This window comes from Trifolium pratense, linkage group LG7 (genome assembly GCF_020283565.1).
Source record: "Trifolium pratense cultivar HEN17-A07 linkage group LG7, ARS_RC_1.1, whole genome shotgun sequence".
In the NCBI taxonomy this organism is placed as follows: domain Eukaryota; kingdom Viridiplantae; phylum Streptophyta; class Magnoliopsida; order Fabales; family Fabaceae; genus Trifolium; species Trifolium pratense.
In genome coordinates, this window is record NC_060065.1 from 52537861 (window position 1) to 52596713 (window position 58853).

The following is a 58853-nucleotide window of genomic DNA, read 5'->3' on the forward strand; positions in this document are numbered from 1 at the left end:
CATATGCGTCCAAAACAAAGATGACTTAGCACATTCTTGGACGCTAAATATCAAACATTATATATGAACATGATTTTTTACTTACCAAATTATGAACATGAATGAACAATGAAAATAGATATGTCAATTTTAATTAATTAATTAATATAATTAGACTTGGAAATGCCATGTGTGTGATGTATTTTACACGTAATGAAAGTGGTTGTTTGGTTAAGTGACCTTTTCTAAAAGAAGTCTCTTGAATCTTTAATTTTTGTTGCATCTTCCTAACCACAAGTTTCATTAGTACATGTTCATGGGAAAAGCAGAACCAAAAGCAAATGTATTTATTCAATTTTCTATAGACAGTTAGTTACAAACAAAATATCTGATCAATCATAGCCACCCCTTTGCTAGAAAACTGAAATACTTATGTTGAGGACCAGTTGGATATTTGAATTCAATGCTAGGTATGGGATCATCATAGTGATGAAAATTGTTAAGAAGTCGCACATCGATTGTTAGTTGGTTTGGACAAAGATTTATAAGTAAGAGTTGATCTTCATCTTACAGGTCCAACTTCATATTTTAAAATTGTATAGCATAATCTCTCCACGATTTATTGGGCTACATGTTATCAAATTTATGCTATCGAACCACCCACAGTTAACATCAACGCACCAAATCAAATAGTGTTGGACGTAAGAGAATAATTTCACAATTCCGAAAACATTTTGTTGGTTACAATTAGAGTAAACAACGGTTTGTTTATTGGATCGGCTTCTTTAAACTATTTTTTATTTTTTTTATATGGCCTAAGCCCATTTAAACTAAAAATTTAGTTTAAAGTGTAAAGTAAATAATCTTAGTCATTGATAATAAATTAAATGTGGATATTTATCAAAGTATCACACTTTGTTAATTTTTCTAACACATGTAAATAACTTTAAAAATACAATTAAAAAGTAGTAATAGAAAGAGTATTTGGGAAAAGGTAAAAGAGCATTAAGTTGCTACCTAAACACTTAAATAGATTTATCCATCCATAACAAGAACAAATGATTTATGAACACTTTGTAAACGCAATGCCAAAACACCCAAAATCATTCATCTTTAAGCACGTGTTTTCTTCCAAATCATTCACCTAATAACAAACTAATTAACATGAATCTTTAATTAATCTTTTTTTTTTTGTCAAATCTTTAATTAATCTTTACACGCACTTAACATGAATAAAATACTATACTATAAAAATAATAAAGAAAAGTTAGGCACATATTATTATTATTATTTTGGTTATCACAAACAATATCCGACCCATCGGACCATTTAATTTAATTCAGAGATTAATTATAACATCAAATAATTTCAACCGATCATAATTATAGTTGCAAGAATCGAACCTTGATCCTGTTAGCCACGTATTATTGTTGTAAATAGTACATTAAAAAGCATAGAATCCGGGGTGAGTGGAAAAAGGAAAAAATACAAGTAGGTGGAAGTGATGATGAAATAAATAAACTCAATTCCACAACCTTATTCATAAATGCTCAACTTTATCTCAATTTTTCATTTCATTACCAAATTTAAACACTTACTTATACTATATAGTATTTCATTTCTCATTCTCATTTCATAATTCACAACTCATAAGAAAGATTCCTACATAAACAACCAAATAACAAACTACTTGTGCTTTTCTTTGTCATCACAATATTATGACTTCTCACCAAAAACAACATGATCATCTTCAACTTTCTTCTTGCAAAAGAACACTTTCTCTTCCACTTCACAAGGTATATACTTTACCTTTTTTTATCTCTTAAACCATGTTTACAATATTTAAATTATTAATTAATCAAATTATTATATAGTTTCATATTTCAATTGCTATGATGACATGTTGAATTCATCATTATAAGTACAATTTAACTTAATAGCAGCTAATAGCCCTGGTCGCTTCGATTAGTTAAAAATATTCAATAAAACATTACTAAATTTATGAAATTATGAATTTTTATTTTGTACAAGAAATTATGAATTTTTCATGATGAAATTTATTTTGATAATTTTTTAGGAGAATCTTTTAATGGAAAAACCCTACAAAAAATCAGAAGAAGAATCATGTTCATCATCTTCAAAGGAATTTGTTGGAATAAAGATGCCATTAACACCAAGTCCAACAGGAAGTAACAAAAGGGTGAATTTTCTTGTGACATCACGTTCAGTTGATGCACCAATTGATAATAATAGCAATTTAGGGTTTTCAACAACAACAAAGGGAAAATCATCATCAAATAGTAGAAGTATATTACCAAAATTGAATTTTAGGTATAATAGGACAACATCAACATCATCATCAACAGCATCAGATATTGAAAAGGGTATAATTGCAAATCCAGAAAGTTCTTTTGTAGGTCCTCAAGAGAAGCCTTTAATTTCAGGATCAGTGTCTTTGAGTAAGATATTTAATCCTAAGATTAATAGGACTTCATCATTGCCAGTTGAAGAAATTGGACGTGTTAATACAGAATTTGCTTTTGGTGGATGTCTTGGTGCTTCTCCTTATGTAAGGGTTTAAGTTTAATTCATTAGTACTAGTGATTTTAATTTTAAAAGATTGTTTTTTTATGTGTAATTAAATAATGGGTATCTTTTTTTTTTTTTTAATTAATTAACTAGTAAGGTCTTTTTTCGATAAACAACTTAATTAAGCACTTATAATATACGTGTTTATCATAAGTGTTTTTGTATAAGCTATTTTTATAATAAATAATTAAAAAAAGTCAAGTTGTTTTATATAAGTTACAAGTTATTTTCAGAAGTTATGAAATAAGCTGAAAACAACATATGGATATGTCATAAGTTGGTTTCATAAGATCTCTCGAACAGACTCACAAGTGTGGATGTCAGCAGATAAGTCCAAATAAGTCAATCCAAAGCTATAAGTTGTTTTCATAAGTTATCCTCATAAGTTATCCTGGAGAGTTTATGAAATAAGCTTGAAAACAACATATGGACATGTCTTAAGTTGGTTTCATAAGCTCTCTCAAACAAGCTCACAGTTGTGTATGTCAGTAGATAAGTCCAAATAAGTCAATCCAAAGCTATAAGTTGTTTCTGTAAGTTATCCTGGAGAGTTTATGAAATAAGCCGAAAACAACATATCTACATGTCGTAAGTTGGTTTCATAAGATCTCTCAAACTGTCTCAAGTTTGGATGTTAGTAGATAAGTTCAAATAAGTCAATCCAAAGATACCCTAGTTTGAAAATAACAAGGATTTAAAATATTTGCTGAATTGTTACACTGAAAGCTACTACTTCCTAGTTCAAAGTTCCCACCATACATGTGAATAGAATTCAATAAATAAATAAGCAGTTTGAAGAAGTCATGTATCTGTTTTTTTTGCCTTAGATCACTGCTTGCTTTCTGGTTACTAGTGCTAATTCTTGTATTCGACTGTGTTGCTAAATCTTGCATCATATAACTGTTTATCCTTTGTTTTAAACAATTTGATCCTTTTGCAGAGAAGCCAGACGACGATAGCTCGATCTCGTTCTGAGCCTGTAGATACTCAAGAAAAAACCATAAGGAAAATGGATACGTTTTTCCGCATTATTCCTTCCACCCCAGGTGTAAAGGAAGCAAAAGAATGGTTAAAAGCATCATCAGAAAAGGATACTGGTATCATATTATAAGCAACTTGTATACACAGTCGTTGAAAATCGCTAAAAAGTAATTTATTGAATGATGTCTTCTGCTTTCTTGGCACTCAAGAATAGCTAAAAGATTCTTTATCCTTTTTATAAAACAATTCAGACTCTTTTAAAACAGATTATTTCCAATCCTACATGGTGTCAATAACTAAGACAAAACACCTTTATTGGTTCAGAAAATGGCGGTGACGACAGTGACGGCGGTGAAGATATAGCTGAAGAGGAAGCTGTGTGTAGAATTTGTCTGATTGAGCTATGTGAAGGAGGTGAGACATTGAAGATGGAATGCTGTTGCAAAGGTGAACTTGCGTTGGCTCACCAAGAATGTGCTATTAAGTGGTTTAGTATCAGAGGAAACAAAACCTGTGATGTGTGCAAGGAAGAAGTTCAGAATCTCCCTGTCACTCTTTTAAGGATCCAAAATGTTCAAACTCAGAATACTGGTGCAAGATCTCAGCAGGACGATGACTTCAGGCATGTGCAGTTTTTAATATTTGATAAAAATTATAACTGCTATATTTTGATTGAATTATAGCAACAAGCTTCAATTGAACTATATCTATATCGTGAGATCTTATGTGCAACTTGTTTATAGAATCATAGATACCTTGATAATCACGACTCATTTCCTTAGTTACAAGTTCCTCTTCATATATGCTATAATGGTTATGAAATTATCTATAATATGGTGCTGACCAACCAGTTTACTTTCATGCATCTAACTGAAGTAATAAGTTTGAATGCTATCTCTGAATTTATCATTTGTTTTGGACATCCAACAGTGTTGTTAAATAGCAGTTATATCGGCACTATGGTGTATCATAATTTGAATAAATCGCTATTGTTTGCAATACGCTATGTTGAACCAAATGTTGTCAAATAGCGGCTATAGCACTGTTGTGTATTAAAATTTGATCAAACTGCTATTTCCCTCGATCTCTGACCTGATTCTGTTGAAGTTGTGGGTTTATTTCTTGCAATGTCTAGTTGAATTTCTTCTTGCCACTTTCATGCTTCAAGTAGTCTTTAGTTTACTCTTTAGCATTGAATGCAGTTAATATTTTCCTTGTAGTTCTGCGGTCAATACAAGCGTAACTGTTTTAAAAATCGAATACAGTGTTCGCTTTGTATCTTTCTTGTACTATAGATAATCGCTACACATAACACTGTAATTTGTTTGCTCAAATTAACAGGGTTTGGCAGGAGTTGCCTGTGCTTGTCATTGTCAGCATGCTTGCGTATTTCTGTTTCCTTGAGCAGCTTTTGGTAAGGGTAAAAGTCTTCCCATTTCTCTCTCAAAGTTACAATTCTGTATAGCCTCACTTATTCAACTCTCTGCAGGTTGGAAAAATGGGAACCAAAGCAATTTTCATTTCCCTTCCCTTTTCCTGTGTACTCGGTCTAGTCTCCGCCATGACATCAACAACCATGGGTAGGTTTGCAAATTATCCGTGATGAATATGGTCCATATACTTTTATGAGGAACTCGTCTTAATTTCATTTATATATCTAAAATTGTCCATAATATATCGGTCCTTTCTCAAACATTATTTGTATAAGTTTCCATGGTCTAAAATGACATAGCAATTGCTGCCTGATTTATGAGTTATTTATTTCGAAATAAAAGGGGATAGAAGCCCAAAAAAGAGAAATTACGCTTAAATCAAACTAGGAGTACCAACTCTAGACTAGACACATCACTATCAGTAGGCACCAAAGGCCTAATTTGAATTAGAAGATGATCATAAATCACAAAATCCTCTCCAAACCCGTTTGGAGAATTCTTATTCATGTTTCATTTTACTTTTAGCTAATTCTGTTCATGCGTGTTTCCGTTTGTCCAGTTAGGAACAGGTTCATCTGGCTTTATGCATCTGCTCAATTTCTTTTGGTGGTTCTCTTTGCGCATATATTTTACCCCTTGGTAATAGATTTTGATACGAGCGGTTTTTATCACCTCAAACTTTCACTTGACATACACCAAACCCCTACACGAAGAATCACAGAAAATACTAACTTCATTCTATTAGTTTCATAACCTGCAGGTTGGTAAGCAAGCAGTTTTGGCAATCCTTCTTGCATCATTTGCAGGGTTTGGTGTAATGATGAGCGGAAGTTCAGTTTTTACGGAGTTACTCAGATGGAGAAGAAGATGGCAGGCTTACTCACAGCAGCGTCATGGCTCACAAGCGATGACACAAGAAGGACTATATTCTCAAGGTGCAATTACCCCACAATCAAGTCTTCCCAACCAAAGCCATACTACAGCACAAATGCAAAATCAACAAAACTCAAATTCATAGCTGAATTGAAGTCTATATATGGCTCCTTTCGTATTGCTAAAGCGAATGTATAGGTGATTAAACTCTAGCAGGATTTTAGTACTGTGAATGTACACCATAGTACATTGTGCAGCATATATTGCAGCAATTAGGGAACAACTTGGGACTATAGCTTTCTATGAAAATATTTTGTTATTTTCTTTGTTTAAACCATCTTATTATGCATTCTACCTCGGTATGCGCTATGTCATATAATCAATGAGACTATGCCATATAATCAATGAGACTATTGTATTTCTGTTAGTATCAGATAACTTTGTTGTCTAATGCAACTAGAATGAAAATGTGAGTTTTTGTGTTATGTTATTCCTCCACATGTTTATTAAAAAATCACCATAATCATTTTTGTTTTAAGGTTTTTATTTTGATATTGAATGCAATAATGCAGCACCCTTCTACAAACACACAAAATATGCCAGTTCAAGTTCAATACCTTAGGCATGTATATTTGCTATTTACAGATAAGAGTTTATATGGCATTACATAGTGCATAAACTTTTTGCTCTTTCATTTGAGGTGCAAAGGAAAAAGATATTTTTCATCTTGAAAAAGAATTGTTTAGGTGAAATTGAAAGTAATGGCAACCTAAATTAGAGACGATTCATAACTTTGTAGGACGTTTTCAAATAGGTCTCTGATTTTGTCATATTTTACTCATTTTAATTCTTCTAAGCGTATGTTAGAGACTAAATTGATAGTAAGTTGATAAAGTTAGGGGACCAAATTAATTCATGTTCCAAAGTATTATAGGCAACACTATTTAGGTAATTTATAGTTTGCACTTTTCTTTTCTTTTAGAAGGATTTACACTACTCTTTTAGAAAGAGAGAGTTTGATTATGATCCGTGAAAGTTTGATTATGATGTATAAAGACATACACTTTTAAAATTGATGACATAATAATAATAATAATTAACTTTTTATACTACACTCAATCAAAATCATAGTAGTGGAAGGAACTCTCCATTTTCACTCACTTCACATGAACACGTTATTAACTTTTAGAATTATTTAGGACACATGTAATGTAAACCTTTCTCCCTACAATTTGTCCACATCCTCATCAACAAAAATAATCCTAATATGCTATTCATACTCTACCGTGTCTCACGATTTTATTTAGGAGAATCGTTTAGTACCAATAATTTCAATAGTTACTGGTAACTATTGTAGTTGTATATAAGATTTGGATTAACAAAGATATTATTGGAACATATTTTTCAGTAAGATTTACATCATTAAAAGATATTTTTCAAAAAATGGAGAGACATGAAGAGATTCTAATCAATTTTAAATATAAAGATATATATTGATCCGATTAATCCACAGTCCGCACTAATCATGGATTTTAGTCATTTAAATTTTGGTTCTTATGGATTTGACAATTTAGATGGTAGGTTTATTTTGGACCTAATATTATCAGAAGATATCTAATTTAGGCTGGGCTAGTAACAATTATCTTTTATACTTCCAATATTCTAATTTTGTCCTTATAGAAAAATTCGGTTCGCAGAAACCAAATTTTTACTAGTGCAAATTCAGAGTAAATTTCAGTTTTTAGAAATCGAAATTTGTTTTCAAGGCAAGAGAAAACATCTTTATTTTTTATTTTTTATTTTTTATTTTGTTATGGTATGTGGATCAACCCGTTTAACCATAGACTACCTAATGTGGAGCAGATTTGGGCCTATGTATCACAATTTGTCATCTTTTACGAATAGGCCAACCTAATTCATTTAAGAAAATTGCTTTTTAGACCCTCCTATTATACTTCCAGGCCCCACGTCTTGACCAATTTGCCCTTAAAAACCATTTTGGTACCTGCAATACGAAACAAGACTATTTTGGTACGTAACTACCGAAATGGTGGAAACGCTACAAAAAAATAACGTGCTTAATTGCGGGGGTACTAAGTCATACTTGCGGGGGTTTTAAGCAACTGTGGTATGTTGTGTTCTTACTGCACTAATTTTGAGGAGGTTCCAAACCCCCGCAAAAGATGCAAAATATGTAAAAAAAATCAAACATTCTCCAGCACTAGATTAGCGCTAGATGTGGAATCATAAAAGTCATGGGTACCAAAATTGATTAGAAAAACACAAAATAGAAACGAATCCCAGCACAACATAGAAACCGAGTACAACATCCCACAACAACTAACACACACAAAATAAGGCCAGCAGGGAGCACCAAAACAGAGCTGCTACAACACCAGTCAAAATAGGTACCGAACAGCAAAAACCAGAACCCGCAAAACAGCACAGCACCACCCTTTAACACAGAAAACAAAGCTCCGGATCCCAGCACCACTCGTAAAGATCATCCGCACCAATCAATCCCATATGATTAATAAGGAATAGAAACGAATTGAAGCGTAAGATCAGAACCAAATTGAAACCGAAACGAAGCTGAATCGAAACGTTTTCGGTAGATAAGAAACGAATGGAAGCGTTTTCGGTAGACCGAAACCGAATCGAAGCGTTTTCGGTAGATACGAACCGAATCGAAGCGTTTTCGGTAGATTGAAACCGGATCTAAGGAAGATCGGATTTAAGGAAGATGAAGATGAACAATAACAACAACAACTACAGCAGGGTGAACAACAACAACCAATCGAGGATGAAAGGAATTGATTTTGTTTGTAGGGTGAATAACAACAACAACAACAACAACAACAACAACAACAATTCTATTTGAATTGATTTTTGTGTTTAGTGTTTTCGGTATCTATATACCGAAATTAAGCTATTATGGGTTCTACAACCCGAATTCAAGTTATTGGGGGGCTTGAAGACAAATCCAGGAGTGTTTTGGGATTTATTGGGGGCCTAAGGCAATTTTGGGGGGTCTAAAGAGCAATTATCTTCATTTAATGCGCGAGTTTATGTGGAGTTGGTTAAATAGAGTGGGCAACGCTTATATTTATCTCTTATAATATATTTTTTGGCTTTTACCACCAATTAAATCTGGTTCGGGGGTCAGTTCTGACATCAAGTGGTTTCAGCCCCCTCCGATCGTAGTTGCGGGGATAGAATCGCGATCCTCCCTACCAAGTTCAGCATCAATCACCACTGAACCAACTAACGATTGATTATTCATCTCTAATAATATTCGTGTGTTTGTTTAGTCTTTTAAGTACAAATCAATTAATAATTAAAGAGATGTTCTTTTTTTATAAAAAAAAACTTGGTATCCGGCCGGACCGACTAATCCAAAGAGACCAATCCCACCGTCTACTTGTGGGGGCCCCATTTAATGTCCGATTTTATTTTTTGTTCTGTATAGACTTAGCCCACCGAAATTGGCACCAAAGAGAATCGAACCTAAAACCTTAAGAAGAACATACTCCAATGACCCAAGCCAATACCACTAGACAAACACAATGAGTTAATAATTAAAGAGATTGTAGAGATCTGAATTCATATATGATGATACTCTTTATTTCTTTGCACTTGAGGTGTGAGGTGTATTAATATAGCCACTAATTTATTTGAAAAACAAATGCATGTTTGATTTTTTAATTTTTCTTTTTAATGTTTGATTTTTTGTTGACAAATGTCAACATCTTCAAATTCAAAGTATCTTTAGCCGTCCTTTTGATCAAAATATTCAAAGCATTTATGGCGTTTCATTTTTAATGATTCGAGAGGTTGAAGCTAAAAAAAAATAGGAGAATGTTAACTTGTGCCCTTAAGGCACATGTTAAGGAAGCAAAAATAGAAATTATTAAATGCTAATTTGTGCATTTTGACTTTTGAAGCATTAAATTTCTTGTATCATTAAATGTTGAATTTCTATTTTGGTATATCTTAACATGTGCCCTAAGGGCACATGTTAACAAGACCCAAAAAAATATATTCAAAGCATTTATGGAGTACAATTCTACTAGTACACAAGAGTCATTTTGAAAACTTTGTTTAGTAAACTATCATTGACTCATATGTTTGATATAAATGTGCAATTCATTCATGGTTTCTAAAATATCCTAAAAAAGATTTTTCAGTTAACCCTTTTACATCCGGTTTACATAAACTGGTGTTCACACACGTTTTGCAATTTATATGCAACCATTACATTGTTCTTTTCATCTTCTTCTTGTTCATGTATTTGCAGCAAACCCCAACAAATATTCACACTATAGTATGTTAATTGTTAAATGATCGAGTTAAAGATTGGATTTAGTAGAATGTTGGACTACTTCAATAAATATGTGAGCATATTATTACACGACTCAAAGGAATGTGCGCAAAAACAATCTCCTCACTTCCTATATAAAGAACATGTTTTGTCTCAATGCGACCAATTTTGGTCAAAATATGCATCCAGATTAGTAAAAGCAAAGTGGGATAACATTAAGTGGTCAAAATTGCTCATTTTAAACATGAGAGCTAAAATTGCAAACATCGTGAGATTTTATGGGGCAAAAATGTAATTAAGTCAAAAATAAATAATAATTCCAAATTGTTTATGACACAATAATAATTTGTACATGTAAAATATTTAAAATGATTTTATATTAAGAGATAAAAAAAATCTAAAAAATACTACTATAAGAGTCTTGCTAACATGTGCCCAAAAATAGAAATATTCTCTTAAATTTTTGTGTAATTAATTTGTGATCAAATTTAAAAAATGAATTAGATGCATAAAAATTTCTTTTTTTTAATCACTTATATGTGCCATTTCCCAAAATATATTAATCTTATACGCCTCACTTTAAGGATTCAAATTCAATTAAGAATATGTTTGAATTCAAAGGAAGAACAAAGGAAATTAGGTAGAAAATAGAAATAATTAAAGATTGAGGTTCAATTCACAAAAAAAAAAAAAACCACATATGCATGAATGTGTGTCAGCTAGTGTAGAAGGATAATCGTGTTTTAGAATTTTAGATGCTGTGTTGAAAAACAAAAAACATGTTCTTTAATCTTTTGTCATGTTTTTCACAACAACAATAGTTCATCTTGTTCCTTTGTAAACTAGAAGAAGCAGAAAGAGTTTGAAACAAGCCTTTGAAATTTTCTTCCCTTTCTCTCAGGTAAACACAAACCCATTTTCAAGACTCCATTTTTTTCAATCATTTTCATTTTCATTCAATTCCCAAGAATTTTCAGATAGAATTGAAAAGTGGGTAGCTGATTATTTCCCTTAATTTTATTTTATTGATTGAAAATTTTCTATCTTGTTAGAATTTGTAGAACAACAAGAAGCGCAGTTTGTTTGACTATTTGTTTTGACTTTTGAGCTAAATTTTGAAACTTTGTGATTGCTATGTGATGGTGTTTCAAATTATCAATTTAGTTTTTTGATTTGGTTTTTCCAATTTGTGTGTTAAGGTGTGATTGTGCTTCAAAAATGGCTGCTGGAACTGTTCCTGCTACGTTTACTAGCCTCAGGACATGTGATTCTGGTTTGGGGTTTGGGAAAAGTATTGATTTTGTGAGAGTTTCTGATTTGAGAAGAATGAAATCTGTTAGGAGAAAGGTTTCAATTATTAGGAATTCAAATCCTAGCCAGGATATTGCTGAACTTCAACCTGCATCTAAAGGAAGTCAACTTTTAGGTATGAATGTTACTTGATTGTTTCAGGTATTTTGTTTGTGCATTAATTATCATTGCTAATCCTAAATTCTAACTCTAATGACTGTGGTTAATCTGTGGATAATGTTTTAAATGTAGTTCCTAGGCAAAAGTATTGTGAATCATTGCACAAAACTGTGAGGAGAAAAACAAGGACAGTGACGGTTGGTGACGTGACTATTGGTAGTGAGCATCCTATAAGAATTCAGACCATGACTACGACGGATACTAAGGATGTTGCTGGAACGGTTGAACAGGTTACACAACTGTTATTTTGCCTTGCACCAATACAAAATGATACAATTGACAGATGTATTTAGATGTTATGTTTCTTTTTCTTCTGTCTATTGGGGCAGGTGATGAAAATAGCAGACAAAGGAGCTGATATCGTACGGATAACAGTTCAAGGGAAGAAAGAAGCTGATGCATGTTTTGAGATTAAAAACTCACTTGTGCAGAAAAAGTAAGCATAAATTATAGGTAGTTATATTGGATATGGTCGATGCTGTAACTTGTATTGTTTACGTATTTATGTACCTATGTCCAGCTACAACATACCATTGGTGGCTGACATTCATTTTGCTCCCACTGTTGCTTTACGAGTAGCTGAATGCTTTGATAAGATTCGTGTCAACCCTGGAAATTTTGGTATGAATATCTTCATCGATTCAGTAGTCTTCTTTTACTCTCTATTTTGTCTATGTATTTTTTCAATATATATTTAAAAGTATTGTCTTGCATTCTGAATCCAAAATGGTTGTCTTTCACAGCTGACAGACGAGCTCAGTTTGAAATATTAGAGTATACAGAAGACGACTATCAGAAAGAACTTGAGCATATTGAACAGGTTGAATCACCCGTCTTATTTATATTTTACTCTGATGCTTCGAAAGTTTATTTTATTTTCTATCCGATGTCTGTTAGAATTAATAACACCACAACTGCAATGTGAAGTTTTTGACCTATTTTATGCTTTATAAAATTATAGGTTTTCACGCCATTAGTTGAAAAATGTAAGAAATACGGAAGGGCAATGCGCATTGGAACAAACCACGGCAGTCTTTCTGATCGTATAATGAGCTACTATGGAGATTCACCTAGGGGAATGGTCAGTCTTTTCCTCTATTATTCTGCAACACACCTTTCGTGTACTAAAGTGTTTTCTCTAGACTAGATGTTTTGTCCGTCTAACTAAACAATGATTGGACAGGTGGAATCTGCCTTTGAATTTGCAAGGATATGCCGCAAGTTGGACTATCACAATTTCGTATTTTCTATGAAAGCGAGCAACCCTGTTGTCATGGTTCAGGCATACCGTTTACTTGTAGCTGAAATGTATGTCCAAGGCTGGGATTATCCGTTACACTTGGGTGTTACTGAAGCTGGAGAAGGTGAGGATGGTAGGATGAAATCTGCAATTGGCATTGGAACTCTTCTTCAGGTATGTGTGTGAATTGATTATGGCTCTGTTTGCTACAGACTCACATGTATGTTGACGATATGATTTTCATCAGGATGGATTGGGAGATACCATTAGAGTTTCTCTCACAGAACCACCAGAGGAGGAGATAGATCCTTGTACAAGGTTGGCAAACCTTGGAATGAGGGCAGCTGAACTCCAAAAAGGGGTGGTATGGTTCAAAAAAACCTCCAGTTTAACATGCCTAAATTTTCTAAAGTCTCAACATCCTAAAATTTTATGAACTTACTTTCATTGACACTTCTTCCATTCCATCAGGCACCTTTTGAAGAAAAGCACAGACATTACTTTGACTTCCAACGCCGTTCTGGTCAATTGCCGGTTCAAAAAGAGGTTAAAATTAAAAGTTCTGTAGAAAAACTTAACTATATTTACAGTTTATACACAGACTCCAAACGTTCTTCCACGGCGTACTTCCTATGGCATTTATTTAAAGAACTTTCCTTCTTAATACAGGGTGAGGATGTGGATTATAGAGGGACCCTCCACCGGGACGGATCTGTTCTCATGTCAGTCTCGTTGGATCAGTTAAAGGTAACATTTTGACAGCCCTCTTGTTCTCTCTTATTTTTGTCTGATCAAAATGTCGCTGTCAATATATCTGTTTGTGTTAATCACATTTATATTCTCTCTATTCCCTGATTTTTACAGACGCCAGAGCTTCTCTACAAGTCACTTGCTGCTAAACTCATTGTTGGCATGCCATTTAAGGTTTTGGTTACTTAATCTTATTGGATTAAATGTCTTGTGGATTTAAATAATAAGTTATTTACATAGTTTGTCCTGTATATTCAGGATCTGGCAACAGTAGATTCAATCTTATTGCGGGAACTTCCTCCAGTAGACGATGTTGATGCTGTAAGAACTAAGAACCTTCACTTTGGGAACTAAGTCTTAATAGGGGCATTTACTCTTTCATCTTTTTTATCCACCAAACCATTTCTTCACTGTCAAGTTATTGTGATCGCTCAAATAATTTTCTCTTCCTCTCTCTCATTTTTGGTACTATGATCAGCGGCTAGCTCTAAAAAGATTGATTGATATTAGTATGGGAGTTATAACTCCTTTATCGGAGCAGCTAACAAAGCCATTACCAAATGCCATAGCTCTGGTAAACCTTAAGGAGCTATCTACTGGAGCTCATAAGCTTTTGCCACAAGGTACTATTCAATCTGCGTTTTAAGGATCACTGTTGGGTTATAATATTTAAATTTAACATGTAACTAAGCACAATAACTTTTTTTCCTCTCTCCACTACGATGTTTATGTGTGGTCTTATATCTATTGGTTATATATTAGGCACACGCTTGGTTGTGTCAGTACGTGGTGACGAGCCTTATGAAGAACTGGAAATTCTTAAAGGTGTTGATGCTACTATGCTTCTCCATGACCTGCCGTATACAGAAGACAGAATTAGTAGAGTGCATGCAGCTAGGCGGTGAGAGAAAAAACTGAACATGATTAATACTAATTTGCTGTATCAATCTGGCAACATGAATCCAATTATGATTTAGAATCTATCTTTACTAATCTCGATATCTTATTGGCATATCAGGTTATTCGAGTACCTATCAGACAATTCTCTAGATTTTCCTGTCATTCACCACATTCAATTTCCAAATGGGATTCACAGGTAATTTTTTAGTTATAATGAGATGAACAAATATGTAGATCTTGCAAAGCCTAATCAGCTCATGTTACAGGGATGACTTAGTGATTGGTGCTGGCTCTCATGCTGGAGCTCTTCTGGTTGATGGGCTTGGAGACGGTCTTCTTTTAGAAGCCTCGGATAAAGATTTTGACTTTCTTAGAAATACATCTTTCAATTTGCTGCAAGGCTGCAGAATGAGAAATACAAAAACAGTATGTTGTTCAAGCACAACACACAAAATCTGAATTGGAAAAGAAAAATTTGCAATCTTTATTGATATGCCTAACGTGTGTCTTGCAGGAGTACGTCTCTTGCCCATCCTGTGGTAGAACCTTATTTGATCTTCAAGAAATAAGTGCGGAAATTCGAGAGAAGACATCACACCTCCCTGGTGTTTCGGTAATATCAGAGTCCTTTCCTTCATAGAACATGTTCCAAATTGTATCAGTGTACTATGCTTTGAAAATTCCATCCTTGTAATGCGAAAGTCCATGTTTTTATATTATTAACTTTCTGCTGCTGTGCTGCATCAGATTGCAATCATGGGATGCATTGTAAATGGCCCTGGAGAGATGGCTGATGCAGACTTTGGGTATGTCGGAGGTGCTCCTGGGAAGATTGACCTCTATGTTGGGAAGGTAACATATTCTTTGCACCGCTGTGAATCTATACATGCACTAATGTTCTGAAAAGAAAATATCACCGTTGATTAAATATTTTTATGTTGAATTGAGTTTGACGGTAAGTTCAATGGAATTGTTCCAATTACAGACTGTGGTGAAGCGCGCAATTGCGATGGAGCAAGCAACTGATGCCTTGATCGATCTAATAAAAGAGCATGGACGTTGGGTAGATCCTCCAGTAGAGGAGTAAAATCTACAACCCAAGTGTTCAGATTAGCCAATTGGGTCCCGACACATGGGACATTGGGAGGATCCTTTAATGTGATCATTGTATGTAGCATATGTTATTGTTATGGGACCTCAGAAAGTTTGATTTTTCATGTTTCAACATAGTTGGAAAATGCGGAAATTTTCTTTTAAAAAAGGTCCCAAATATAGTATGGGGGTTGGGAATTCTTCAGCTGCATCATGCATACAATAAATCAATAGCAATGACAGTGTATTATTATCTTATCCCCATCAATAATATATATTATAGAGAAATTCTTGGAACAATGCGAGTTTTGTGATCATTTTCTGTCGACTAAGCTGTTCGATATTCAGATTTTAGAGTATGAAATGTAGTGTGTCCTATTGAATTTGAAAGTGTGAAGTGTTAATACTAAATAAATGTGGTTTGACAGTTCATAAGAGTCCCAACATCTTAATGAGGCGTTCCAATCACCGCATTGGCGCTTTAAAAACCTCTTTAGCCCCTTAACTTCGATTGGAGGACCATTCTTTCACGACACCAGAAAGCCATTGAGACAATTTTTAAAGACAACACCATAAAAGTCTGCAATTATTAATGTCATAGCAGTTAATAACTCGAAAAAACTGCACAAAATTAAATTTTTGCAATCAAATTTGTCTAGTAATTACCGTCCATAACCTAATACATAATTAAAATCTAAGTAGTCACGCTTTGAAGTATAAAACTTAATCACTAAACCATCCTTAATTAACCTCCTTTGGGTTTGAGTTATGTACATGTAATTAACATATTCTCTCAAGAAGGATTTAAATTTCTTGTAGTTCAGAATCTCACGGTTAAGAAATCTAAATCATCTGATATTGATGAGACGACTCACAACATGCGGAAATATATATTTTTTTAATATGAATTATTGAATTAAAAATATAGACATCTGATCATGATCTAGTAGCTCGTAATTGTGCGAATGTGAGATTCCATCGAGAAAAAAACTCAATCAAATTAAATAATACAAATAAATAGTAAACCATAATATTACACACAAAAATTGAGTATCTTTATTGCAATCATCACATATCAACAAGAACAAAAAGAATCTAAAAAAAAAAAAAAAGAAATTGAATCAATGTATCAAAAATCAAAATAACGGCAATAAGAAAAGGTGAAAAATCTATGTATATAGAGGAAGAGTATAATAACCTCGATACAAATGAAACTACGTATTCGTATACAAATACGAATACAGCTACGACTACGAGTATTCTTCTTCCTACAGAACAATATCTCTTCCTAAGGCGTAATTATACTGATTTCTCCGTATATTCTGCTTCCGTTTCTTGTACACCATTCCGGCCAACATAAGAACACTCGCCGCCACGATTATTCCGATCGCTATCCCTGCTTTCTTGCTTCCGCTCATTCCTTCTCCGGATGAATCATCTGTTCCATCATCAACGCCGATGTGGTTTATTGAATTAGAATCTTCCGGCGAAGGAGCCGGAGATGAATTTGAAGTGATCGGAGTCGGAGGAGACGGTGGTGGTGGAAATGAAACTACAGGCGAACTGGCTGGAGGATTGTATGGAGATGGAGTGGTAGCCGGTGACGGTGAAGGTGACTGTGGCGATGGCGATGGCAATGACGACGGAGATGGAGTGGTAGCCGATGATGGTGACTGTGGCGGTGGCGATGGCGATGACGAAGGAGATGGAGATGGCGGTAAATCGGCGGTTACATGAAGTGAAAGAGTGAGTAAGAAAATAGAAAGAAACGATAATCTTGCGTTTTCCATTGGAGAGAAAATGGATCTGAAAGAGAGTGGAAAATGTTTGAAAGAAAACGGTTAGTTATGATTCTGAGAGAAAATTCGCGGCATAGAAAACGGTTAACGAGGGAGAATCGATCGGAGGGTCTATATTGAAGGAATCGTAAAGGGAAATGACACGGGAATGCGACACGTGGATTGAGATTCACTCGATTGAATTGGAAATTGGAATTGAAGTGAAAAAGTTGAAGAATCATAAGGAAAATGCATTTTAAATGTAAAGTTTGTAAAAAAAAAAAGAGATTAATTGTGTAACGGAAAAGATAAGGGGATGTAATTTTATTTTTTGATAATTAATGGAAAGTGATTTTATGCATTTGAACACGCATCATAAACATTTTTTTTAGACATTGATGCGAAGTTTATAATACAGTTTAACAACGACTAATTTCCATTTAAAGATATGTAGGATAAAGATAAAAAAAAGTTAGAAATCGAACTCATAATCACCTATATATAAAAAAATTCAAATATCTTGTCACTTGGATAATGTAGGATTAGTGCATCATAAACATTTTTGAAGAGATGGTAAGGTAGTTCACTTTTCATGCAATACAAGGAAGAACTTTACATTTTTAATGTCCGTAACCATGGTTAATATATTATAATTTATATCTAATAATCTAATATAAAGAAATGAGAGAAAAATTAAACAAAGTCTATTCTTATTCACCAAACGTCAAGTTGGCTTTGTTTTTACTCAAACAATCTCAAGGTATTTCATTAATAAGGCCAAGTTGGTTTAAACTTTAAATAATTTGAAGCTATCATGCATGGCATTGATAGAATGGTATGTTAAATAAAAATTGTCACATCGTAAGCACATATGTATGGCTTTCAATATCAACAACAGCAGAAAGGGAAAATTAATTTGTTAGAATAATTATGGTGTTGTTATTATTATTTATTATTTTGGGTAGTGATTGGCAATTTGGAAAACCTTCAGTTAAGCATATAAGTCCAAAATTTAAGGGGTGGAATTTCCTTTTGGTAAATAGTGAATATACAAGGATGAAATATATGGCCTTGCCATTTAGCAAAAGGTGAAAATATGGCAATGTATATTACACTAAAAAAAATAGAGAATAATAAATTTATTTTGGTGGTTTCAATCAAATGTAGGCTTCAACAGGCTAAATGGTCCTTTGAGATAAGTTCTTCATGATAAGTTGTGTTTTCTATGAAGGCAAAATAGAAAATTATAGTACATATCTTTTTCAGTTGTGTCAAAAGTCTACATTGTTGGCCATGTCAACTTTATGTGAGAAAGGATCTCACCATTGATAACACATGAGAGATGTGTTATCAATACATGAGAGACAAAAATGAGTACTCAATCTCTTCTCTTATGACACTCCATGAGCACCACCGGTTAGACTACTAAAAGCTTCCATGATATGTTTTTGAAGTAGTGCATTCAATGCATGAATCAAATCAAGTTCAATGGTGTATGATTGAATGAAATTTCTTTTCTTTTTTTATGAGACTATTATTGGATTAAGTTGACTGGGTAATGTTTGGATTAACGGTGAGTTTGATAGAATCACGTTGAGTCGACGTGATTTTGCCAAAAGCTACACTACATTTTGAAATTTCAACAAAACGAGTGTTATCGGAATTTTATCATGCTTCAGGCGCATCTAAACATACACTAAGAGAGATCAATGCAGCTGCTCGTACTTTAGCCACAATTCGTTTTCACGTTTTTATGACATCTCCCATTATATGCTCCAAGTTGTGCAACTCAAACTTTTCATTATCCAAAATTAGTATACGTTTTGTCACAATCTATATTATTTGGGTAAAAAACGGCATCACAATGTTCAAGTTGTGGTTCTGAGAGGTACAAAATGTTTGGTCATGCAAGGACAAAAATTTTGAAAAGGACAAATGATTAGTTAAATGGAAAGTAAAATACTCATTACGAAATCAAAAAGTTCAATGGTATGAGCATACTTTATTATGAGATGCGATCATGCAATTATTAGATGCTATCATGCAAGTAGGATTAAACTAAATACCCGAAATAAATGGGGATTTTTTATTAAAGCCTCACCCCAAAATTCTAAATACTCAATAATACATAGTTGCCTCACATGTGTACACCCTTCCTCTCTCTTTTACCTGTTTTATAGGTATGGGGAGAGGAATTTGTGGTTGTTCTTCTCTAAGTTACTATGTCAGAATCAATCTGATCATAGCGGTATAAATAGAAACATATCACTTAACTCTTCAAAGTTCATCCTTCACATCACTATTGCTGCTACTTTGGGTCTCCTTGACATCAGAGCCCTCCGGTTTAGGAGTTGAGGCTGGTTTCTGGAGCTTGAATGGGATTGAAGCATGTTGCTTGAGGAACTTATAAAAGGCGACCACTGTACGATCAGTCTCAACAGTAATCTGCAGACACAATTAAGCAATTATAAGTCAATAACCTATTGATAAAGCATGCATAAATCTCGCACATACACAAGAGCTTTTTCGTATTTATGAAAGTTGAATTGATAAAATATATAATGTTGCTTAATATTCACATACGGGATCAAAGCTTTTGTTTCCTGCTGGGAAGAAGAGAAGAGTGGGGAATCCATCAGACTGCAAAGTGAATATAAATCAAGATTAATCAACAAGTTCTTACATCTGTGCAGGATTGAAAATTGGAAATTAAAAATATAGCATAAGCTGTACAAGATACCATTACAATAATAACATATACCGATATGTGTGCAATGTCTAGTTTGAATTTGGGTTTACCTTTGCCCTGGGATGCTCATTTTGTGTTCCGTCCATCTTGGCTATTACAAGAGAGTCAATACTGCGAAGATGTTTAGCAAGCTTGTTGTATATTGGTTCCAAATGTTGGCAATGGCCACACCAGGGAGCATATATCTGATATTCAAACAACCATTAAATTAACATGAGAAAATTGCATAACTTTATATGCAAATATAACTCAACTAGAGGGTCAAAGTTCTACCTCAAGGAGAACATCCTTTGACTCATCCAAGACAATTTCATCAAAATTATTCCCAACAACTATTTTCACGTCACCATCATTCTGTCATCAAGTTAGCAAACATGTTAGACATGAAACACCAAGTTAACAAAACATAATTGATGGCTGCCAAATCAAATAACTTACAGTTTCAGGAACTGGGTCTGACTTGAAAAAAGGTTTTAGTTTGTCTTCAAGGAAATCTTCGCCAAATGCCTGAGATAAAAATGAAGATTTGAAATTTTGTCAAAATATTACTTTCAAACCTCATTGAATGAAAAAAAAAAAAAAGGCCTTCATACATATTCCATAACATGGTAGCAAAACTAACAGAGTCCAAGGCAAGAGAGAAAAGTGTACCTTAATTTTGTCAACAGTCACCTCTCCATCAAAAATGAATTTTTTCCCATCATCATTTCCGGTGTATGCAAGTACCTGCATTGGAAATTCCACTTGTTACTTAAATATACTTCCAAGTTATTCAAAGGACGTAATATGTTAATTTTATGAATTTCATGACTAATCATTTAAATAAAGTTGATAAAAGGGAAGAAGAAACACTTACTTTTGGATCACTCCCACTAATACCAAAGTATTCTGAAACAGACTTTCCAACATCTTCGTTATCAGTTTCCACGAGCACAAAGATCAACTGTAATGGATAAAATGCACACAGTTAAATCATTCATTCTCAAAAATATAAGTACCCTTTTGGGGGAAGAGCTGGATCAATGCTATGAGATTTTTATCAGTAAAATGTAGCAACTAGCAAAATAAAAATTTTCATAAATCAAGCACTCAGCACAACTCTGGTGATTTTATATAAATATGGGCAGGGTCAACATATCCAATACTTATAAAAATTTCTATTTTACTCGCACTATTTGACATATAAAAAATTCTCTAGACCCTAAAAATGACAAAGTAATAATTAGTTATGTTTACGAAAATGTACCTTTCCCTTGAAAGACTTTGATGCTTCCTGAAATACTGGGAGGAGTTTCTCAGTATCATTGAAGTCGCAAACAGCAACACCTGAAAAAGAAATCTCAAAAATGTAAAATCTTTGAAGAACGTTGTGATTGTCATGCCATTTCTCAAGAGTAATTTGCTAATGAGATTGTATTATAATAACATCTCATAAATAATTACCTGTTTCTTGATTGGATTTTCAAAGATTGTTGGAGCGCTTTCTCTTGTAAAGACTGTTACCAATGGGAGCTTGTTGGAGGAGACAAAGTCTACAATTGCAGACTTATCGAATTTTCCATCTGCAGAGAAAAGGTGAAAATACATCAAATTTTCAAGTTAAACAAAACAGAGAGTACATACATAATGCAAGAAACTTTCTTAAAGAAAGAGAAATTAAACAAACCAAAATGGTTCAGTTTTTCGTCCTCTTTCTTGACAAGGATCAAAGCTGGGCGTTTGGCATTAACATCAATATTGAAAAGCTTTGCCACTTCAGGATCCACAGTCTGATAAAAATTAACATCATCCTCAAGTCGTGAAGCCGCAGCAAGCTCCTCACTCTCAGGACCCTACATATCAAGCATGACAACATAAGTAACAAACAACATTCAACTATATCAATTACACCCTCTGGACACTATTATAAGCAAAAAATCACTTTTTAGGTTCATTGAATAACTAATGTATCCGATCTACAACATAGACTAGATACACTAGTTATTCAATGAACATAAAAAAATGGTTTTTCGCTTATAATAGTGTCTAGAGGTTGCACTATATAGAATCAAATCAACAATAGCAAATTTCTTTGACAGCTTCATCAAAAACAAATTCTCAGATTGATCTTGAAATAAAGCTACATTTCTTACTACAACAAACTTATCTAATCAAAATGGATATCTCTAACAAATCACTTGAAAAATGAACATTAAGTCTAACTTAAAGAACAAGGAATAAAGCAAATCTTCGTATCTAATCAATCAATCATGAATCATAATGAATATCATATGCAAACATGAATCTAACAAACCATATAAAATCAACATTTAACTTACAACTAAAGAATTGAGAAAACCCAAAACAACTTTAGTTTCAGAAGTCAATATGCGTTGACCATCTTCCAATGAAGTAATGTTATGAATACCCGGTCCTGTCTTCTTCTTAATCCATGTAACTATAGCTTCTCTACATTACAAAATTACAATCAAACAAAATAAATCATATTAAAATTTAGATCCAATAAAATTGAAAACAAAAACAATGCAAATAATGAAATAATAGAGATTTTTACTTTGTTCTTTGTCCAGAATAAGTCTTGTGAACACCATCAATGAAGAAAAGGATAGTAGGAAAACCCTGAACATCGAATTTCTGGGAAACTTCACTCTCTTCAGTAGCATCAACTTTCGCTAAAACAACATTTTCACTTTTCAATTCAGTAGCAGCGGCAGCATATTCAGGAGCCAAAGCTTGACAATGACCACACCAAGGTGCATAAAATTCAACCAAAACGAAACGGTTTTTGTTGACTACATCGGTGAAATTATTATCCTTCAAAACGACGACGTCTTTTTCGTCGATTTCGGGAGTTTGATAAGACTCTGAATTATCGTAGCCGGAGAAATCTTCTTCGAAATCGGAATCGTGGTCGTGATCGTGATGGGAGATTGTTTCGTCGGAGTCTGGTTCGTCGAGGAAGCTGAGATCTTCTTCTTCGTCGAGTTGTTGTTCTTTGGAGAGAATTGGAGAGAAAGAAGAGAAGATGAGAAGTGATGTGAGAGAGAGAAGAATGAGAATTCGCATTTTGAAATTTGGGAATATTTGCAGAGAAATGAAAATGAAGAGAGAAACAGAGAAAGAGAAAAGAGAGAGATCTGTGATATGTTATGACTGTGATGAGAGATTGTGTTGACTTTAAAGTGTAAACGGAATGGACCTTTATTACCTTTACACCGTTAATGACAACTATGTATTCCGTCACGTCATTCTACTTTACCTTCACTTTATTCATATGACATGAAAGATTGGTGGTTTTTTATTAGATAATTGTGTAAAATTATTTTACACCGTCAGTGTATCTCCATTAAACTCCAAAAATAATATGTTTTTGGTGTTTCCTTGATTGAATGAATTAAATGTGGTAAACTTAGGGAGTTACTATTGAATTAGGATTTTGAAATCAATAGTTAGTTGGTTCGGTGGTGATTGACGTTGAATTTGGTAGGAAGGACCGTAGTTCGACCCCTCGCAATTGCAATTGAAGGGGCTGAAACCATTAATGTCAGAACTGACCTCCAAACCAGATTAAACTTGTGCTGAAAACAAAAAAAAATAGGATTTTGAAAGACTAATTTAAAAAAAAAAATCTTGAAGATTTCAAATGATTTTGTGATATTGTATTGACTTTGTGATATTTTAACATATTTTTTTATTAAATACTTTTTTCGATTAGGATTCTCGAACCAGGATTTTGATAGATTATAACACAGATTTTTATGATTTCAAATTATTGATTTTTAAGATTTCAAATTAATTGATCATAAATAAATTTTAATATTTGAATAAAGGATAATAATAGCAAGTTTGTAAGACCACTTTCAATATTTCATCCGCTCCAAAACGGATTCACGTTAAAATTTGCCAAGAGAAAAACAAAAATAAAAGAAATGATTGAACATATATTGAATGAGAGGGTGAAAGCAGGAAATAGTCTGTGAAGAGTATGACGGCAAGAAAATAATCTGGTTTTGTGCGAATATGAGAGAGAAAAAAAGTTACGGGGAGATTGAGAAAGTCTTGAAGTTTTTTTGTGGGATTGTTAGAAGAGTTTAATATGTGTATTTTTAATTAGAAACTCTCATAAAAATCCATTCTACTAAAAAATCCATTAAAGATGTTTCAAATACCGTTATGGTGAACACTCAAAGGGGATTATATTATTTGATATTGGATTAAATAAAACACATGGCTTAGACTTAAAATAGGTCCATATGTCTGTTTTTGTAGAAAAAAGTGGATCCCCTTTACAATGAATGATCGGTGCTATTTATAGAGTCTTCTTCCTTCTTCTCCAAGCTCCATTACCATGTTTTTCGGCCACCTCCTTCTTCCTCCATGAATAGTGCTGCTAGGGGTGGTTATTCTCCTCCTTATCCTCTATTCCGGTGGATCATGGGGGTGGTTGCTATCCTCTTCCTCAAGAGTCATCGGAGTGGGAGATCATGGAGGAGATAGTTTTCCTCGTTTGGCGCCATGACTTTTGACTATTGGCGCCCTCGCCATTTATCCCGCCATATCTTATTCAAAATTATGGGCTGGATCATTATTGGGCCACTTCTTCTTGGGCCTATGCCAAATTTTCCTATCCACACCCGGTCCAAATACCATGAGACATTTTATAAATTTTGAGAAATCTGAATTGAATATCAATAGATTTTGTTGTATTGAAAAAGAAATCTTAATTGTCGTAATTGAATACCAGAAATTTATTTGTATTTTATAAAAATGTTGATTTACGTGAAAAAAAAATCTTGATTGAATACCACATGAATTTTTTATCAGAAATAAGTCTTTTAAAATTCTTTGAAATTTCAATCCAATACATTCCCCTTATGTTTTTGGGAAGAATAATACTTTTCTTCTTATTTTAATAGAAAATTTGACCAAAATAAATACATATTTTCTTCTTCTTTTTTGACAATATTATCTTTTTTTTTTATCTAAAAGAAATTTTGACCAAAATAAATAATTATTTTTGAGTAAATCTATTTTGTTTTAGTAAAAAAATATAAATCTAATTTTTATAATAATTTTTTAATACACATAAATAAAATCAGTAATATTTCTCTTTATCACACACTTCGAGAGAGAAATTAATGTACATATTTTTTCGTTAAACTTGGAGTCTCCTCAGACGCCAACTTCTTGACTCATGTTTCTCTTCCAGAAGGCATTCACAATCTTTTTAGAAACGATACAATGAAAACCTTCTTTCGTCATAAATAGATTTTATTTTTCTTTTAGCTTTCGTACCAAAAAATAAATAAAGGACACTGAGAATTTTTTTTTTGGGTACATAGACACTGAGATATTTTACTCACTTTAAATAATAACAATAATAATATCATGATAATTACAAATGAATCCTCTAGGATGAGTGAGTACATACCAACAATATAAATCATACTAATAACTATAATTATTATGCACCAAGAAAAGGTTGCAACATAGACATATTGACATGACAAATATCAAGAGACTTATTGGAAGAGCTCACTCCCAAGAGTGACAACACCAATTTCCTCATTGATTTCAGAATACAAAGTAGCAATATCTCTTTGTATCCTCTCCAATTCTTGCACAATATGTGCCATTGATGGTCTTCTATTAGTCACATCCACACATATTAAAGCCAACTTCATCATTCTTCTAGCAGCAATCTTTTCTTCCTCTCCCAATGTTATGTCAATAAACTTGTCCAAAACATTGCTATTTTTTGCCTTCAAAACAAATCAAGTTATTTTATATATGACTATGCTCCAAGAGACCAAGTTAGTACATTTTAAATTGACGGTAAGTTTGACAGAATCACAGTGTGCCAAAATTAATTTTGATAGATATAGTAGTATAGATGTACCTGAAATACTAGATTTTCATCTTGGTGTGACATGTTTCTGTTATGGACTTCACAACCGCTAACCAACTCGAGTAAAAACACTCCGAAACTGTATACATCACTCTGCTCCGAATAGTTTTGCGATAAGCTCAACCTTTGGAAAAATTAAAATAGGAAAAAGTCAATGTAACTCAAATCAACAGATGAATGAAAATCCAAAACAAAAGTTGATAATTCTTTAAAGAGTAAGTTGTAGTTGTAGCATACTCTGGATCATGAAAGTAGTCAACTTTTGAAGATGAACCTGCCTGATCAACTTTTGTTTGCAATTTGCAGAATCCATAATCAGAAACTTTGGCAGTATAATTTTCATCTAACAGAACATTTATTGTACTAAAATTTGTGTGAAATATAGGAGGGACCAAACTATGAAGATGTTCTAGTCCTGTTTCAAAGTAGAGTAACCGAATTAACTGATTTGAATTCCGAAAGAATTAAAAAGTAATGACTCAAACTGTTTTTTCTAGAAAAAATACGGAGACTCGTTTGATCTATGAAAAATGAAAGGTACTAGTTAATAGTAATTTTCATTTTTTCAGAGACCAATTAGGTCTCTGTATTTTATTTCACGGACTAGTTTGACGCTTTACTTCAAAGCATATACAAAACCATTACTAAGATGGATTTACCTTTTGACGCGCCTAAGGCAACGGATACCCTGCGCCGCAAGTCAAGCTTTCCAATAGGTAAACCTTCATCGTCTGCATAACATGCATTCAACATAAAAGATATGAAATGCATGTATGGTGAAAAAAACTTCATAGAAAGATAGAATTAGGAAAAGGTACCATAAAGATGATTCCCTATATTGCCATTAGAGAGATATTCATACACAAGTAATTGTTGATAGTTATCTTCATAATAGCCTATAAGCTTAACAAGATGAATGTGATGAATTTGAGCTATCTGCTTAACCTGTTCACACATATACATACATACATTTACACATAACGATTATCTCTATGTTCCTTGCACGGGTTTTAAATACTAGTTTCATTACATTTTTACCTCTGGGATGAAATCTCGAGTAAGAGCAAATAAGCGCCTTTTTATAGCAACAAAAGATCCATCTCGAAGTAAACCTTTGTATACAAAACCAAATCTCCCTTCACCTATGATGCTACTTTGACTGAAATTTCCAGTAGCTTGTTCTAGCTCCAAAATTGTTAATAGTCTTGTGTTCTGCATATATTGTGGAGAGTATGCATTAACATACTGCGAGCTGTTGATTCTTCCCATCTCAACTGTCAAAATAGAATACTATAAATAAGTAATCACATCAAAGTGAATAATTAGTAGTCACAATGTAGATATTTAATTATAACTTAGTCTTAATTACAGTTTTGGTCCCTGATTTTAACTCGCTCACATAATTGGTCTCTCTTGGCAAGTTGTTTATTGACGAGACATAAAGTATACAGTTTTCATGCCACGTGAATAAAAAACTTGTCACATCAACGCTTTTGGATTAAAAAATCCGTATGACGGACTAAATAACTAGATATTATAAAGGGCAGACCAATTCTGTGAGCGAGTAAAAATAGGAGGACTAAATCCGTAAATTAAACCTATAATTTATAATATACTTGAAATAACTTACCAGCTTGTGATGGAACAGAAGAAGCAGAATCAGATGTTTGTCTTTTAAATCTTTCACATCTTCTAAAGCAGATATAGACAATCACCACTATCACGATGATGACTAAGGCAGCACCGGTAGCACCAACTATGGCGGCAACCCTTCTTCCTCCTCCTTGTTTTTTAACTTGTGATTCTTTAAGGGATGGTGTAAATGTTGGAGTTTCATTGTTGCTGTCTATATTTTCTTTTACTCCACCTGTTTCTCAAGTAGAGAGCTTTTCTTACTATTCTTATCGCGTATTTGTGTGAATGTATAATTAATGTGATTCTAAATTGAATTGATTCTGTAAAATTGATTTTAGTCAAAAGTTAAGTTTGAAGTGAAGCAATTCATGTTTGGATGTTAGTACTCTAAATGCAAGACCAATGTTAAACTTAGTGTAAAGACATCATTCACCTTACAAGCCGTTTTTCTAGGATTCCGAATTTTCACTTGTGAAACCAAACACACACTTATCCTCAGCTAATGAAATTCTAAACTTAACCATAATGTTTTACATAGTGCAAACAATTAATCACTACAAACAAATTCAAGAGACAAAAAGAGAGAAGAATCTTACAAATAATTAGAGAAAAAAGAACCTGGTTCATTAGAGAAGTCAAGACAAGGCCATTGCATCTGACATCCTTGTGGACCAGCTTCAAGTGAACCCTTGAAAGTTAACAAAGCTTCAGCTACAATTAACAAATGTATGATTCATTAATAATCATAATCAGTGAAGTATTCATAGATAGAAGAAAAAAACATGACAAAACCTTACAAGATGATTTGCAGGTTGATTTGCTGAGGTATAATAACTGAAGTATTATGAGTAGGAGCAGCTTTATCCTTAACAGCAATTGCATTGTCAATGTGAATCAGTACTCCATGAACTTCATTATGAACTTAATTATAAGCTCTTCTAGAGCACAAACAAAGATCTCATATTGAGGTTGGAAGTCAATTTGTTAGCCAGAAATAGTAAAGGAGGGATAGACTTAGACAGTTAGCTGCTTTATATAAAGGTGACAATTGACAAAAGAATTGAACTCACGCTTTGCATACTTCTCAAGCAAGTTTCATTTACCAATCATAATATGTAGTAGAAGTAGTGGTAAAAGTAGTACTTTAGTAGTACTTAAGTGAAGTAATGATTATAACAGATAAAAGTCATTAAAAGGGAAAGAGTTGGGTCTTAAAATTTAGGTTGGCCTAAATCAATCCCAATAAAACTAGCTCGTAAGTGTGACCGTACAGTACTTATAAACACATTTTTAGGTTATATTTTATTTAATGTGAAACTCTTAATACACACCCTCCTGCCTATGACAGTACATCCGTAGCGTGACCTAAGTGGTCTGATAAAGGTGAAATAATAGTAGCTGATCTACCAGATCTTTGATAGGCTCTGACACCATCGTAAAATTTAGGTTGAACTTAACTCAACCCCTTATTCTATGTGAGGTGGGGCTTACATAAGGCTATATCTCATTAGTCTAATGTAGGGCCTAACTCTAAGGATTGTATAATAGTCCCTCTTCCTCTGGTCTCGTATATGAGCAAAGATTCATTTTTCAGGTTCATTGAATAACCAATGTACTGGTCCATAATATGAACAAGATACATCAGTTATTCAATTAACCCAATTGTGCGAGCTTTGTGATTAATCATTTGTGTGTTGTGTCTGTTTATTTATTTGTTTACTTTAGAGTTGTTTTGTTGTTCTAAGTTCAAACATACTCTCTAGAATCTAAAAAACAACAGTAGAATAAGTTGAGGAAAAAAATAATCCAGCTAAGAAAAGCTGGAAAACACTTTAAACAGGTTGTCTTGATTGAAATAGACAGGTGGAATTGCTTGGTTTCTTTTGAACTTTGTTAGCCCACAAAACTTTCCTATCTAGGAAAAATGCAATACCAAATCCCAAAATATTCTCAAGGAATCTTAAAACCTTTGATATCAAAAGGGAAATGCCAGCAAGATTATATAAGTAAGCTGAAAGCCTGAAAACTGAATCAAGTGAATTCCAATTTCCAAACACTGATCAAAGTAAAGAATATCATCTTTTCAATTACCTGCAGCAACAAGATATGAAAATAGATTCAGCTAAACATAATTGTGTAAACTTTAACAAGTTCAGGGTTTTTCACATAACAACATTGTTGTCATGCAAAGTGCAAAAAGAGCAGAAGATGATATAATATAAGTGGACCATGGTGAAAGAAAAGAAAGATGATTCTCCACATGGTAAAGTGGTAAACTACAAAAGCCAAAAACACAATCCTTGATTCCTTGTCAGGAAAATAAGCTGTGAAATTTTAGAATTTAAATCTCTAGAAAGTGTTGAGGTTAATTAGTACAACTAGAAAGTGAGAGTTATGATGATGATGATTCATGACAAGTATTATGGTTTTAAATTGCCTACATTGGCAAAATGCGAGAACATGCGGTTGAAATTACATTTGTGATACCATTGCAGATGTTAAGTAGTCACACATGGGTTGCGAGATGACCTTAATATATGTTTATAAAGTAGAGACAATCCTCACCTTACAAGCCAGTTTTGTAGGGTTGAGTTAGGCCCAACTCCCGATTCTAAGATGGTATCAGAGCTTCCTCCATGATCCGTTGGTTTTGTTAGGTTGAGTTAGGCCAAACTCCCAATTCTAAGAGTAGAGACATCAAAATTATGGCATGTATATTTCGGCTGCGGTTAAAGTTGCATACTGCAATTTAAAACTATGGCAAGTATTAGACAACATATATAACAAAAACTGTGAAAGGTGGAGACAATATGCAGAGAGAGAGACAGAGAGTTTGTACATCAGTACATTACATGCTCCTCTAATGGACTTGTTTTTTCTTCTTAAATCATTTTAACATTTTCATGTTACAATATGGAAAGTGTTACAATGCATGTCTTGGCTTCTATTATGAGCCTTAATTGGAATTGGTGGCAAAGTGTTCCCACTTCACAGGTACTATTCACTACAAACAAAAGGTGCAAATATTTATCCCATTCACACATGCAAGGAATTGGTTCTTGTCCTTACTAAGTTGAGAATCACATCTTTGACACAAATAGTTGGAACTTCCTTGTATATTAACTGTGATTAAGCAAATGGGATGTAGAAGGGACTGCCATATCCTAAGTAGATTAAAATAAAAAACTTTTACAGTAAATATTTACAGACATTTATGGTTTTCTCTTTGCAATTAACTCTCCTGGTCTAAATTTTAATTTACTAAAGAAAAAAAAAATGCAAACTATGGTGCATTGCAGTCAAGCACATCAGAGTTGTCTGATCAAAATTAAACGGTTGAAATTTTAATACAATTTAGATGTCAAAGTTTGAACGATTTAATTATGATCTCTGGTCTAGATTTTGCTGACTGCATGCAGTTATAGGTGCCGAGTACACTTAATCCGAATTCAAAATTATGGACACATGAGAGGAAAAGGACCATGGGACTTTTGGTTTGAATGAGGTTGTCTGCGTGCATGATGCTGACAGGAGCTGTGTGTGGGGGGGGGGGGGGGGGGGGGGGGGACCGTTTAGTGAAATGTTTTAGCATGCATAGAGGGGAGAAAGCTTGTCACATGAGAAGAAGGGATTGCAAATTTGCAGTGATCAATTGGTCATTGACAGGGAAGTCACATGCCATAAGGGTAAAAAAGGTTCTAGAATTTTTTCCATGTAACAAAATTTTAGGGGAATTCAATCATAGGGTTCATCATGATCAAAATAGACATTAAGATGCTTATAATTATATTTACAAACTAATGAGGTATGAGATAAACTCATTTAATAGTAAAGATTAAGAAATAAACATTTTTATATGCGTTTTTATGTCTATTTAGTATATGTAAATATTTGTATCAGCGTCTTAATGTCTTAGTATGTAAATATGATGACGCTTATAAAAAATAGACATTAAGATGCTAATGTATGAAGTAGAGAAGATTACATGAATGTTGATGAGTTCACAACCAAAATTGATAAAGAAGACAAACTTTTTCATTAAAAACCTCCAATATGAAACAATTCATAAACCTAAATTCCTCTTCCATTCATATTTAGTTGCGGCTTAAGCTGCAATGATCGATGGAGATAATGAAAGAAATTATTATTATGTCTTCCATTTCAATTTTGACCATAATAAATACATATTAATGTGCCTTTCTCTACCTCGTAAATCTTAGTGGAAGAAAATATCATGTGTCAATATTTTTTATGCAGTTAAATATCTTCTTAGAGTGACAAATAGAATAAAGAATAAAGATTTTTTTATATTTATTTTATATATATTACATTATTTAATTTCCAGCACTGTAATTCTGCTTTTATCGTATGTAACACTTTTTCTCCCTAAAGACCACCCTAATATCAGAAACTAAAAAAAGTGAGGCCCAAAGGATGGGATGAGAAAGAAATGAGACTCTACATGATGGGTAGGTGTCAAGATTTTTGGGACCAATATAAGACAATTTTCTAGTTGACCAATATATGTGAGACAAATATTGTATGCAGGTCACAATTGGACCACTAAAAAACTACTATAATATTATTATTTATTTTTGGTACAAAGAACTAGAGTACTATAACTATAATATTAATCTGTGGAATTTATGGTCTGTTTGGAAGATAGAAGAAAGTGAAAGGAAAGAAAGTAGAAGAAGAGAAAGAGAGTGGAATTTAGTCTACGAAGTTGATTTATATTCTAATATCGGTGTTAAAATCTCATTAGTAGGCATTTGTAAGCATTTTTGTCGATATTTTTTAACTCTTAAGATCTGATTTTTTTTTTTATGTATTAAAAAAAAACACAATAAATACAATTGGATTAGTGGTGGTATTAGGGGTGGCTCAGGTGGACCAAGACCACACCCCCAATTTTATTTATTGGTGGTTGATTATTTGTCTCCTTCATTGTTCTGATTTTGTACTTTCTTTTGTGTATTTTTTTTTTCTCTTGTTATTATTCACTAAATTTTTTTCTCTTGTGTTGTTTGATTTGGTATATATAAAAATCTTCTTGTTATTATTCACTAAATTATTATTAATCCTTGTTGATAGTATAGTTTATCGAATTTTTATATCCTTTGTCTCTCATTGTTCTTGTTCGTTGTTCACATTTGGACTTGGTTTCGATGCAGTTTAATGCAGTAATGAAATCTGTGATCCAATGACTGCAAACACAATGAGGATCTCGACAATAATATAGAATCTCGGACGTTCATTTTAAATCGAACATTCAGATCATTTATTGCATCCATGTAGTTACAAATCCTCAGTCAAAAAATATAATTTGTCATGCTCAGATTAAATTTCAATATTATTGTAACAAAATTTGAAGTTTTTTACTTTTTATATTCATTTTGTGAAGGAAAAAAAATTATATTCATCGTTCAAGTTACTTTTTATTGTTTTATTTTATTTTTTTATATGTCTCTAACCGTAGAGGCAATCATATTCGATGTACAATGAACCTTATTGTCATTTGTCGAAGCATGTGAGAACTTTGTGAGAAGGAGATAAGATAATTGAATTGTTCTTGTTGAAAGGATCCTTGATTAATTGTACACATATCTCATATCCCTTGAATCAACTTCAAAGGATTGATCCTTTGATCATAAGGTCTAGATTTAAAAATGATCACACTATCATATATAATTAACATTAGATATACATTGAGTAACCAAAATCAAATTAAACAAGCTAAAAAAAACATGAAACTAATCAAATGTAACATATTAGAAGAATAAAAACAAAGGGCCAAGAAATTAAATATATGCCATAATTATTATTTTTAATAACTTATAAGGCAAGGCACACGTCAAACATGTGGTTGGACACTATTATTAGCTTTGGCTCTAATCATGTTAGCTTTACGAGTAACTTTAACATGATACACACTCATAGCTAAAACCACAACAAATGCAACACCAAATATAATTCCAACTATGCCCCCAGCTCCTAATTTTTTCCTACCATTGCTTAATTTTGAGCCTTGGCTTTCATGAATTTGAGTAGCTTCTACAGCTAAAGGCAAAGGTGAACATTTTGAAGAAGTGCATGGATCATGTTTTTGTGAATTTGGATGGAAAAAATCATAAGCTGATGGTGAAAAGGCTTCTGGATTTTGGTAAACAAGTCCATGAGGTGCTCTTTCTTGAGATGTAACAATAGTGATGATAAGTGATAGAGAAAAGAAGAAGAAGAAAATTGGATTGAACATTTTTTGTGTTTTAATGTTTTTGTCTAATTGACTTTTGTTTGTTTTGTACTTAGGAAGTAGAAGATTTGTGACTTGTTTGGATGATTTTAAATTGTGGGGTGGGTTGCATTGGGTTTTATAAGGGTATAAGGGGAGTGGTTGTTCCTTGGATCTTAATTTTTGTGTTGGGAAAAAGGGGCCTAATGGGGAACATAATTATTGGTTTTACTTTCAGCACACCCCAATCCCAACATTGTACATGTCTTTGTAATTCCCAAATTTTCCAATGTTAATTTTAAATTATGTTTAGTAAGTACGCCCTGCTACCTTAACAGTATAAACAAATATTCAATGAATAACAGATGTACTTAATCTTGCAGAAAAAATAAAATTGACGGCCAAATTTTCACTGTTGTTTAGTGGTGACTAATCTCTATCAGAGAACTTATGAGATACATAAGATGGATTTTCTCTTCCTAACCGACATTTTCTATACGCGCAAGAAATAAAGATCAAACTTTTACCACTTAGACCAATTTATTATTAGTGTGGTTAATGAAATTTAATTAAGATCAAATTGATCTGGAGCACTCGAGTTAAACGGATGACTGAAAAAAATTTGACCAGATTTTACTACTTTTGTTATTTGAAATATAGTCGGACACAATTTCATGAGCATTTTTGTACATTCTGATTATGTAACAGATGTAACAACTTTAACTACTACTAGATTCCAATTAACAACTACTACTAGTGTTTAGATTTGAGTCATCTCTACTTCCACTCAACCTTCTTTTTTTTCTAATTGAGTTGGTAATCCTTTATCCATGTGAGCTTTCTTCCATGATCATCTTTCACCTTATTGGCATAGGATCGTATTAAAATGGTTACACTTGGAGAAAAAGTAGTGTATTGATTGGAACAACTATAACTAACTGCGTGACGCTCAAAAGTGAGTCATTCGATCTGAATCCACAGATAAGATCATTTAATTTTATATTTAATCTAAACCAACTAATTTAAATTTAATGGCTGAAATTAAAAATTGCGGCAAATTGTATGGTCATGCTACATGTCACATATATCATGTTGTCACAACCTTGTAGATTATTTGGGTTGTCTTTGACGTGGCTTTAAGAATGATGCTCACAATTGAGTGAGTAGGGACTGTGTGTGCTTGATTTATGTACTTGAGTGCCTTGCTCAATAAATACAATATACGAGTAATTAAATAGGAAATAGGGGGTGAAATAATTCAATAAAAGATTAATCATCATTCACTTAAACTACGCTTCATTGATAAATATTGAGTGTTCATTAGGTTTGAGAATTGGCAAACCCATCTTATATTGATTAAATAAATAAGGTCAAATCAAGATAGTGAACTGATGTAGTTAATGAGTTCTCCCTCAAAACCAGAGGGTTAATACCAAAAACAAATAAGGTCAAAAAAATTTAAAATGTTTTTCTAATTATACATGAAGTTTAGCCGATAATTCTTTCTAAACTTATTTTTGTTGGAAATTTGTACATGCGAATAAGGTGTTAGTTGAAAATGGCCTATAGTCGAATATAGGGTAAGTCGAATCAAAGGTAGTAAATTGAGTCTTTCACTGTTGACAAGGCTATTTTAGTTGTTTATATGTTAAGAATTAAGATGGTCTTCAAATTTTGAGAGGGAAAATTATTTGATTTTAATGGCTATTTTTTTCTATTTTTTATTAATTAAACTAAGTTACCCCAGTTATCTCTTAAATGGATTTCAATTATCTTTGTTTTTTATTAGTATTTTAGTTCTCCGCAATTCATCGTCCATTTAACACTCTTTAGAATAGTTAAAGAAACCACAACCTCAAAATAGGGTTCCTTATGAGGAGGTGACTTAAGTTAATGAATGTCTAAGCCTCCAATATTATAATAATGAGGGAGGTTTATGCTTTGCTTAGTCGCTACGTGGGAAATGAAAAGCAATTGAAGCATGGGGTAACCCTTAGTCCTTACCTTAGCTTAGAGGAGCAGCAAAGGTACGCAACATTATTGCGATGCCACAAAACAAACGCATGCAAGACAAGAGGCTACTAATATATAGCAAACATTGCTCCAATAGGCCACACCCTCACTCCACTAACTATACATATATGTTCATATGATGTGATGTTAATTATTTCATGTCGGTCATATAGTACATTTTTCTATAAGGATTATTTAAATTTCATTTGTATTATATGTCTTTCTCAAGATTAGGTTCTCTCCTGTGAAATTTCATCGGATATAGTCAAGTGTAAATCTCTGCTTTTTTAATTTTTTCAGTCATATATAATGTAATGTAAAAATAAAATGGGTGTTTATGGTTATCGTTACTGTGATCATAGTAGCTAAATAATCCCAACGTGTTACATAAGACAGATATTGTATAATTTTTCGTAATTTTTTTCATACTTTTGTGTAAATAACCGAATATTGTTTCACAATCAATAACATCTTCACTATCCAGAGTAACAATAAATCGAAGAACACCATGCATTGATGGGTGTTGAGGCCTCATATTGACTATTGATCATGAGGTCTTTTATTCCAACTGGTATATTTATAGGTTTTTCCTCGATTCATTCTTCCATGAATCGTTAAAAAAGTAGTTCATCAAAATTTAGGATCTAATAAATCGAATAATTGAAAATGATTTAAAGCTAGAATGTGTCTACTCCTAGTGTTGATTCTTCCGGTAAGAAAATCCTACACTCACACATTTATGGTCATTCAATCTTGATTGAATTGAACAAATCATAAAAATACTATTTGTTTTTATTTTATAAGTCAAAACATAGTTCCAATTGGCCACCCTTACTCCACTACATATATGTTCATATGATGATGTGATGTTAATTATACAAATCATGTCGGTCTTCATACATTGTTGTAGCGTGATGCAAAACTTGCTCTTAAAGGTAGAATGTGGTTTAATTCAATCATGGACAAATAATGTAACAACAATGTATAGTTGTTAATATCCTTACTAAGTGGCTACATTCTTTGATTTCTATGTCTCCTTGTATTATTTGTGTTTTTTAGAATAAAATATAATGAGTTTCTTTCCATAAAATAATTAGTAGAAAAGATAATAGGGGGAAAATAACACGAGTTTCTAAGAGTTTATATTTGTCGAAGCAACTATATGTTTGGAATAATATGATTATTATTACAAAAAATATGAATAAGCTTGAGTTTTTTGTTGTAGATAATATGATTATTACAAGTCCCTACCAAGCTTGAGTAAGCCACTGAATTTGGTTTAATGGTGAGAGATTTTGGTAGTATGTTAAATGTCCTGGATTCGATCCTCAAATTCATTATAAATAAAAAAATAAGTTCCTAATTCCTATCAAGTAAATCAAGTTTTTTCTTTTGAACGGCGGTAAGTCAAGTAATATTCAAATAATTTTTTTCTATAGTTGTCAATTGATTTTTTTTTTTCTTCAAATAATTTAGTAGTTAGAAATTTCACCTTAAAATAAATATATTAAATGTTCGGAATTCAAACCTCTTGGATATAAAATGCAGCATCCATACTAACTGAACTATACACTCACAAAGACGATCAATTGATTTGTTATTAGATATGCATATATATTAGCTATGGAAAGATAAATGTCAATGAATAATCCATAATATATGGGATACGACTTATTTGCCTGTCTTATAAAATAAATAAATAAATAAACAAATAAGCTTACTTTATCTTTTCATCGGACTAAAGCATAAAAAATTTTAGTTGAGAAAGAATCACAAGTTAACAACTACCTATTATTAATATCTCTTTTTATATAATAATTTAAATCTTGGATAAGCTCTTATCCATCTTGAAAATTTGATTTTGATTAACACAAATCTTATAATATTGAATTGTAAGATTAAAAATATTTCACTAACTATAAATACATTTTCTATCCATCATTAGACTCTTTAAATATATTCTCACTCGTAAGATATAACATCTAAAATGTGATTTAAATAGTTCAATATCTTATTGTCTAATGGATATTGAATTTGTGGCAAACAAAAGATTTATGTTGTGCCCTGTTTAGTATGTGTTTGGTTGAGCGGTAAAGTTATCTCACTGTCATCGTTAGAATTTAAGGCAATGAAGCCATAGTTCATTTTCTACAATTTCCCATCAACATTAGAAATGCATTTTACCTCTAACCTATAGAATTTTTTTTCAACATATAACTTTTGTTTAGGTTACGCACTAATTTAGTTTAATCTAATGCCATTGCCAACCCAAAGAAAGAAGAGGGTGTATTAAATTAATTTAATTTTGGTTACGCACTTGGTTGTTTAATTTAATATTGCATGTCCAATACACCACTACAAAAGTCGTAGATAATATTATTATTAGCCGAGAGATTATGACCACAATGATAATTTAATCATGATGCTAACCTCTTTTATTATAGTTTATTTATCACGATAAGCATCCAACCATAAATTTACAATAAATAAATGTTCAAAAAATAATTGGCAATATTCACCCCTAAGGTTATGACACATGTAACCTTATGAGTGCAATTTACATATATATCCTTCTTCTATGAATGAATGTGACCTCTAGAGTTAAATAAAACCTTAGGTAAGATTTCACTTGTCATAAAGTACAACCACCAATAATTATTTGTGGAAGTTCAATTATTAGGATCGAAATTTTACTGTCGTAGATTTTTCACGTAGTTTTATGCTGTGACAAGTTTTAATAGTTGACTTAAGATTAAACTGTCTAAATTTTAACTTGATTTTATACAACAAAACAATCTCAGTCATTTATTTTGATCGGAACACTGACATCGGCAACTAGAAATGTCATTTCCAATTATTAAGCAAAGGTTGAATTTGTTGGAGAACAAGCACACACTTTGTGTTATTGAAGAAGAGGAAGGAGATTTAGGAGAAAGAAAAGAGATTCTTATTGATTAGTTATTTGTTGAATGGAATACAAGAAGTTATTCTACACTTTATTCTAACTCCTACTTATAGAAAACAAAGATAGGTGGTTAACTTGATAGACAAGTAACCAACTAACCAACTACTAACTAACAAGTTAGTTACAACCAACTAACTTGAAATGAAACTAACTTCTAAACTAGGTTTTGAACAATTACAAAACAACATGCTCCCTTAATTTTCAAACCTATACAACAAGTTCAACCTCATGATCTAAGTTGGAACACACCAAGTGAATTCCTTAAGTTCAAAAATCTGTCAACCTTCAAACTCTTAGTCATAATGTCTGCAACCTGTGAACCAGTAGCACAATGAATTACTTCTAAGCTACCTTGATTCACCTGCTCCCTCAAGAAATGAAATCTGGCTTCTATATGTTTGCTTCTTCCATGCAGCACTGGATTTTTAGCTAAGTTTATTGCAGATTGATTGTCAATTTGCAGTGTAATTGGCTTCTTCACAACGATCTTCAATTCCTTAAGCACTGAGTTAATCCATAGGGCTTGACATGCTGCATAAGAACCAGCAATATATTCTGCTTCACACGAGGAAAGTGCAACTACTGGTTGCTTCCTTGAACACCAAGCAACTGAAGCATTCAAATACTTGAAGAAGTAGCCAGTGGTACTCCTTCTATCCACTTTATCACCACACCAATCAGCATCTGAATAGCAAATTATTTCTGATTTTGCATTCACTGCTGACTTTGGAAAGAGAATTCCAAAATCTAGTGTGCCAGCTATGTACCTCAATATTCTCATAGCAGCTTTCATATGAGATTGTCTAGGATCCTCCATGAATCTGCTAATCAAGCCAACTGCAAAGCATATGTCTGGCCTGCTATTGCACAGATATCTCAATGACCCAACAATCTGTTTGAACTTTGTAGGATCCACTGCATCTTCACTTTCATTCTTTTCCAGCTTAAGATTTGTCTCCATTGGAGTTATAGCATAGGTACAATCAGACATATTGAATCTCTTCAAAATCTCACCAGCATACTTTCTTTGATGTAGCATTAATCCTTTTGAAGTTTTCAAAAATTCAATACCTAAGAAGTAAGAGATTTCTCCCAAATCTGTCATTTCAAATTCAGTCATCATGACAGTTTTGAACTTCTCAATCTTAGCTATGTCACTCCCAGTTACCAAGAGATCATCAACATACAAACATATAAGAATGATGCTTGAAGTTGACTTTTGTACATAAACTCCATATTCTGACTTGCATTTGCTGAAACCTTGTTTCACAAGGAATCCATCAATCCTTTTGTTCCAGGCTCTTGGAGCTTGCTTCAAGCCATATAGGGCTTTCTTCAACCTGTATACCATGTTTTCTTTACCTTTTATCACAAAACCAGGAGGTTGAGTTACAAAAACTACTTCTTCTAATGGTCCATTTAGAAAAGCAGATTTGACATCTAGATGGTACATAGGCCAATCTCTTGCATTTGCTATAGCTACTACCAGCCTTACAGTCTCAATTCTAGCAACAGGTGAGTAAACCTCTGAGTAATCCAGCCCTTCTCTTTGCAGAAAACCTCTTGCAACCAATCTTGCTTTGTGCTTTGCTATGGAACCATCTGGGTTGAGCTTCAATTTGAACACCCATTTTACTGCTATTGCTTTCTTGTCTGATGGTAACTTGACTATCTCCCATGTATGATTTTTCTCAATGGCACATAGTTCTTCCTCCATAGCTTGCTTCCATTTCATGTTATTCAGAGCTTCAATATGATTGACAGGTTCTGCTCCTGCTAGCAGTGCAAAGTGTACTAGATCACCATCCTCATTTACCTCATTATCATTTACCACATCACAATCTTGTAATCTGGCTGGAGTTTTTCTTGCCCTTGATGATCTGGCTCTGGTTCCAACTTCTGATGCTTCAGCATCTGCTGCTTCTGAAGCTTCAGCATCTGCTGCTTCTGAAGCTTCAGCATCTGCTGCTTCTGAAGCTTCAGCATCTGCTGCTTCTGATGCTTCAGCATCTGTCTCAGCATTCTGATTACTATCACTGTCTTCAGTTAAACTCATCAATGGCTTGCTTGTGCTGCTGCTAGATATCCAATCCCAACTCTTTGCTTCATCAACAATGACATCTCTACTGTATATCATTTTCTTTGTTGTTGGATTGTACAGTTTATAAGCTCCAGTTACATGATAGCCTACTAGAATCATTGATTCACTTCTATCATCCAGCTTCTTTCTCTTGGCTTCTGGTACATGCTTGTAGCATAATGCACCAAAAACTCTAAAGTGACTTACACTTGGCTTCTTGCCACTCCATACTTCTTCTGGTACTTTGTCTTTGAGTTTCTTTGTAGGGCATCTGTTTAACACATACACTGCAGTACTTACAGCTTCACCCCAGAATGACTTAGGCAGATTTCTATGCTTCACCATGCATCTAGCCATGTCAAGTATTGTTCTGTTCCTTCTCTCAGCCAACCCATTGTGTTGAGGTGTGTATGGAGCTGTGACCTCATGTTCAATGCCATTTTCTTCACAAAATGACTCAAACCTCCTTGAAGTATACTCACCTCCTCCATCAGTTCTGAGAATTTTAATTCTCTTGCTGCATTGATTCTCTACCAAAGCCTTGAATCTTTTGAACACATCAAATGCTTCATCTTTTGACTGTATCAAGTAAACCCACATTTTTCTGCTAAATTCATCCACAAATGTTATGAAGTACCTGTTTCCACCAAGTGATTTCACATCAAATGGTCCACACACATCTGAGTGTACAACTTCCAAAACATTTGCAGATCTTAATGGTAAAGATTTTTTGAAAATGTTCCTGGTTTGCTTGCCTGCTAAGCAACCCTCACATATCTTATCTTGCATTTGAATATTGGGCAGTCCTGCTACCATTTCCTTGCTTGCTAACTGGTTCAGATATTTAAAATTCAAATGGCCAAATCTCAAGTGCCACAGCCAATTTTGTTTATCTTCTGACACAGCTTTCATGCATTCTACTGTAGCATTGTTGATCACAGTTTTGAAAGTTCTATTCTTAGCCAAAGGTGACCTCAATACTAACATGTTTGCAGGATCATAGAGTTCAAAGTTTTCATTCTTTATACTAACTGAGAAGCCTTTCTCTATTAATTGACCAACACTAAGCAAGTTACAATCCATACCTGGTACAAACAAGATATTTTCAACTATGGCAGAACTACCATTCTTTCTTTTGATTACCATGTTCCCAGTGCCTTCTGCTTGTATGGACCTACCATCTGCTAGTTTCACTTTGCTTTTCTTTGTGTCATCAAATTTGATCAGCCAGTTTTTATGACCAGTCATATGATTGGAACACCCTGTGTCCAAGTACCATGCTCCACTAGCAATTTTATCTTCTGACATAGCAGCCATGAAGGTTACAGCACCTTTACCTTCAACTGAGTTTTCTTCCACCAAGTTTGCTTCATCATCACTGTCTTTTGCTTTCTTTGATCTACATTCAGATGCATAATGACCCCACTTCTGGCAATTGTAACATTGAATGTGACTTTTATCCTTTTTCTTTGGATTTGAATTTGATGTTCCTCCTCCTTTCTTGAAGGATTCAGATTTTTCATCAAACTTCTGCTGGTTTTGTGAAGCATTCTTGGACTTATTCTTTCCTTTGTAGCCATCATTCTTCTTGAATGTTTGAGCTTTCAACGCTTCCACAGATTCTTGTACACCCTTTCTCTCATTAATCATCAATTCATGTGCTTCTAAAGAACCAACCAAATCTTCCAATTTCATGTCTGCTACTTTACCAGCTTCTTGGATAGCAACAATAACATGATCAAAATTAGGGGTTAAGGTTCTCATTACCTTTTCAACAATCATCTTCTCAGAGATTTCTTCACCACAACTCTTCATGGTGTGAATCAGTGCTTGAACCTTTGATGCATAAGATCCAATCGATTCATTGTTGTCCATTTGCAGTAATTCATACTGCCTCCTTAGTGATTGTAGTTTCACAGCTTTCACCTTTTCTCCACCATCATAATACTTCACCAAGATATCCCATGCTTCTTTGGATGTTTCAGCATGAGAGATCTTATCAAAATTTGCTGAATTCAGTGCAGCCTGAATTGCATACATTGCCTTGCAATCTTTCTTCTTCAAATCTTTGTGATTGTTTCTTGCCTCTGCATTTGCATTTGCAGGTAATGCTGCAACACCATTAATCACCACATCTAGTGTATCTTGAAATCCAAACAAAGATTTCATTTGCTTGTTCCATCGTTCCCAATTCTTTCCATCAAGAATTGGAAGATTATTGGGTAAACCACCATTGCCACTTGCCATTGCCTCTGAATGTTGACAATCTTACCCAAGAACCTGAATCTTGTGATGCTACACAATGAACCAAAAGGCTCTAGATACCAATTTGTTGGAGAACAAGCACACACTTTGTGTTATTGAAGAAGAGGAAGGAGATTTAGGAGAAAGAAAAGAGATTCTTATTGATTAGTTATTTGTTGAATGGAATACAAGAAGTTATTCTACACTTTATTCTAACTCCTACTTATAGAAAACAAAGATAGGTGGTTAACTTGATAGACAAGTAACCAACTAACCAACTACTAACTAACAAGTTAGTTACAACCAACTAACTTGAAATGAAACTAACTTCTAAACTAGGTTTTGAACAATTACAAAACAACAGAATTTTAGAAACACAAACAAAAAAGGACTAATAACCAAATTTTGGAATTGGAAGGATAAGATGATTGAATTGAAACACAACACTTAGAGAAACAAGAAGAACAAAAACAAAATGAAAAATGTGATTAAAAGACCATGATATATCACATAAATTAAACATGATTAATACATGAAGAGTTCTTGGATGACAAATTAAATTAAAGAGGACAAGATAAATAAAAGGAAGGGATACAAATACACCCTTTAAATAAACACAAGCATGCTTATCTACAATTTTGAGGACCCCATACAATTTTGGCTTCTTTATCCAAATCCAAATTGAAAACCATATAGGCCCATCAAGAACATGGGATTGAAAGCAAGAAGACAATGCTTGATGAGGGACCAGTAGACAGACTTCAATTAACTACTCAATATGGTACTGTTATTCTTAAAAGAACCAACAACAACAACTCATAATAATAATTGAGACCAAACATGTTCATTCATTAAGCATTGCTCCTAAAGGATCCAAGAGCCTTAATTGCTGAACCTCTTAGAATGTATTGGTGGTAGATTGCAGCAACTGCAGCACCAATAAATGGTCCAACCCAATAAATCCACTGAAAAACATCAAAAAAAACAATCAACAAAACTAATCATAACACTCTCAACCATATATAAATCAATCGTTAGTTGTCTAATGTTGATTGACGCTGGATTTGGTAGGGAAAACTACAGTTCGATCCCCTGCGACTTTAATTGGAGGGAGATGGAACCAAATTAGGCAGTTCAGCGGGCCGAATAAAAATGGTGAAAACCAAAACAAACAAACAAAATAGGGTTTGAAAAATTTTCGCGACAATCAGAGTGTATCGCGGCATTATAAATTTGTATGTCAATGCGGACCATGTCCAATGTGGCCGCATTAATTGTGTTTGATCACGACGAAAAAATCTTATATATGTAATAAATTTAATATTTAATTTAATTTACCTGATCATCCCAGGCTTTGTCGTTGTTGAAGATAACGGCTGGTCCGAAACTCCTAGCGGGGTTAATGCCGGTGCCGGTAACGGGGATTGTTGCCAAGTGAACCATGAACACAGCAAATCCAATGGGAAGTGGTGCCAAAACCTGTTAAATTAATTATTTCAAATTAGATTAACTTCACTAAAACAACCATAATTGACATATTAAGAAAATTAAACCCAAAAAAGGTGATTAACTAATTTAATACTTACAGGAACATGAGAATCCCTAGCACTTCTCTTAGGGTCAGTGGCAGAGAAAACAGTGTAGACCAAAACAAAGGTACCAATAATCTCAGCACCTAAAGCAGTGCCTTTGCTATAACCCTCAGAAACCAAATTAACACCTCCTTTGTACCTGTTGTAGTATGATGTTTGGAAACCCTTTGCAAGTCCAGCACCACAAATTGCACCTAAACATTGTGCAATTATGTATAGTATTGCCCTTATTAAAGACACCTTGCGTCCCACAAATAGCCCAAAGGTCACAGCAGGATTTATGTGTCCTCCTACAATCAATTAATGTTACCAAATTAGTACTAATTAACTTCAATTACAAATATACATACATACACAAACATTTTTTAACAAGAAGTTCAATTTTGATTGATTTATGTAACCAACAATATGTTTCCAATTGAACATTTTTTTAGTTAATTAATTTTCTTTTTTAAGTAATACAAATAGTAAAGACCGAAAAACGGTGGAAACCAAATTACACTAAAATAGTACTAGAGATGTCCTCGTGAACATAGCTCAGTTGACATAGACATTATATGTAATATACAGAAAATAGTACTAAAGATAAGTAGTCGACTATTCTAAAGTGAACAACTCGATTGTAAAGTAGTTACTATAAACGAGTCAAATTAATCATAGTGTAAATCATTAATTAACAAATCAAACATAAACGCTAGAATTACTTGAATATTGTTTGAAATAGTTTCGAAACCGGATATTATCAGTGAATTTAGTTAAAATCACTATATAAAATGTATTCTGCACTCGTTATAATCATAATTCAATTTCAACTAATTATAACTAACTTGTAATTAACTTTAAACGACATTCAACTAAAATTCAAAGAGATCGAGAAAAATACGATACCTGAGATACCGGCGGTGCAGTAAACAAGAATAAAGATCATACCACCAAAAGCCCAAGCAATACCCAAAACACCAACACCATCACATTCAGTATTACCTTTGATAGTAGTATCACTTTGTCTACTATAACCAATAATGGTTAAAACAGTGATATAAAGAAAGAGAAGTGTTGCTACAAATTCAGCTATCACAGCTCTATACAAAGACCACTTTGTAAATTCATCTAAATCAAACAAAGGTGCTGGTGGTGGATCTTGATAATCCTTAGCTGAAAATTCAGCACCTTGTTCTTGAACCTCAACATCTTTTCCCATGTTGTTTTTTTTCTCTCTTTGTGCTAAGAGATTTTGTGTGGAATATGAATATGTGGTAGTGAGTGAGTGTCTTTAGGTAACACTTAATTGATGTGTAGTAAAGTGTTGGGTAGAAACATGGTATTTATGGAATCAATGTGGCTATCAAATTAATTTTTAATTATGAAATTTTTTTGTTTGTATGTTTTTTTAATTTTTTATATAATTTTTTTTTTTGGCTTTTCAGCATAGTTTAATCTGGTTCGGAGTCAACTCTGACATCAAGTGATTTCAAACCCCTCGCGGTCGCAGTTGCGGTGATCGAACTGTGGTCATTTCTATTAAGTTCAGCGTCAGTTATCACTGAACCAATTAATGATTGATATATAAATTTGTATGTATCTATGTATTATGAATAGTGACATGCCATTATTTTTATTTTATTGTATAGTAAACAATGACATTATTAGTAACGTTATTTTTTTTTTTGCCGACTTTATTAGCTTGATTTCGCTTGCAAGGTCCTACCCACTCTGCGGCTACTACCCGACCCAACGACTCTTAAATCCTTCTTTTTTGGAGCCATCCCTTTGTTTTATTTTTTCAAAAAATAAAAATACTAGTGTAATAATAATTGAGGAAAGAAAGTGATTTTATGATAAAATGGCCACATATCCTAAGTTTAAATTGATTTTACTGTCTAGTGAATAAAAAATATGGTGACAATGAAATATAATGTTGCTATATTTTTTAAAATAATTACATATGAATAAAAAATAGACGTATGTGAGCTTAGCTCAGTTGGTAGGACACTGTCACACTGCATTATATATGTAGGGGGTCGGGGTTCGAACACAGTCACATCACTTATCTACCTTAAGGGTGAAATTCTTAGTCATTAGACTACTTTGACAACAAAAAAAAATAGACGAGTAACTTCAAAAGTTTGGTTTAGTGGTAAAAAGATAGGTCTAGGATCCGAGATGTCTCGGGTTTGAGCTCCACTAGTGTTCTTGGAGGAGGTAAATATAATTATCTTTGTAAATGCTCTCTAATTATCATAAGATCTTCTCTGCCTTGAACCGGGCCATCATCCCCCCACACTAAAACATTTTATCAAAAAAAATAATAATAGGCGACCAATTGTGCCGCTAACTCTTGCCGGAAGCAAAATTAATCTTTCTAAAAACTACAATTAAATTTATATTTTATTGTTATTGTTAAATTCTAGCTCAATCAACAAGTTGGTATTATTAGGTTAAAAATATTTGCCCCAGATTAAACTCGTAATCTCATAATTATATGTGAATTTTAAATTTTATTTATCACTTCATCTACAAACGAAATAAAATTACACACAATAATATTTATACGTGTATTTTTATTATAGGTTTGTTTCTAAAATATAGTCTCAAATGTTTATGTCATGATTTAATTGGATATATATGGAAAATAATTTTATTGTGTATATATACAAAAATTAAATTCAAAAAATATATAGTACTATATCTTATCTTGGTGCTCTTATCTTTGTGGGTCAAGCCCTTTGTTTTGCTTTTTACGCAATTGATGCGAGTTTATATTTAATGCATTTGATATGTACTAACATTTGGAAAATAAATATGACTATATATTAGGTACTAGAATTTTCAAGCATTATCCATGTTAGTGGCTAAGAAATGATTAGCATATAAGAATTGCAGGTATAAAAAAAACATGAAGGTAGAAGGATATATGCTGAATATATTATAGTACTAATAATCAAAGAATAGTATCAATCATTGTTTTGGTTATTAAGTAATTGTTTGATGTGAATAAAATAAGAGGAGAAGTAGTTGTCACTTTTGTTGGATGACAAAGGCTGGCTTGCCAGATGAACTTATCTGGACACACCTAAATTATTATCAAATACTTATTTTTTATGGGAAAAAAATATTGTATCAATAAGTTAATGATTATTTTCAGCTTCTTGTTTCAATATTTGTACTTCAATCCACCATACACGTACAAAAAGAAGAAAAGTAGACCATTAAAGCAGGAATATTCAGAGTTTTTGTGTAATTTTCTGTTGTTTTATTGATCAATGGTTTTTATCTTATTTCAATTCCATAAACTTGTCTCACAAGGTAAGTGATGTAGACCACTTAATAATCATCATTATGTATCTACTCTCAATCGTTCGCGGTTGGTAAAGGTTATCGCAGCACCTGTACTAGGATAGATGACTTATCACGATGCCTGCAGACCAATTTACAATGTCTCCGTTGCTGACATTCGTCAAGCAGGCCACGTGATTGGCCAGGGTCTTCTTCGGCTAATAAGAATTTTCCATTCAAATAGTCAATACATCGTAGTTAGTGGTTTGAGATCGGCTAGTTTTTTAAGGTTTGTTTAACAAAAAAACAATTTATAATAAAATTGAAATTGCATGACTTTTGTCTAACGATTAACATATACTGATTTTCTGAGTGTTGGGGTTTTACTTTCTGAAGATAATTTGAATTCTTAATATGAGACCTTTAACACCTTATATCTAAATCATGATAAGACATATGAAGTGTAACACATACGGTTCGATAACCATTGTTTAAATCATATTATTATTTTATGAAAGACTTTAAATAGAATCTCTCCCAATTTAACGATTAGTCAGAAACAAAGACATTTGAAATGTGATTCATGTGATACAATCTTAACAAATAACACATACTCAGAAGATAATCCAATAATAAACTATCTAACAAATCTAAATTGAGTCGAGTCTAATTCAGCTTCAAAAACTATATTTTAGGTTAAAAATTGGAAGGAATTATTGGATAATGACATGATTAATCCATGATGAAGAAACAGTGGCAGTCTTAGTCAGAATGAGCAATAAGTATACAAGATCATCTAAACCACAAAGATAAGCTAATGAAATCAAAAATTGTAACGTTTAATTAAAAACTACACCGACCATGAAAGGGTCATTCTCATCTTACACATGCAAACAAAAAATTCTCATTCAACATAAAATTGGCCTACAAGTGTGTCACACGTGGTGCTTTTTTAACCATATTATTGCATTATTGATTATTATGTTTGAAATTTGAAAATTTCATTTGACAAATTATTGTAGTATTATGCTGTTTATGCACATGATATTTGAAAAAAAATGAGAACCTGGACTATACCACAAATGCTTAGGGTGGGCGGCAATAGTATACATGACATCTCAATTCTGAATTCTTGTCATTATCATTTCATTTGCCACCCCTTACTCTTTATTATTTTCATGGTGGTCCATTTGAAATTTAGTTTGTTATTATCTTAATCACTAAATATATTAAAATTATGAATATGTAAGTATTTTTTTTTAAGTGGTCAATTTAGTAAATTTGAGTTTAACGACTATAGTGACAGTGTCTTGTAGATAAGGGTGGAAATAGAGTGGTGACTATGAGTTAGTTTTTACAAGGCTAAAATTTTGTTTGTCGAAAATTGTCATATTTACTTAAATAGTTAGACTGATAGGCTTAAAAGACTTTCTTATAACTTGTAACTTGACACTTTAGCTAAATGGATATCTAAACAAGTATTAACTTTCTCTATTTTTAAAAAGTTCGGTCTAGAACGTAGATTTTAGTAAATTGGTCTAAACTATTCTCATTCTTACTCGAAGATTTGGTCACTAACAAACGGTTAATTGTCCTTATTTTATGTTTTGGCTATTATAATATAGATAGATAGATAGATAGAAAGTTTTCGTCGTTATTAACTATGACTAATCTTCTCGAAGAATTTATAATGTTTTGTCATTTCAACTAAATTTTTCTATGCTCATAAGCCAAAAATCAAACTCCTAATTATATGTTTTTTTTTTTTTACACAACTCCTAATTATACTTGAGAGGCTTAAACTCGTACCACTTTAATTAATTAGTTGTTAGTAACTTAATATTTTTCCTTATTTGCTATCCATATAATAAGATTTCAAGTTTTAAAATAGTAAAAATAAAAAAGAAGATTGGTTGAGTGGCATATTTGTTGTCCATGTCAGGAGAGTGGGTGGAAAATAAAGAACAAGACATATTGATGTCTAATAATTGAGGTGGCCCCATTCTATTAGTCAGCCTGTCACATATCACACTCCACACAATTGATTATCATGCCAGACTGGAGGCTTCCTTCCAACTATTTATTGTTTCTTTATTTTATTTTTTATCAATATTGTTTCTTTATTCTAATTATTAATTTATTATACTACATTGAATATTAATTCATATTTCCCTCATTATTTCTTTAATATTTTCCAAAATATTCATTTTTTTACCAACCAAAGCATTCATGTTTATATCGAAAAAATTCTACCATAAAAAATCTGCACCACCTTAGTCAGAGTCCTGACTCCGCCATTGTATACTAGCGTTAAAGATTAAGTAATGACGATGTTTAACCGTACATAAATAAAATCATATCCAAGGGAAGAAATATAGACTAGAGAGTTCTTCAGAGCATCAAATCAACCCTCAAACTCATATTCTAACAATTGACATTTACACTAGTAAGTGTTTAAGTTTCTACATTTGCCCATCTAAGATTATTTACAACTTCTAAATTGACCTCTCGAAAAAAACACACATTTTATGAACAGAAACATAATACTCTTGATTCAGTAAGGAACATAACATAGATAACAGAACAAAAAACACACATTTTATGAACAGAATTAATTCAAGACTTTCTAATCTCAAGCATATTTCATCATACCTCTTAAATTCCTCAACTAAAGCTTACCGATTCAGCATAACAAAATGCCATAGATGTAAAACTTGCTTTAAAATTTCAACTGTCAAAGAAACTATAACATACTATGTTCCTTGCAATAGCAGTGAAAAGAAAAACACATGAAGAACATATGAACCTGGAATTGGACTCCTGCACCACCAGAATCACACAGTAGAAAATTTCAACCAATGGATTAAAACAGGGTAGCAATTCTCACATCAGGTTAAACTGGATTGCAATGTTTAAAACCCAAACCAAATCGTATAGTTCAACTTCAACCAGTTGCATAATAAATCATCTCGGTACAAAATCTTCAAAACAGTTGAACCACGACCTCTGAAAGGCATCTCCGGTTTTAAGTCTGGTTCTGATTTTAAAACAGTATTACAACATTGCAAAATATTAACCAAATCGAACTACTAAAAGCTACTACTACATGACCAAAGTAACAGCAGGAAATCCATTTCTAAAATCATAACCGATTAGCGCAGAAATGCGTCGGTTTTGGACACCAATTCTTATAATTACTTTGAATTGTGTCATTTTCTCAAGTTATTATCGGTGTCGACGTGCAGTGTCCCTGCTTCATAGCAGCTAACTAAAGGATGATAATATGCTCACTAATTTGTGAACAGCTCTTAAACACAACCTAATTAATGATATTCTAACACAATACATTGCAAATAAAGTGTTACACTCAAACCACAAAACAAAAACATATAAGAAACAAATTATAATTCTAATTTTAACAGTAGCAGATAATCTTAATCAGAAGATAAATAAAACCTCTCAATTACTCAAATACTAATCTTAACCAGCAGATAAAACTCTCAAAATCTTCTCAATTACTAAACCACATGAGTCACTCAAAAGGATCAACACTAGTTACAAAAATCACATGAGTTCAAATAGCTCATATTAAGACTTGGGATACTGAAACTATGCAGCCTCTCTACAACAGGGAAGACTGAGGTTCAATATACATATAATAAAAAGGAACTATAACACTGTCAAAACAATTGAAAGTTGAAACCCATAATGGAATGCAAATTTTGGTTGTTTTACCGTATCTATGCTAAGAAATCAAACATTAAAAGGATATTACTTCTATTGTTGAGAAACTGATCAATATTGTTTGAGTGGTAAGTACAAACTAACTAAATACAACGTTTATGTATTAATTGTCAAACCTGCTATCCAACTTTAAATTCTATAACTACAAATTAAGATATTGCACATTGGCTTGGGCTTGCCTAATTTAAGTGCTTTATCATGTTAAAGCGCTGCTCACGTAAGTGTACACCACTAGTTATCCTTTATTGTTTTAAGAGTGCATACAAGAACATAGTTACATAAAGAAATACCATTTTGCATCTGGTTACATGTTTTCCAATTTATGACATGTTGCATTACTTAGTATCACGTTTACCATACTCTTCAGCTCTGGCAACACCAGACATGAAAACATCAATTGTCCAATCCTTTAAATCTTCCTGTAGAAAGCATATGACGAAAGTTCAGCCACTAAATGTAATAATAACACTAATAATAACGAGCAATAGCAACCAATTACAATGTAGAAGAAGAGGAAGATAGGATACTAGGTAGAACTAGAAGAATACGCAGAGAAAGTGACATCACAGATTTCATATCCCTTTGCTCTCCTTACACTATGTTATATACTTCAAGCTCACTCCATTGTACATACCTCTTCTCACACCCCATCATCCATGTGATTCTTTTTTCTTTCTGTTACCACTAATTTATTTCCTTTGTTAAGCCTTCTTTTAACTTTTTCCCCAATTGGTAATCATTATATTAAACTAAATGTTTTCTTTGTAATTAAATTCCAATGCAAAACTCCTATGATCTGATTCTGAGCAAATCTCACCTGTGTGTGTATAAAAGGTGTATAAAGTGAAAGGAGCTAATTTTGTGTAATTTAAATATGTAAGAGTAGAACTAGTCATGTAAACATGTAAGGTGTATAAAGTGAAAGGTGCGAACTTGGTTTATTGTAAAACTAATATGAACCAATTATGTAGAGTTATGTGTAAAATTAAACTCCTCTCAAATTTTACCGGCTCCCTATTTATAGTGAGTGACACTCAATGGGATTAGTCTAGCGAAACTATGTTAGGTATGCATTTGGGAAGAAAGAATGTGTACTTATCAAGAGGTCATTTGCTATGAAACACGGACACAAGCACCACATACAACACAGACACAGAAACTAGTTAAAATTTTAGAAAATAAAAGCGATGATTATATGTAATCACAAGTGTCAATGTCATTTCGTCACGAGACCTATCTATCGGACACGCCTCCAATATAAAGTGTGAAATTTATAAAGCTCATCAGCATTGTCTCTAGTGTGAATTTAGTAATAAAAATAGTGAGTGTGAGATTGATACCAGACGCAATGGTTCTCCAGTTCTGATTCTGGAATTGGGACGGGAAAACTTTGACTCAAACGGAGTTCTAGGTGGGAGTTCTCGAACCTTCTCCCACTCCTCACGGGAGAGCATTCTAACCTCATATTGACCCGGTGGAGCATTCTTTATCCCACGCTCAATCAACTCTTGGGATCTGGATTCATCATACTGCCATGAAATTGCAAATCATCAGTGAAGAGTTTCAGTTAGTAATATGATCGAACAGGTAATGTGCAAAATATGAAATTGAAAGAAAATAACGTATAGTACCATCATAAGGAGTTTAGCGAAAATTGCAATGCCAACGGCAGCGACGATCATGGGCATGGAGGCGGTGTCGAGATAGGATAATGATTCCGGTACCGGAACGATGAACTGGTCCTTTGTCTTCGACTTCCTCATCGTCCTCTTCTTCTCCAATTCCAATGACTTTCTCTTCAACGCTTCCGATGGGCCATCTACGCGCAGCGTGTGTAACAATCTTTGTCTTATTCCATTCATCTGAAATCGCGGTGGAAGGAAGGTTGTTAGATGAGAGTTGTTTTGAGGAAGAACAAAGCGCAGCCGGCGTAAATTGGAGAGAGAGAGAGAGAGATAAAAGTTTGTTACTCCCTCCCTCTTGTAACGAGTGTGTTAGTTAAGTGCGTCACGCGTGTCAATGCATAACTTTGACGATTAATATTTTTAATTGTATAATAGTAAAAGATAAATGTTATTTCAACACAATATTCTAACAAAAATACAACAAAGTTTCACTTTATGCTTTTTTTAATATTTTTTGCACACCTCGATAATTTTGTTGTGAGTGGAGAAAAGTTGTGTCGTATTTTTGTCCGGTCTTTTGGTGTTCATATAACACTACTAGTAAAAATTATAAAAATTTGATATTTTGAAAATACTCATCAAGATGAATCCAACAACGTTTTATATATGCTAATATTTGTTTTTATTTATTGTCAAAAAAAATAGGATCAAAGTAAGATATGTGAATAATGTATATAGTTAAAATGGCTCATTCATCGAATACCAAAAAAAAAATGGCTCATTCATTTTAGGATGGATGGAGTAGTGCATTTTAAAATTTAATTTTATGTTTTCAATAATATAACTAGTTGTTATTATTACTGGATATCTGTATCCGTTTGTGTGATCCGTATTTTATATTATGCTGACTTAAGTTAAAGATTATTCTAAATTTATACATTTGTTTATTTTTATGACTAGTTAACTTTCGAAAAACACAATTAAGTCACAAAGAAACGTTGAATTAAATGAAAAAACTATTAAATAAAAATACAGACATCTCGTCAGACAAATTATTTTACAATATTATTAACCCAAATATATGCACATTATTAGAATAGAAAATGCGGACGGAATATCTGGTTTCCATCAGTACGCAATTTTTATTCTTCTAAATGCTAACATGTGTAAAAGAAGATCAATCTTAGTTTTTTTCTCCTCACTTGTGCTCGAAACAGTGTTAATAATATTTCATTTAGTTGATTCAAAACAAAAACAAAACGCAAATCCAAATATATAAGTTCCTTGGTTTCACTATTTCATATTTTCATAGTAATAGAAGTATATTTACAATTCGACTATGTAATGTAGAAACATATCAGAGAAAATGACATCAATAATTGCATTTAATCTCTAACAATTCCTACATGTCGCTAATAATTATCTTAAACAACGTCTCTCTATTCATTTACAAATATGGACGCATGATATGATTGGGTACTACATTTGGGCCTTGTTTGGATGGCCCAAATGAAAGTATAAAACAATCAAAAGTCAGCAAGACCATCTTCTTCACATTCTTCATCTTCGAATATGGTCTCTAACTTAGGAGTATTGGAGGGTTTCCAAGGGAACTCCAGCAGTGAAGGTGCAACCTCCACCATCCATGGCTTCATCGCGGACCTTAGCTCTCTTGCCATTGTGGCTTGTTTGTATGAATATACAGCTCAACGAGGGAATGTGCGACGCTTGATGAAGCTTTATTATTATTGTTATGTCGGTCTCTCTCTATGTCCTTGAATGAAACACAGAGAGAGATAATGCGGACGAAAAAAGTGTAACTCTTTAGAAAAATAACCTTAAGGTTTCTTTGAGAGATATTTGATGAAAACTATTGATTGATCGAATGAATCAACATTGATAAATGAAGAGCACTATATATACATATGTAAAGTGGTTTAAACCACGGTTGTAAACAAAAGGAGAAGAGCAAAATATGGGGAAATAGCCTCTATAAAGTATAAACAAACAATAAAGAACAAATATAGAGAATTTGTTTCATGTGATTGTTAAATATGGAAAACATGGGAACGAGGGGATTAAAATGCCTTAATATAGTGTTTAAAAAAAAAAACTAAAAAAAAATGCCTTAAAATAGGAAGATAATGATACATTGAAAAACCAAACTATATTTTTTCTTTAAATTCGGTTTGGTATGTACAAAAAGAGCAATATATAGAGAGAGGCTAAACTTGAATTTGTACAGTTTTTGTATAACTAAATTTGGATTTGGATATTGTTATGGGCCACTTATAACAAATAGCCACACCAGTGGTCTGATGATCTGATCATAAAGTGCAGTGCAACCAATCCATCCATGGGACATGATCATGCATAGCTAGATGCTAATATTCACACTCACCCACCAATCACCATACCAGCTTTGTAATCCTGTACACAACCTAATGCCCGGATCTGGATCCTCTTCAACCTTTTCTCTCATATTCATCATGCCTTCATCTCAGCTATTTACTCGATTTTTCTCTCTTCTGAAATGTTCCTTTATTTCCTTTGTGGATCATCAACCATTGAATTAAGAAAAAAGAGATGGTTGTCGAATATTAGAGATGTAAACTAGCTTAGTTCAATAAAGGTTTGTAATAGCATAAAATAGTAAACAATTGCTCTAGTTAAAAATAGCATAACTGACCGAAGGAGAGTTAGTTATGCCAGCTGTAGAAGTTAGTTTTGCCAATTGTAGGTTATTGAACTGCTATAGCAGGTAACTAGACTATCAATATAAATGTAAGAGATAAACACCATTGTAACTAATCAAACAGAACAGATAAAATTGAGTTTCTCTCTTCTCTCTTTTCTCTCATTTTAATACGTCGTGTCAGTAACCTACAGCTGGCAAAACTATTTTCTTTTTTCTTTTTCTTTTTGTTGATAGGCAAAATGGCAAAGTCATTGAAAACTCACACACACAAAGTGGAATGATCGGGGTTCGAATCCCAGTCCTGACGTCCGACACTAGCAATTTCAGCATTTCTGCCAATTGAGCTAGGATTTGTGGACAAAACTAATTTCTACGGCTGGCATAACTAACTACTTTGGTCAGTTATGCTATTCTAACTAGAGCAATTGCTTACTATTTTATGCTATTACAACCTTTACTAAAGTAAGCTAGTTTACGTCTCTAATACCGAATATCAAGTGCAAGAGAGGATCCAACTCCTCGACCACATGATTACCAATATCAAAATCCAACAATAAAATATCTACACCATTATGCTCCACATCATTTTTATTGACAGTAAAAGTAAGGAAAATGAGATATAGGAATAATACTTTTGCTTGCTTCGGTAAGGAAAAAAATAAGGGGCACAATTTCCGCTAACTTTTCGGCTTACAGAACCAAAAACACGTCTTATTATGAACAGAAACTTTCATACAAGACTCTAATCCCAAGCATATTTTATCATACCTCTTCAATTCTTCAACTAAAACTTGCCCCATTCAAGATAACAAAATGCCACAAAGATGCAAGAATGAGAAATAAAACATTTCAAACAAAAATTCTTGACAAACCATTCAATTAAAATTGGGCAGCTATTCTCACATCAACTTAAACTAGATTGCAATGTTTTAATTTTAAAAACCAAACTGAATCATATAGTTCAACATGTTGCATAATGAATCGGCACTGCTAAAATTAAGTTATTTGAATGGTTGTTCGATTACAGTTTCATTTTCAGATCGAGCAGTTAAAAACAGTCAAAACATGACCCTGGAGATCAAAGTAACAGCATGGACCCCATTTTCGAATCAGAATCGATGAGAGCGGGTGGACCGATTTTGGGAGGGAGTGAACTCGCTGCTCCTACCTCGCGGCATTGTTGCGGTAGGGTTTTGGGAAAACGACGGTAGAGAGTACGAAAATCCTTTTATACATTACTGTTTACATTTGGGTCGGGTTTTTAACTTGCATTTTAGGGTTGGAAATTGGTTAGACCGAACTAGGTTCCGCCAAGGTTGAGATTGGCATGTTAAAAACTTGAAGGTGTGATTCTGGGTTTGTGAATATCTTTTGAGAGTCTGACATAATCTATTAATCTTATTTCACTTGAATATATTTTACTCCCTCCGTCTCAAAATTATTGTCACAATTTGACTGTATGCACTATTCATACAAGCTACTTTGATCATATTTTTTTACTAATTTATAAATATTAGCATATGAGATTTGTTAGATTTGTCTCAATGAGTACTATCAAAATATCAATTTTTCATAATTTTTAATAATACACAATTAAATATATTAATTATCAAAATTGTGTATCGGCAAGTGTGCAGTAGTAAAATATGACAATTATTTTGGGACGGAGGGAGTAATAAATAATTATATTTATTTTTAAACTAGTTTTGTGCCTGTTGTAACTAGTTATTTTTGGTATAGTTTATTTTTTTAATAATTTTTTTTAGTTTTTTTTTAATAATTAGATAGAAGTTATAGAAGTGTTTTCTGATTCCAATATAATTCTCTTTTTCTTACAGTGATTTTTTGTGTGTCCTTGTTCTTGTTCTTGTCATTGTAATGTTACTAATGTTCTTTTCTACAGATGATGTTTCTTATAATATTATTGCTTTTAATAATTTTGATAAACAAATGTAAATGTTCAATTCTGTGAGTAATCTGTCATGTGGGTCTCGGTGCACCCAAGGACAATGTAGTTAAACCCGATCTTGGTGATTCAGTTCAGCAATAACACCCATGAAGAAGATTCGATGAATCCTGGTTAGTAAACATGCTCTGACAATCAACACGTTTTTATACCGTTTGTATTCGACACTTTTAAATTTCTAGCATCAAACGCTGTAAATCTTTTGAAAAGTTCAAAAGGTCATGCATTGTAATGTCGTGTCGCCTATAATTATGTCTATGAATGTGATTTTTTCAAAGATTGAGATTTGCCGTAAAAAAGAAGAAGAAATATTGTGAGAAATAATAAAGGAAAAGATTATCACTCTATAAGGCATAATCTAGTAAATGATTTATTAATATATGCATAAAGTATAAAATGAATAAATTTTGCTTCTCGAAGTTGAAATAAAGATCAAAAGTATATGGCAAATTCTATGGTACATATGATAATTCATAATATACTGGTACATTAGGTAATTAAATTAATATGTAAATGAAATACTACTTTTTCAATAAAATTATTTTTTTATCATTAAAATAATTATAGTAACTAAATATTACACATCAAGACTGTCAAAAATATAAAATTCGATATTTTTTGAAATTTTATTCATCATAATAGTCAACATTGATTTTTTTTCTTAAAAAATATTAGAAAAATTAGTGTAATGTTTATAAACAATGAAAATGTGTGTTTTCT

The 58853-nt window shown here is 32.9% G+C and overlaps 8 protein-coding genes across 13 annotated transcripts; 2 read left to right on the forward strand and 6 right to left on the reverse strand.

Moving 5' to 3' along the window:
• The first annotated feature begins 1453 nt into the window (after positions 1-1453).
• Positions 1454-6340, forward strand: LOC123897508 (probable E3 ubiquitin-protein ligase MARCHF10). 4 transcript variants are annotated; one of them, XM_045948179.1, is made up of 8 exons: positions 1454-1775; positions 2057-2548; positions 3509-3665; positions 3874-4171; positions 4891-4963; positions 5039-5129; positions 5542-5621; positions 5728-6340. In XM_045948179.1, the coding sequence occupies exons 1-8, from the start codon at positions 1698-1700 to the stop codon at positions 5998-6000; spliced, it is 1542 nt and encodes a 513-aa protein (XP_045804135.1). In that variant the 5' UTR covers positions 1454-1697; the 3' UTR covers positions 6001-6340. The 4 variants fall into 4 exon arrangements, with proteins under 4 accessions (XP_045804135.1, XP_045804134.1, XP_045804138.1 ...); XM_045948178.1 differs by having other exon boundaries at positions 1462-1775; positions 4891-4969; XM_045948182.1 differs by having other exon boundaries at positions 1503-1775; positions 5743-6340.
• Positions 6341-10703: 4363 nt separating this feature from the next.
• Positions 10704-15928, forward strand: LOC123899757 (4-hydroxy-3-methylbut-2-en-1-yl diphosphate synthase (ferredoxin), chloroplastic). 2 transcript variants are annotated; one of them, XM_045950967.1, is made up of 20 exons: positions 10704-11077; positions 11376-11602; positions 11719-11876; positions 11976-12082; positions 12167-12267; positions 12390-12466; positions 12608-12727; positions 12830-13060; positions 13134-13250; positions 13358-13432; positions 13556-13633; positions 13751-13810; positions 13895-13957; positions 14115-14259; positions 14399-14537; positions 14655-14732; positions 14803-14962; positions 15051-15149; positions 15284-15388; positions 15522-15928. In XM_045950967.1, the coding sequence occupies exons 2-20, from the start codon at positions 11395-11397 to the stop codon at positions 15621-15623; spliced, it is 2223 nt and encodes a 740-aa protein (XP_045806923.1). In that variant the 5' UTR covers positions 10704-11077; positions 11376-11394; the 3' UTR covers positions 15624-15928. The 2 variants fall into 2 exon arrangements, with proteins under 2 accessions (XP_045806923.1, XP_045806922.1); XM_045950966.1 differs by having other exon boundaries at positions 10867-11077; positions 13358-13633.
• A 187-nt stretch (positions 15929-16115) lies between these two features.
• Positions 16116-18015, reverse strand: LOC123899758 (classical arabinogalactan protein 10-like). Its single transcript, XM_045950968.1, has 2 exons — positions 16827-18015; positions 16116-16208 (listed from the first exon to the last, which is right to left on the reverse strand). Exon 1 carries the CDS (start codon positions 17416-17418, stop codon positions 16897-16899), a length of 522 nt encoding a protein of 173 aa, XP_045806924.1. The 5' UTR covers positions 17419-18015; the 3' UTR covers positions 16116-16208; positions 16827-16896.
• Positions 18016-19459: 1444 nt separating this feature from the next.
• On the reverse strand, positions 19460-23309 carry LOC123897233 (protein disulfide isomerase-like 1-4). Its single transcript, XM_045947786.1, is given in 13 exon segments — positions 19460-19851; positions 19990-20046; positions 20206-20340; positions 20429-20509; positions 20594-20662; positions 20807-20881; positions 21012-21098; positions 21402-21463; positions 21466-21481; positions 21599-21717; positions 21822-21987; positions 22474-22603; positions 22710-23309. Coding segments are annotated over 13 exon segments (1677 nt in total). The 5' UTR covers positions 23222-23309; the 3' UTR covers positions 19460-19683.
• A 2168-nt stretch (positions 23310-25477) lies between these two features.
• LOC123898178 (probable serine/threonine-protein kinase PBL28) lies at positions 25478-28793 on the reverse strand. Of its 2 annotated transcripts, none has more exons than XM_045949070.1 (9): positions 28496-28793; positions 28317-28409; positions 27694-27930; positions 27102-27337; positions 26882-27008; positions 26723-26794; positions 26301-26478; positions 26055-26187; positions 25478-25917 (listed from the first exon to the last, which is right to left on the reverse strand). In XM_045949070.1, exons 1-9 carry the CDS (start codon positions 28578-28580, stop codon positions 25678-25680), a joined length of 1401 nt encoding a protein of 466 aa, XP_045805026.1. In that variant the 5' UTR covers positions 28581-28793; the 3' UTR covers positions 25478-25677. The 2 variants fall into 2 exon arrangements, with proteins under 2 accessions (XP_045805026.1, XP_045805027.1); XM_045949071.1 differs by having other exon boundaries at positions 25497-25917; positions 28295-28409; positions 28496-28517.
• A 4759-nt stretch (positions 28794-33552) lies between these two features.
• LOC123896621 (NADH-quinone oxidoreductase subunit 4-like) lies at positions 33553-36478 on the reverse strand. The gene is made up of 2 exons (XM_045946990.1): positions 36373-36478; positions 33553-33887 (listed from the first exon to the last, which is right to left on the reverse strand). Exons 1-2 carry the CDS (start codon positions 36476-36478, stop codon positions 33553-33555), a joined length of 441 nt encoding a protein of 146 aa, XP_045802946.1.
• Positions 36479-43717: 7239 nt separating this feature from the next.
• LOC123899381 (aquaporin PIP2-7) lies at positions 43718-46169 on the reverse strand. Its single transcript, XM_045950491.1, has 4 exons — positions 45713-46169; positions 44819-45114; positions 44571-44711; positions 43718-44197 (listed from the first exon to the last, which is right to left on the reverse strand). The coding sequence occupies exons 1-4, from the start codon at positions 46023-46025 to the stop codon at positions 44084-44086; spliced, it is 864 nt and encodes a 287-aa protein (XP_045806447.1). The 5' UTR covers positions 46026-46169; the 3' UTR covers positions 43718-44083.
• Positions 46170-51846: 5677 nt separating this feature from the next.
• LOC123900007 lies at positions 51847-53865 on the reverse strand. The gene is made up of 3 exons (XM_045951286.1): positions 53476-53865; positions 53185-53373; positions 51847-52263 (listed from the first exon to the last, which is right to left on the reverse strand). Exons 1-3 carry the CDS (start codon positions 53704-53706, stop codon positions 52180-52182), a joined length of 504 nt encoding a protein of 167 aa, XP_045807242.1. The 5' UTR covers positions 53707-53865; the 3' UTR covers positions 51847-52179.
• Positions 53866-58853: the final 4988 nt, after the last annotated feature.

Excerpts from the sequence above, each read along its gene's own strand:
- LOC123897508 (XM_045948178.1), top strand. The coding sequence starts at position 1,698 with ATGACTTCTCACCAAAAACAACATGATCATCTTCAACTTTCTTCTTGC. Across the intron at positions 1,776-2,056 it reads TTTCTCTTCCACTTCACAAG|GAGAATCTTTTAATGGAAAA; the intron begins GTATATACTTTA and ends ATAATTTTTTAG. Across the intron at positions 3,666-3,873 it reads ATCATCAGAAAAGGATACTG|AAAATGGCGGTGACGACAGT; the intron begins GTATCATATTAT and ends TTATTGGTTCAG.
- LOC123899381 (XM_045950491.1), bottom strand. The coding sequence starts at position 46,025 with ATGGGAAAAGATGTTGAGGTTCAAGAACAAGGTGCTGAATTTTCAGCT. Across the intron at positions 45,115-45,712 it reads CTGCACCGCCGGTATCTCAG|GAGGACACATAAATCCTGCT; the intron begins GTATCGTATTTT and ends AATTGATTGTAG. Across the intron at positions 44,712-44,818 it reads CTAGGGATTCTCATGTTCCT|GTTTTGGCACCACTTCCCAT; the intron begins GTAAGTATTAAA and ends TTAATTTAACAG.
- LOC123899757 (XM_045950966.1), top strand. The coding sequence starts at position 11,395 with ATGGCTGCTGGAACTGTTCCTGCTACGTTTACTAGCCTCAGGACATGT. Across the intron at positions 12,728-12,829 it reads GAGATTCACCTAGGGGAATG|GTGGAATCTGCCTTTGAATT; the intron begins GTCAGTCTTTTC and ends ATGATTGGACAG. Across the intron at positions 14,963-15,050 it reads GAATGAGAAATACAAAAACA|GAGTACGTCTCTTGCCCATC; the intron begins GTATGTTGTTCA and ends TGTGTCTTGCAG.
- LOC123898178 (XM_045949070.1), bottom strand. The coding sequence starts at position 28,580 with ATGCAATTGCTGTTAAGGATAAAGCTGCTCCTACTCATAATACTTCAG. Across the intron at positions 27,338-27,693 it reads TTCTGTTCCATCACAAGCTG|TTGAGATGGGAAGAATCAAC; the intron begins GTAAGTTATTTC and ends CTATTTTGACAG. Across the intron at positions 26,188-26,300 it reads GACTACTTTCATGATCCAGA|GTTGAGCTTATCGCAAAACT; the intron begins GTATGCTACAAC and ends ATTTTTCCAAAG.
- LOC123899758 (XM_045950968.1), bottom strand. The coding sequence starts at position 17,418 with ATGGAAAACGCAAGATTATCGTTTCTTTCTATTTTCTTACTCACTCTT.
- LOC123896621 (XM_045946990.1), bottom strand. The coding sequence starts at position 36,478 with ATGAGGCCTCAACACCCATCAATGCATGGTGTTCTTCGATTTATTGTT. Across the intron at positions 33,888-36,372 it reads ATTCGGTTATTTACACAAAA|AAAGAGCACCTCATGGACTT; the intron begins GTATGAAAAAAA and ends TTACATCTCAAG.
- LOC123900007 (XM_045951286.1), bottom strand. The coding sequence starts at position 53,706 with ATGAATGGAATAAGACAAAGATTGTTACACACGCTGCGCGTAGATGGC. Across the intron at positions 53,374-53,475 it reads TCGCTAAACTCCTTATGATG|TATGATGAATCCAGATCCCA; the intron begins GTACTATACGTT and ends ATTTCATGGCAG. Across the intron at positions 52,264-53,184 it reads CTGGAGAACCATTGCGTCTG|GAAGATTTAAAGGATTGGAC; the intron begins GTATCAATCTCA and ends TGCTTTCTACAG.